Below are 60,948 nucleotides of genomic sequence, written 5' to 3' on the forward strand. Positions count from 1 at the left end.
ACTTCTCTCTCACCGAGATGTAAATGAGCCCCGAGGCTACCGGCCCTGCACCCACCCCATCACCATCAGACAACAGGTTTCATTGAGTCACTTTTTCTGCCAGAATTTCTGGCAGGAAATTCTGATTTTTACAGCAGGGGCACCCCCGGGCTCAGCATCCCACGGCGGGAAACCAGAGAGCTGAGATCTCAGTAAGAGCAGCGCAGTGCAGAGTAATTAATTCCAACAGAGGCCAAAGTCCAAATTCAGACCCCAGACTCATTTTGTCAGAGGGGATGGATCTCATCCTGGGGATGTGGCTCATCCCAGCAGAAAAAGTCATCCTTGACTATTTAGGGAGCTTCAGTTGAGTAAAATAAATATTTATTTAGTGACTTTTGTTTTCCTGTGCACGGGAGTTTTGTGCACTGGAGCTCAGTGGTTTAATTTTTTTTCTTATTTGTTTTTCAAAATTTGGTGTTAAGCCAGAGTTCCTCTTAAAGTCCAGGCCGAGGAGGAGGCTGTAACACAAGCACAAAATACATAGCTGCAAAAGAAGAGGAGTTACAGGATGGGGAGGCATTTTTTCAGCTTGTTTCAGTGAAACTCTGGTTTTGCCAGTGCAGAAAACTGAGAGCAGCTCTTGGTGCTGGGGAAAAGGAGCTGGGGAAATTTTTTTTGGAGCTCTGTGGATTTTCAAAGCTTAAGCACTTGATTTTGTAGGCAGTGGGGCTATTCTGCAGCCAGATGAAATAGTCACGCCTGCAGACTCAAAAGCTGATGGAAAAGTGATGGATAGATCCTGGTTTGGGGGAGAATTGGGTCTGTCCCAAATCCAGCCTGAGAAAAGCTGATTGAATGTACAGAGCAGAGGCTCTGACTCTGCCAGACTCCGCTTCTGGCTAAAAAAATAATAATAAATGGCAAAAATGGCAGAAAAGTAAGGAATAGGAGACATGTGATCAACTCACAAATATTTCTTATCTCAAGAAAAAACAGAGGTGTGCTAAAGTCAGCTGAGATTGGAGTCACAGGTCTACAGGTCACCACGGATTCCCGGAAAGATGGAATTACCACATCGTGTCCAACAGATGGCTCAGGATGGACATGAACCTTTACAGCATGACAATAAAAGAGAAAACAAACATTACAATTCATTCTCAACCTCCTGTTTTAAGATCTGGCCCTGCCCTGAAATCAGATCTCCTCTTTGGCAAGACCTCAGCATCCATCAATGATAGCCACACAAATCAAAAGTGAATTATTAAATTCCCTGGGCTCATTTCCAGCCTCACTTCCACAGACAGCCTTCCAGTGATGATAAGGAACACGAGGGCTCAAGGACAGGGTCGTGATGAAACAGCTCCTCCCAGGTAGCTCCTGGTTATTTGGAGATGAACGAAATCACCATGGTGCAAGGTGAGAACCAGCATGAGCAGCCCTGAGTGATTCAGCCTTCAGCAAATAAAATATGGGCAGGCAAGGTCCTGCACCTGAGGCTGAGGCTGCTGTGCAAAAATATTCCATAGGCTGCAGGCATCATTTATAGCCTTTTTATCCTTTCTCACTTTAGAAAACTCTACCAGTTTCATAAAAATTAGGGTGAATTCCTCAGTGTTAAAGTGTTTAAACTATTCAAGATGTGGCTGCCCCAACCCTGGAAGTGTTCAAACCATGTTGGACAGGGCTTGGAGCAACCTGATCTAGTGGAAGGTGTCTCTGTCTATGGCAGGGGGGTTGGAATGAGATGATCTTTAAGGTCCTTTGCAATCCAAACCATCCTGTGATTTATGAAGAGTCAAAATTAGGAGGGAGAACCAGAAAAGACATGGTGGCCAGTGCAGCAATGAACACAGTGACCCCTTGTCCTCCAGCAGCTCTAAAAAATGCTGTCACTTTACTAGAAATATGGAAAAATTTTTGAACAAGGCAAAACCAGAGTCAGGTTTTGCTTTCATGCTCCTGCTTTCACATCAAGACTTCTGTATTGAAAGGTAGTTTCAAATTCACAGCAGTAAGAGCTCCAGGTCAGGATAGAATATTTTGGGATGGAAGGGACCTTTAAATGTCACCTAGTCCAAACTAGATGGCCCAAATGGCCGTGCAAAAGGGATGGATGCTTACAAGCCCAGACAGACACCTGAGTCTGCTACTCAAAATCCTCCCTGATACTCAAAACCCTCCTGCAATGACATCTCTTGGCTTCATGACTCATCCTCAGGGTGGGAAGAAGCTTCACCCAGAAAGCCTGATGGGGGAAAATTAAGAAGTTGTGCTTTTTCTAAACACCCCAAACCATTGCCTTCCTTGAAAACCCATTTCCCCTGAGCTATGACTACTATGTATTTCATCAGAGGACATAGCCCTCATCCAGAAAGGCTGCAGAGACAGGGAAAGGGGATTCCAGGGTTCACTGTCCTGAGGGCTCACACTGATCCTGCCCCACTCCAATTTGTGGCTCAGCTGGGGCTCAGTGTCTCTCCTGGGAGAGCTGCACACCATGACTTTGACTGACAATGGCAAACCTGTAAAACCCCTTGGTTTCTCACAACCCACAGCAAGGTTAAAATTACACCAGAATTTCCAGACTCTTGTAAAGACTGAGAGTTTCCCACATCCACCCCAAATGCAGAGCCATACGAGCTGAGGACAAAGGGTTTGTTTTCCTCACCGTGCTTGGCCTGATGTTGGTCTTCTGCCTCATCTCAGCCCCACAAAAGGAGTCTCAGCATTGTCTCTTGCTGTGGTCAGGAAAGAGGAACCAAGGCAGCACCATGCACTGGAGATGCTCTCAGACTCATCAGGAGGAACCCAGGAGACTCCCCCTCTTCCAGGAGCCACTGGTGCCACATCCTGCCCCGTGTCTCCTCTCCTCTCTCCACATAGCCCAGCTCCTGGCCAAGTGATGGGGGATCACCACAGCCATGAGTGGGTTAAGGGCATTGAACATGTCCATGGAGAAAAGCTATGCTGGGGATTACAACCCACCAGATTACAGATGCAACATGTGGTCCAGGCCTCTCTCAGCTACCAGTTTTTGGGTTCAGTTCAGCCACACTTGTGCCTTCCTCCCCCAGGGATCTACTGAGTGCTGTTTGAGTAGGACCAGGGTTGGGTGAACATTTGGCAGCCCATGGCATGGCAGATGTTCACCCTACTCTCTTTACTTCCTTCACTGCATCAGCAATGAATTTTTCTCCAGCCATCATCATCTCTCACTTTCCACCACCTTTTCAGTCTCCTGTTTGGTGGTGAACACCACAGACCACCTTCCCCACCACGAGACTCCTTCCTCCAGGCTCTCCTTGCCCTTGCTGGTGACACTAAAAGGAAACATTTCCTACTGCTTTTTCCTTCCTTACCTTAAGTGCAATCATGTGATCCCTTCTCTTCTCCACCTGAAAGCACTCTGCCCCTGAAAACAGAGCTGTGAGGCTCTTCCCATCTCTCCATGGAGAGGGTCACCTCCAGACTTCAGCATCAACCCAGGGGGGCTGCAGTGGTTGTGAGCATTTAGGAACAAACACAAAAAACCCAGAGCAAGAACTTGGGTAGGAATAGCAAAGCAAACAGGAAAATTCTAAATATTCGGGATTTTTATGAAAGAGTTGTCCAGACTCTCCTCTAAAGTAAAACCAGTCTATCTTTTTCAGGCCAGAGGTGTAAAAACATTCCTCAAAATGATCTCTCTTGCTGTTTTTCAGCTGTGATCACTGGGAAGACCAACCTGCAGACACAACCTGCCTTTTGTGCCCTGCAAACGTGTTCATGAGCCAGATTTATCTTGAGGAGAAGTGGTTACTTCTCAAGAGAAATACAGAACAGAAAGATACAGACAAGGGAATCACTTGTTTCGAATCACCGTGCTGCTTCCACATACCTCAGTCCTCCCCTGAAGCCCATCAGAAGAAGAACCAGAAACCAAAGAATGTTGGAAATGGATATTATTATTGAAACCCACAGTTTACTTGCTCCAAAATTAAAAATCAGGTTGTCATTTTGGGGCTTTGAGCAACCTGGTTTAGTGGAAGGTGTCCCTACCCATGGCACGGAGGTTGGAATGAGATGATCTCTGAGGTCCCTTCCAAACCAAACCATTCTGGGATTCTGCGATTTGTGGTTCTCTGTAAAACACTCAGCACAAGTAAAAAAACTTTACATAACCCATGTGAATCATACTCTCAGTGAAAGCTGGAGTGACTCTTCTGAACACCATTATGGGGAAAAAAGAAGGAAAAGGAATGTTTCTCCAGGTTGGAGTATTATTTTTTAATTGTCACATTGCAAAGATCTATTTGTGGAATGGCCTGAAATGCCCTTTTGCTTCTTCTCGTTTTCGTGACCATTTTAGGACTGAGTTGAAATTCTTCCATGTCACTCTAACGAAGAGCAGCAAAGGCCCAGATTACCTGGTGTCTGGGCGAGCTGTGGCTCCCACAAGAAGCTCCAGCTGGTTTTTAAGGCTTCAGGCACCTCAATGCATCAGAGTGTTTGTGTTATTGCAAACAAATCACGTGCAATAAAAATATATGCTCAGAGCAGGACACAGCCCCTAAGCACATGCAAACTCGGAGGGGGGAAGGGAGGGGACTTGAGCCTGGAATTGGTTTCACAGACCTGGTCTCATAATAAACACAAAGTTCTGAACAAGTATCACCGTGTTTCTTCTTGTCCCTGTGTTATTTTTGCAGCTGTGGCTTGGGTGGAGCCTGTTTTCATTACCTTGTATCTGGACTTGCAGGAGGAAGAGGTCATCTGTCAAAAATGGCTTCAGAAGAGTAAGTGGCTGTCACGCTTGAGTTTGGGATCTCCTTTCCTCTGCGTGAGGCCTTTTTACAGTGAAATCCAGCTCGAGGAAAACCTGCAACTTCAGCCTCCTCACCCTCAGCACTTCCCACTGCCTCCTCTTCCTTCTTTTCAGCCAGCCCCGATGGACCTGAGATGTCCAGAGCTGATGAGGTACCTTTGGAGCATCCCTTGTGTTGCCTACATAGGTCTGACTTCATGAGACCTTGGTCTGAAACATGAACCATGTTCCAGCAGACATATAGAGTGACCACCCAAAGCAAGCATGAATTGAAGGTGCCCAGTAAGACCAGTTAGAACACTGAGCAGTCACATCATGGTGCAGGTCTCTCGAGATCCACCAAAGTCAACTCTAGGTGGGTTGTCCTGCCAGATTTCCAGCACAAAGCATCATCCTTGATGATAAGAATATCCAAAGGGAGTACGAACCCCTTTGGAGAGGGAGGTATGAGCCCCCATGCAGCTCTCCTGCCTTCCCAAGGGCAGGGAGGAGATGTCCTGCCAGCAGTGACCATGCGAAGGAGGCTGCTTCCCATGTTACGACATCCTGGCAGGAAGAGCCCAGAGATGCTCGCCGTGGACAGGCTGCTGTGCTGAAATGGGGCATTGAGCAATCAAACCAGTTGGAAACCCTGGTGTCTAGAAATAAAAAGTGACTGTTTGTTTTCTAACGCCTTTATAGGGGCCCGCACCAGGCGGCGGCAGGTTGGAGGAAGCAGCTGTAGCTGGTTGGTGTCGTATTCCTGAGCAGTTCAACTGTGAGCTGGGACCTGTGATTGAGCTGTGGTTGTCTCTCTGTGCAGAGCACTTGGCCTTTGGGCTGGAGGGAAATGCCTGCAGAGTTTTTCCTCTTTCTCCAGGTTGAATTGGATGAAATACTCACCTTCCTTCTCCCCAGTCCAGCAAACCTGTTCTCCAATCAGATTTGTCACAAAGTAACTCCTCACACTGTGTTTCAGGTGTGTACAAGGAAGGGGTGCACACTAGTTGTCCTCATGGACACCAACTTCTTATCCTGAAGCCACATGCAGCAGTGCTTTTGGCATTTGGAGAGGGGCATGTCTTGGGAAACTACAGACACATGTTCTGAACAAGACTGATAATGCTGCAGGATATAATCAGGCTCATTTTCTCCCAAGGAAAATGCTTCCCAGTGGCACAACTGACTTCTACTCATGAAAAATCTCAGGAGTAAGGAAGGTTGACTTTGAACCCAAATAATGTCCCCAAGCCAGTGAGCAAAACATCAGGGGTGGTTACAGCATTTATAATGTCCTTTGCAGCACCCAAAAATCAAAGTGTTCACCATGGAGTAGATGCCTTTATGTTGGAAGACTTCAGAGAAGGGTCTTTCTACATTATTTGCCCTGATTCAACCCTTCTGTACTGGCTGATAGGAAGACTGGATAAACATATTGCTCCTTCCCAGACATGCATGTGAGGAGAACAGTGTATCTCCTGCAAGTTAAGGTCAGTCTTCCTTCATGCAAACCAAGCTCTGCCCTCCTTCCCATATGAAACCTGCTGCTCCTGAAAACAGGAGTCTATTAGCCTGGGCATCTCCCAGAAAGTACCTTCCCATGCCTGCAGGGATTGCAGCCCTCTCTAGAGGAGCAGCAGGTCCTGGTACCTGGATTGGCCTCCCTGGAAAGCAAGGAAATATCTCCACATCAGTCCGGAGTGTAATGGTACTACTGCTCCAACTCAAACGCGTGCTCAAGGTGTAGGAAACCACCAAAATAGAGCTTTAGGGACAACAGCCTCTGAGCTGCTCATTCATGCTGCCACAGTGCTGCTACAGCACTGAGGACCATTCAGTAGAGGGGATGCAGCCTGTGCCACAGATGCTGTATGCAGTGGGTACATCATTCCCAGTGTGTGAGGATGGCTTCCACAGCCGCAGATTTGGGCAACTGTTGGGACTTGCCAGCAGACAAGCCATTGACAAAGAAGAGCCGGCAGCAGGCACTGAGGTTTCACTTCAGTGAGGCAATAGAGAAGAACCCAAATGAACAGAAACCAACGAAAGTATTTGAGTCACCGGTCGCCCAAAACCACTAAGCCAGGGCACAGCTGCACCAGCAGCTCACCGGAGCTGCCCCAGGGCCAGGCACAGTGCAGGGATGGGTGCCTGGGATGCGGGTGCTGCCTCTGGGCTGGGACACTTACAGACCCCAGCAGCTTCCCAGGGGGGGTGATGAGGATGGCAGTGCCCTGCCTGCCAGGCCAAGAGGCTTGCAGGAAAAGTGAGAGAAGTGCAGAAATTTCTCCTGCAATTTTACAAAGGTCGCCTTGAATCTGGGCCAGACCATCCCTGTGTGGAAGGAACGCTGTTACCTCAAAACCAGCTCCAGTCTGCTGGAGTTTCAGCCTCAGAGGCTTCCCTCAGGATGAATTTCAGGATGGGGAAATCCAGCTCAGGCCAGGCATTAAGCCCAAGCCCAATACTGCTGCAAGTCCTACCTGAGCACTGAGCAAAAGAGACCCCTGCCCACAGTCATGCACCCACTGCATTATCTCTCTTGCACCCCTCCTCTGCCACACAATGCTGTCCACTGTTTCCTTCCCAGTCCCTCCACAGCCAGCAGGTATCTCCTCTTGGACACAGCTTGGAAGCTGTTTGTGATGGGAGCTGAGGTGCTGGTTTAAGGTCCCAAACCAAGCTCTGGGCTCTGAAACACGATGACAACACTAAAAATAACCAGTGCAACAAAAGGTACCCCCGCTCCCCACGGCTCTTCCGTGGTCTTGGGGTGGAAATTGAAAGAGCCCTGAACACGAAGCAGGTGGCTCCAGGCGAGCACAGGATGGTGGTTTCTGAGGAAGGACTTGGCCCAGCACATCTGGGGAAACCGTGAGTGGTGTTTTTTGTGTCCCAGTCTCCAGCCCATCACGTGTTTCACAAGTGGGCACCTGTTGTTCCAACACAGACCACAGTGGGTGCCTTGCTCCCACCTCCCCCTGCCAGGCACCTCACCCACAGGGGGGTGAGTCTTCCTCATGCTCCACCAAGGGCTGGATCAGGATTAAACCCCATGGGGGACACTGTGATGGTCCTCAGGAGGAGCAGAGAAAGGCTCATGCATGCTGATAGTGCACCCACAGGGTGCCATCCCCACCTCTGTAACCAAGCATCCCATAGGAGCTTACAGGAGTTGGGGGCTCCATTTCACTGGGATCCTGGTGCATCCTCAAAAATCTTGGTCTTCAGCCATCTCCACTCGCAAGCACAAAATCCAGGTTCTGTAATGCCTGCAAGGAACATGCACAGGGACACAGGTAGGATGACAAGCATCCCACCAACGTGGTTGCAGCACAGATGCAGGAACTCCCTTAATCCTAATGTTTGATCACAAAGTTCAAGCTGATTCTCCCATCCCAGGGCACTTTTTGGGTGCTGTAAATTGTGTATTGTCCACTGTGCACCTACCGCTCTTTGGACAGAGGCTGTAACTGCAGGGGGCTCAGCTTCAAGACCCACAAGAGCTGAACACTTGATTTTTTTAGGGAGGCTTCACTGTAAAGGCTGAGTTGCCCCCCCTCAAAACGGCTGCAGATGTAGCCTCTTGGCAGCCATGAGTTGTGGTCAACTCACCTCAGGTCAGGGTCCTCACACCTTGACTGTGTCCTGTGGACACACTCATGCTTGGGAAGGGCTCTGTCATTCACAGAGAAAGGCAGAGCAGCAGAGCAGCACTTTTCTGCTACCCAAGTAGAGAGGCCAGTTTTGCATCGACCTCCTCAGCACCTTCTAAGGGGACTCAGTCTCCAGCTGCCTGGAGCTCCAGACATCCCCCTCAAAAGTGCCTGCATCCCTGGTGTCTTGAGTACCAGGATCATCCCCGTGAAGACCAGTTCTTCCTTACCTGTGCCCCTTGGCAGGGCTGCCCCAGACCACATAGCAGACTCTGCTGTGAGGAAGGAGCTGGAGTTCACCTTTGTCCATTGCTGCAGCAAGGGGACAGTTCAAACATGGTCCTCACCCTTCCAGAACCTCTTGAGGTGTTGTCCCAAACACAGGCTTGAAGTGCAGGCAGGTGAGGGTGCAGATGCTCAGTTGCCCCTGCTGCAACATTGACCTCATCTGACCAAGGTAGATGCTCCCTTCTCACCCTTGGTGGTTCCCAAACACCACCCACCCCCACTAGACCAGGCCCCATGAGAAACCTGGATAGAGAAGTGCCCTGGTTTCCACTGAGACTATTTTTTTCTTAGTAGGGATGAGCAACTGTATTGTGCATCAGTTATTTCTCTTAGCTTTTATTCCTTTTTATAAGTATCTTTTTTTTTTTTTTTAATTAGAATCACAGAACAATTTGGGTTGGAAGGGACTTTAAAGCTCATCTCATTCCACCCCTTGCCATGGTCAGGGACAACTTCCACTAGACCAGGTTGCTCCAAACTGGCCTTGGACACTTCCAGGGATCCAGGGGCAGCCCCAGCTTCTCTGGGCAACCTGTGCCAGGGTCTCCCCCCTCCCCTCAAAGGGAAGAATTTCTTTAATTAAAGAATTCCTTCCTAAAATTATTAAACTGTTCTTATCTCAAGGCACTATGTTTACCTTTTCTTTCCAGTTTTCCTCCTCTCTGAAGGGGTAACAGGGAAATGGTTGCAATGTACTTGGCTGCCCACAAGATGACAAGGGGGAAATGCTCCCAACTCCCATGGGAGAGGGAAAAGAGGAAGCCTTTGAGCAGAACCATAAATAGCTGCCCCTATCCCATCCCATGACCTCGAAGCATCACAGCCCAGGGCACAGAGCTAAGAACATCCAGGTCAGTGCTGTGGCAGATGAGCAGTGACATACATTCATCCTCCCTGGGATGAAGGATCTGCAAGTGATATCCTTTCCTTCCCTCCATTGCATTACAGCATTCTGATTCATGTCTTTCCTGACAGAAGATGAATCTAGGAAGTAATGGAGTAGGATGGAGCTGATAGAGGCTTAGCACAGACCCCACCACAGGTAAGACCAAATTACAAGCAAGTCAGAGACACCAGACTCTCCCCACCGGCTTTGAGACACCATCCATTGCACCCAAAAACCACTTTGCAAGAGAAATACAAAATTATAGCACTTTAATTGCAGGAAAATAATAAAAAAAAAATTACAAAACAATTAATGAACCTCAGGCATAAAATAAATAGGCAGCTTGGTGGCACGTCCACATGTGCAGGCCTGGTTTGTAAGGCACCAGCCCCACGGCCCAGCAGGTCCCCAGTGCTGGGGGCACACACAGAGCAGGTTAACAAGGATTTACACATGGATGACGCTGCCTGGTCACGCTTGGGAGAGCCCAACACGTGTGTTTGGGAGGGTGAAGCCAAACTATTCACACTACGCTGCGATCTTTAAAATTAAAGATTTATATATATTTATATAAACTCTGTCTCTGGTTAGGAAAAAATTAAGATTCCTATCGTTCTTATATTCAACATTTACATACTGAATCTCCGCAATAGTTTCCAAATTTCAATACGCTTTGTTATGAAAGATAAACCTCATAGCAAAAATAAATCTCATAGCAAAAATAAAGAGGAATTTCAGAAGTTCTCCTTGGAAGGCACACCCTGTCTTCCATCAGCAGGACTCTGGAGGGGGAAAGCTGATTCCTAGAAATAATTTCCTAAATTTGAGCATTTTAAGGCTTTTCCAAGATTCACCTCCTACAAAATTACTATTCTCAGCAAGGTCTGAATTGCAGATTGTGGGGGCAGGTCGTTATAGCTGTTGATTTTTGGTTCTGCTTGACTGGCCATTAACAAAGGCAACACAAACAAAGCCAGCCCTGACCTTCCTGCACAGCTTGGACACTCCCTCCTCCCCCAGCCATGAGCTATAAACAGTCCTGGGACTACAAAAAATCATTTTTATCATAAATTGTTTGCAGAATAGACACTGAGCCCCCAACCTACTTGCTCATGGCAATTTTTACTACTGGATTTATACTGACTCTGGACTGGAAACAGCAAAGAACAAAACCCAACTTTTCTTAAAAGGGATTTTAGGCACTCATGGGACTAGTTTGGGTCTAGATCAACCCAAACCACCACACTCTGAGTGCAGAGGAGGAGGCTCAGACAGCAATCTGTTGGTTTTCTCGGAAGAGCGGTCGCTGGTGTGTCGTGCAGATGTCCTGGAAGATCCTGTACACCTGGTCATGCTGGGGCTCATCAGCCATGGGGAGCATGGGGTTGCTGCTGCAGGTCTTCCCAGCCTCCTCCACCACCTGCTTGACATACAACTGCTCCACCTGTGCAAGAAGGAAAGCCATGCAATAAGCCAAGGAATAAAGGAGCAGTCACAGGAGCTCCTCTTAGCAGAGATAGAGGTGCAAGGACAGGCTTAGGGGTGTCCCAGCACATAGAGTGATCCTCTGGTGCAGACACCCAAGGCAGGAGGTGACCAGGTCAGAAAGTTGTGCAGGGAGGCACAGGACCAGTCTCTGACCATGTAAAGTCCCCTCCAGGACCTCACAGACTTGGTGGGTCTCTCCTTGCTCAAGGAGGGATGCAACACCCTCCTTGTGCCCTCTGTGTCATGTCCCCACTGCTGCAGGCTGGTTTGCCTAAGAGACTCCAGTAACCCCCCACCCCAAGGCTTTTTGACCCCAAAATTGCTGCAGATCCTCCAGGGAGAAATTTCTGGGCAGAGCCATGAGGACTGACCCCCTCATCCCACCCCCTCCCTCACCCTCCTGAAGGTTCCCCAACCCCACTGCTGCCAACCACAGTTGTTCACCACATCTGATGGCTCATCAGCCTAAATCAGGGATTTACTTCCCCATTTCCCACAGGAAAGGGAAGAGGTCCTAGTACCAAGAAGCTGGAGCAGGAGGAAGAGATGATTTTCTACAGCTGTTTAGAAAAGCTTTTACCATTCAGGAGCTTTGTTTGCAAACAAGATCCACCCAGATCAAGGAATCTGACGAGAAACAGCCCAAGCACCTCTCAGGAGGCTGTGGATAAGCCAACACTCCCATCACATCTGTCACCCCACCAATTCAGGCACCCAAATTCCCTGCGGCTCCAGGGTTTGAAGTTAGAGACCTATTCATGGAGCTCTGCTGCCAAAATTGCCACCTTTTCTGGACCATATTACCCTTTTTCCCCCCGACCCTCCATACCTGGACAAGGATGAGCTTACACCTTGGTGGCACAGTGTCTGGGAACTCCTCTCCAAAGCACAGCATGACTCTGCTGTCTGGGAAGCGGCCCTGGTTGTTGTAGTACTGCTGCAGCTCTGCAAGGAGAGGGCAACACTTGGAAGCTGCCAGCCTTGGTTACACAGCTCTGGGAACAACCACCCTTTGCTGTGAAAGGAAGCTGTGGGCTCAAGAGAAGCCACTTTCGTTGTGCAAAGACTCCAACAGGGATGAATTTGCCAAGTGACCCAAAACACCAGGTTATTCCTTCCTAGATCTGGTAGCATCACCTACTCATTCAGAGCACTCAGGGAACCCATCAGTGATGACTTCAAAGTGCCCCAAGGAAAAAGAGCTCTACCCTTTCAACCCTACCATATGGCCCAAGGGGATCCTTCACTGGGTGCAGGCTCCAGAAATTCCTTATGCATTGTCCCAAGGCTTTGGGATCCCAGAACTGCTTCACCTTCTCCAGGGAGAAGTTCCTGGGCAGAGCCATGGGGATTACCCCCCTCACCCCATCTCCTCCTTCCCCCTTCTCAAGGTTTCCCAACTCCACTCCTGCCCACCATAGCTGTTCACCACATCTGTTGGCTGATCAGCTCAAATCAACTAGTTCAGGGATTTATTTCCCAGAGGAAAGGGCAGAGGTCCTAATGTAAAGAAGCAAGAACAGAAGGCTCCTACAAACCTCTGAAGAACAAGTTGGTGTCAAATATCTTCACCACCTCATCCCGCTCCAGTTTGTTGGGCCTGTCCTTGTAGACCACGGTGTTCCCGCTCCAGAAGACCCTGCCCTGGCACAGCCTCTTGATGAAGATGCCCTGCTTGTTGCTGTGCAGCAGGACACCCCTCTCCAGGTGTCCAAAGAGCTTCCTGGTGATCTGCTTCTGGCGGTCGTTCGGGATGGCGTCAGCCGAGGGGAACCGGACGTGCTCCAGGGCATCGGGGGCATAGAGCTTCTCCCCATGGCCAGAGGGCTGGCCCAGAGCGATCCTGCAGCCCTCAGAGCACGAGGTGCTGACGTGGCCCACCAGCTTCCCGCTGTAGTAGAAGCTGATCACCATCTGGGAGTAACCTGGAAGGTGATGGGCACAGACATCTCATCAGGATCTCATCAACCCTGCCTGCTCCTCACTGCAATGCCCAAACTCTGTGAGGGCAGCAAAATTTCCTGGGAGCAAGTCTCACTCGATGAAGAGACATCTCTCCCAGGGCATTTAGACTGGTACAGTGCTGGTCAGAAGTGAGAGCTCCCGATATCACAGAATCATTGGGGTTGGAAGGGACTCTGGAGATCCTCCAGTCCAGCCTCCCTGCCAAGGCAAGGTCACCCAGAGCAGGTGACACAGGAACACATCCAGGTGGGTTTGGAATGTCTCCAGAGAAGGAGACTCCACACCCTCCCTGGGCAGCTGTTCCAGTGCTCTGCCACCCTCAATGGAAAGAAGTTCTTCCTCATCTTGAGGTAGAACTTCTTGTGGTTTAGCTTATGGCCATAAAATATATGGAACTCCCTTTCCTTGCTGTGGGCAGATCCCCCCATGCCAAAGGCATGGCTGATCTCAGCATCCCAACATCCCAGCACAGCACCCACACCAGGGCCACAGAACACCAGGTAGGATGTGTCTCTGCTCAGTGTGAAAACCCTGTGGATAATCAGGAGGGTGCAGCACCTCCTAAACCCAGAGCAAAACCTCCCTCTCAAGGTAAGGAGCAGAGTCAGAGCCACCTTCTGCCACCACACACAGAGGCTGAACCCCAAAGAGGTATCCAATGTCCAGGTGAGGTGCCTTACCTGAATGATACTGCTCATAGCCAGAGTATCCATTCATCAGGGGCAACGCTGTGGGCAGAGAAAGCCAAGCTGAGCCTACGTGCCCATTTCCCAAACCCCAATCCCCCCTATTTCCCCCCCCCACCCCCCTGGTTTTCTGTCCCAGGCTTCCCAGCTCCGACACAGAAGATGCCAGCAAAAACTCCCAGTTTAAATATTCTTAATAAGAAAGACAAAATGCAGCTGCTGTCTGTTACATATCACTGCACAAGGAGATTTTTCCCACCCCAGACAAATCTCAGTCCCAAACACCACACACACTGTCAGCCACTTACCAGGGTTGGGCTGCTGCACCCACCAGTCAGGTATTGGGGGGTTTCTGCAGGTCTCCTGGGGGGGTGAGGGGCTCCTCTTGATGATCCCCAGGTATTCATCCACACAGGGGGGCTATGGAGGACCAAATACCGAGATCAGAGCAGGTTTGATGCCTTGGGCAGAGTTGCCCTCCAGCAAGGTGCTTGCAGCACTCAGAGAGGGTCCAAATGGCAATGCCAGCAGGATGCCAATGAATTTTTTGGGTTGGAAAGACCAAGTTTGCATTGCCCAGGTTGTACACTCGAATAACACCCTCAAGAGCTACTGAGCAGAAGCAGCTGGATGTGACATGGCTGAGAAGGGGAACAGAGCTGTGACACAGACTCCATCCCCTAGTGAAGGTCTCACCCACCCAGATGCCCATCAGAAGCAGAAGCATCATCATAGCCACATCCTGATGCTGGCTCACAGGGATGAGCTGCAGAATCCAGCACTGCTGATCCCCAGAGCTTTGCAGACTGAATTTTTGGGAGACAATGCTTTATCAGACAACTTGGCCCATCAGTGCCCCTCCAGCCCAGGTGACCTGCAGCCACAGTGAGGACTTACCTCTTTGATGAGGTCATCGATTGCAGAGGAGCCACAGTCCATCTCCGTGACATCATTCAGGTTGCTCCCATTGCCAACACCTGCTTTGCCTGGAAGGAGAGGCAGGGATGCAGTGAGGACACACACACCTCATCTCAAACATGAGCTTTAAAAACCTTTCACCCCATGAAAGTTATACAACCAAGAACCACACTACTGCACAGCCACATAACAGCACCTTGGAGAGGCTCACAACCCCCTCCACAGCTGCTTTTTAGGACCAAAAATTAAATTTATAACCCACTGTTGCACTGCACAGCAAGCAGCAGCAAGGCAAATGAAAATTCTGGCTGGTAGCAGAGACAGAGCTAGAGCAGAGGAGAGGTTTGGGGGTTTTTTTGAGCACCCCAGAGACTGGGGCTGCTGCTGCTTCTCCTTTTTTCCACCAGCCACCCCAGTGCAGTCATGCTGCTGGTGGGAACCTTCAGTGCCATTTGCATAGAGGCAGCACAGCCCCCTGTGTGAACAGGCTGGAGGAGAGAGAGATGCTAAAGGCAGATTTCCTGACAGCAAAATAATTATGTTTTTGCAAATTTTAAACTTAAATAAAAAAGGAAAAAGCACATACACACACCCCTAACCACAAATAGAGATATACTTAGTGTGACCTGCGCCACACCAGACACCACAGCAGCTCTGCAGAATTGCTGCTCCTCCACCAAGAGAGGGATTAATTGCAGCTCCCCACCATCTACACAGGGCAGGCACTGGGAGGACAAGGGGTTTGGGCTCACAAACCTCCCCCAAGCAGGGAAGGATATGGGATTTGCCCCTACAACATCCTTAGGGGATGGAAGCTTACACAATGCTGTAGTTGTCCCCTAAGTAGTTGTTTAGGGGGTTAGAAAAGCAAGCCTGTCCTTCCTCCTCCCCTCCTGGCACCATAGTGACATGGGGACATCTGCAAAGCAGGACAAGTAAAGAGACACGGCACCAGAGCAGGGTCTGGCCAGGAAGCTCTGCTCAGACAAAGGTCAGCAGCACGAGTCCCTGGTTACAGATGGACCCACAACAGGGCTCAGTCCTTCACTGGGGCACTCACATTTCTGCTCCTCCTCTGGCACGATCCTGTAGACCTTGTAGGGCTCAGAGATGTCCAGCTGGGACCTGTCTGTCACCTCCTCAAAGTCAGGGCTCTTGTTCAAAGCGCAGCGCAGCCGCGTCTTCCACGTGGCCGGCTCAGCTTTGTCACCTTCTTTGAACTTGCCTTTGAAGACAGCCCAGGCCTAAAGCACAGAACAACAACGGAAAAAAAGAGAAAGTAATCCTCCACTTGAGCTCTACAAACCCTCTCGACCCCAGAGAGGAAGGAGCTGGGGCTTCAGAAAACATTTTGCATCTTGCTCTGCCCCTTGCCCCCTCCCAACCATCCCATGGGTATTTGCTGTTTCACTCCTAGACTGCAGACAGATGCACAGCCCCCACACCTGGGGGTGGGTATTTGGGTGTAGGGCAGCACCACCTGCCCCAGGGATGCAGAAAACTCTTTTAAAACTCAGGTTTTAAAAAAGCAGAGGTCAAGATCATAATATGTGGCTTCATCCCTGCACCAAATCGAAATACGGGGAATCTGAGGAATCACTGCTGAAAGTGTTGTTCCTAATACACCAGTAACACCTCAAATAAAAATCAAAATAAACTTCATTTTCCAGTTCCTGACTAATAAAGGAAAGCTGGTTTCCCTTTAAGATCAGAGCATAATTTGTGCTTTTGGTAGGAGAATAGATTTTACCCTTGAAGGGAGATTGCAAAACAGGTATTTTTTAAGTATACATAGTTTTTTTATAGCTCTTTCTGTATCTTCAGGTGATTAATTCAATGCCATCCTCATAACTTAGTGCTCCCAAAACAGCTGCTAACCAGCTGTCACTGCCTTGAAAGTAAACTCCCTCACCAGTACAGATATTTGGGAGTGGGGACAGAGGGAAGGGAATTCCTGGGTAAGACCTGACCTTTCTTTTTTAGTATGGAATTTTCCCATTTTAACTCTAAACTGGAAATCCCCTCTGCTTCAGTGAAATCCTTCCTTCCCTCCTGCAAAGTCTTTTTAGGTTTTTGGTTTTTTTATATAAATCCAGCCTTTTATCAAGAAAAGCTGACAAGTTTAGAGTAGGTCAAAATGAACACACTGAGCTCCTTCTCATGTAAGACCTGGATTCAAATATGATGAAAGCAAACCTAGTGAACCTCTATGAACTGGTTTTTGGTCTCAAAAAGCAGCTCTGGATGGGGCTGTGAGCCTCTCCAAGGTGCTGTTATATGGCTGTGTCGAAGTTCTTGGTACCAAAACTGGTACCAACATTTGACAGAAAGGAATAAATACCCCCAAAAGAGCCTGGGAGACCAATTGCAGGGTGAAGCACCTCCTGCAAGGGTTAGAGATGCAAAACAGACTCATCATGGACACGTCCCACCAGTGGGACTCACCAAGGGGACAAAACAGCACCACAGAGATCACAATTCACCAAGAAAAGGCATCAAATATCTACCCCTACCTTGAAAATAGAAGCATCCACCTCCTGGTTGTAGTCTTGCTTCCCAGCATGCTTCCAGGGGATGCGGAACATGGATTTCTCCTCGTTCTCCCAGATGAGCCCAGGGTACATCTCGCTGTCGATCTGCTCGATCAGCCACTGCCGGAGCCGCCGGCCGCCGTTCCGGTCACACATCCTGGATGGGGAGAGAGGTCCAAGCCCTGTTAGCTCTCCCAGGACCATCCCACCACAGCTGGGGCACAGGGATCAGGCTGGTTTGTCCCCTGCACAGCTGGTAGTGGCACTGCCTGCAGGGTCAAGAAGCTTCTGGCATCTCAGAGTCCCACGTGCCAATGTCTGCCCACGGCAAGGGGTTGGAATGAAATGATCTTTAAGGTCTCTTCCAACCCAAACCATTCTGGGATTTCACTATTCTATAATTCTGTGACTAAAATACCCACTGCTGCTTCTTTCACAATGACAAAAATCAAGACAATTTCCTCTGAATTGCTACAAATTCTTTCTCCAGCTCTATCGAAGCTCTGCTCACACAACCAGCTGACTTGGTGCTCTGCTTACTCCTATTTTGCTGGGGCATAAGTCACATAGGAAGCAGATGGATGGGGATTAAAGCACCTGAGCAAGTGACAGCAGATAGGACATTCCAGGGCAGACACCCATTAGTGATGGGTCTTAGAGCTGCCCCTGGCCTTGGCATAAGGATCTGCCCCAGAGGAGAAGCAGCCCCTCTCACCAGGCACTACCTATTTGGGGAGCAGGAGCCGATTCCAAGCAGCATCCCAAGTCACCACAGGCATGGGGAACACACAACCAACCTCTGGAACAGAGGGACAATGCCAGGATGGACCAGGGTGAGGCCAAGACACCCTTGCTGGGGACTTCAGGCCATTTTTAGCCAAAATCACTGGGTGACTTCATGAAGAACCCACGAGAAAGCTTCTCCCACCCAGCTGGAAGCAAAGTTCCAGGCTCAACCCTGCCTGCACCCCCAGTTACCGCCATGCTATAACCTGCAGGAGCTAGTGGCCTGGCAGAAGTGACCAGCAGCCCCAGGATCAGCTCTCCAAGCATTTTGGGCTCACAGCCCTCCTGCAAATTTTACAGGACCGCCTCTCCCTAATATGTTATTTACTCCTCCATTGGAAGATTTAGGGAGAAAATAAGGCTGTTCCCAGCACAGCCTGAGACACAGCAGCTCCTATGGGCTCCCACCAGCTCTGTGCCACCAACTTCTGTCCCTTCTCCACGGCTGCCCAGCAGGACACAGTGATGCCCTTGGCCATCCACAGCACAAACTCTGCTTTTAGAGATCGTGAGAACCAACAGCAACAGCCAAAACACCATCGAGGGCACAACTCTGGATCCCAGCTGGATGTTCCAAAGGACAGACCACAGATCATCCCTGGAGGGATGGGGGTACACAGAGCCTCTCTGGGGGCTCCTGCACCAAACCTGTCACACCAAGAACCGCAAAAATCCTGCTGAAATGGGACTCTAAGTTACCTCATTTTCTAGAAAGCTTCTTCTCGTCACTGCCAGAGACCGGAGCTCCATCTCCGCTCCCCGAGAGGCTCAACAAGCCCCCCAGGCTGCCACCACCCACGCGAGCCAACACACACAGGACAAGGGCAAGGAGACCTCCCCACCTCCCTACTCGAGTGGACCGGCCGCCAGAGGCAGCCCCGAACCATCCCCCTGCAGTCCAGCACCGCAGCTCCAACCCGCCCATCCCGGGCTGTGCCCCGGGGCAACTGGGGCAGCGCTTCCCGCGACCCGCAGCGGACCACAAGGACCGGGTGGCATTCGCCCCTCATCACCACGGTCCCGAAAACCCCCTGCCCTTTCCCGCAGCCCAGAGGCGTGCGGGCAGTCGGGTTAGGGGTCGGTGTGGCTCCCTGCCCTCCCGCCGCTCGGCGCCGATACCTGCCCGGCGCCGCTCCAGTCCCGCCCGCCCGCCCGTCCCGCTCCCGGTGCCGCTCCCGGTGCCGCACCCGCGCCGCGCACCGCCCCCGCCTTATATAGGGGCCGACGGGGAGGGGCCGGCATCGAACCCGCCCTCGCGAGGTTCCGCCAATGGGAGGCCGCCTCCCCGACACGGCCCCGACCAATGGGGAGCCGCCCGGGAGGGCGCGCGCGACCCGCGCCGCTTTCTCTAAAGCGCGCGGCCTTCCCCGAAATCAGCTGACCCCGGGGGGCGGGGCCTCGCGGGAGGGGGCGTGGTCTCGCGGGAGGGGCGGGGTGTATCCGGCAGGGGGCGGGGCGGGGGCGGGGTGACCCGCCCATGTCCCGGGTCAGCCTCGGTCCGGTTCGTCTCCGGTGCTGACCCGCACCGGGCTGAGCTCAGCCTCGCCAAGGTCTGTCCCTCCCCAGCCCCAGACCAGCCTTCCCTGTCTCAGATTAGTCCACCTCCAGTTCCAAACCAGTTTCCCCAGTCCCAGACTGGTCCATGCCCAGTCCCAGATCAGTCCGTCCCCAGCCTCAGATCAATATCCCCAGTCACAGATCAATCAATCCGCAGCCCCAGATCAACCTTCCCCATTTTCAGACCGGTCTCCCCAGTCCCAGATCAATCCAGTCCCATCCAGTCTCCCCAGTCCCAGACCAGCCTCCCCAGTCCCACACCAGTTTCCCTAGTCCCAGACTGGTCCCTCCCCAGTCGCAGACCAATCTCTTCTATCCCAAATCGGTCCATCCCCACTTCCAGCTCAGTCATGCCTCATTACCAGATTGTTCCATTCCCAGTCCCAGATCATTCCATCCCCAGTCCCACACCACTCTCCTCAGTTTCAGGTTGGTCCCTCACCTGTTTCCAACCAATCTCCCCAGTTTCCAGCTGGTCTCCCCAGTCATAGATCAGCCCATTCCCAGTCCCAAATTGGTCCCTCCCCAGCCCCAGACCAATCTTCCCCATCCCAGATTGGTCCATCCCCCGCCCCCAGTCAGTCTTCTGATTCCAGTTCAATCCATTCTCTGGCAGCTTCCAGTTCCATCCTGGATCAATCCACAGTCCTGGCTCAGTCCCCCTCTCCCTGTCCTGGCCATTCTCACTGTTCCCCAGCCAGACTCAGTGCCCTGACCGTGCCCAGCTCCCCCAGCCCAGCCTGACCATGCCCAGCCAGGGCCTCTGGCCATAGCAGAGCATAAAGGACCATCTTCAGCCTGACTTCAGAGGGGTTTTTTTTCGGGATTACCAGATTACACTCAGATTTCTTGGAAGAAAACCATAATTACTCCCATGTGGGTAATACAGAGAAATGGGAAATGTATGGAGCTGCACAGATGGTTTAATAAAAGTAAAGATCCGAGGTGCACAACCTTTCCTGTCATTTCTAATAAAGAACGGCTGTAACAGTCCTTGTTTTTAAACACCCAACTGATCCTCATCAGATTCCTCCCCATGAGATTTGGGGACAGCCAAAAACATCTTTTACAACCAGATGCGATCAGGAGGATTAATTCTCTTTTTTGACCAAAAAAAAAGTTAAGCTTGTTTGCAGAGGGTTTGTATCACTGTCCCTCACAACACCAATCCTGCCTCCTCATGCCAGATGGAGACACCCCTGCAAAAAACTGTTTATTTTGTAAAAGTTCTGGCAAATTCAGGATATTTTAAAGAGTGTTCATATAATCAAGCCTCTCCATCCCATCTGAAGACCAAAGACCTGGAGACTGATTGCAATGGAGTGGGGTAACCCTGTCACTTCCAGCTTCATTTTGGTTCTTCCACTTCATAGGTAGCCTGGAAAGGCAAAATCTAAATTCCCTGGAGTGAGGATAAAATAACAACTCCCTTAAAATGGGTTTTCAGGCATTAGTTTAGGCTGGGAGTGAGATGCCCCATAGCCCTGCCCGTGGCTGGCAAAAGAACATGTGGATGCCTAGGGGGAGCAGCAGAGCCGGGAATTTCTCGCGAGCTATTTCCCTGTGCGTGAACAACACCCTGGGAAGCTCATTCACGCTTCAGTGGAGTGATTTTCCTTGCACCAAAGGCACCAGGCTTCTGGGAAAGCTGATGTGGCACAGGAAAGCTGAGCAGCCAAGTGTGCAGTGCTCTTTGCAATGCAGAAAGGAGTGGAAATCAGCCCGGTTTTACCTGCCCCGGGGCTTGCATTCCAGCTCCCAGAAAGCCTAAAGCCACCACAGGTCCCAGTGATGTGGGCCAGAGTGGAAAAATATGTGTATTTGCTCGAGTCACTCCACAGATTGGTTAGGATGCTGTTTGGGCACAGTTGTTGCTGTGATGCCAGGCATAGGGGATGCTGCAGTTTACAGGGAGCAACCCTTGTGATTCCCCAAATCTAGGGGATTTTTTCCAAGTTTTGCTTTGGTGCCACAGTTTTTTGGGGAATGTTTGAATCCTGGGATGGGCAGTTGTGGGACAGGAAGGACATGGCCATTCAGGCTGGAGCAGGGACAGCACAGACAGCACTCTGTGGAGGTTATCACACCTACTGCAGACCTAATCTCTGTTATCACCCATCTCCAATGACTTCCTATTAACACCAGAAACCCACTTTCTTCTCTTTTTTCTTCCTGTGTGCAAGTTCCATTTTTCTGCTTCCTGAAATGATAACAGAGGCTCTAAATCCAGTATTGATCCAGTTTGATCAACCTCCCTTCAGTCCACTCCATCAACAGCATTTATGGGCCTTGATCTCATTAATTGCTTTCCCACACAGAGGAAGCTGCAGGCACAAGCCATGGCATTACTTCCATGTGGAATAACAGCCACAGGGACCCTTTTCTCCACTGAAAAAGGTGTGAAAAGCCTCCATATTTTTTTCCCCAGAATTTTATACATAATGGCTAAACACTGAGTCTCTAAAACTTTGAATTTTGCTGGTGGTTCTCATCAAGAAAATGGGAAACAGGACACAGCAGCAGAGCAGTCATGTCAGTCCATCTCTCTGTTCCCACTAGGAATACCACAAATCAAGTCCAGCCATCCTCATGGTTTTAATCATTCTTCTCTTTATTAGGATTTGGGTGAGTCACCTCTGATGCTGTTACACTTCGAGTACCCAGAAGTTTTCATTAAGAGAATTCCTAGAAATATTTTTAATGCCGTTTTTCTCAGAAGGAATTTCAGAACAGATATTTTTAGAAGCCAAACAAGGTATTTATAGTAAAATGCCAAAGTGGCATGGAAGGGTTGAAGGTTTCCATGTGGAAGGGCTGAATCAATGGGATGAGACCCCTTTCTTGTAGGATGGATAGCGGGAGTCCTGCCAATGAAAGTCCTGGAAATGAGTCTGGGATGAAAAGTGGGACATGGTCATGATCTTTTGATTTAAAAAATGCTGTAGGAAAGGGACAGCATTAAACTGGTCCATGGGTTGACTGAGTCCAACCAAGCAGTTGGCTTCTTTTGCAAACAGGGACATTCAGATCAGGCTCAGGGAAAACCCAAAACCTCTTTGGCTCTGGGGATGGAAGCAGTGGGACAGGCAGCCTCCAGCACTGCTGGATTTCCCCACTCCCTGGGGCTGGCTTAAGAAAAATGCCAGACAGATGTTTGCCAAGGACAGGCTGGACCAGGAAAGTCCAAGAACATCGAGGGGCATCTGCAGCCCCCAGAGCCCCCAGCCTCTCTCGCCATCCCTCTGGGTGCCAGACAGGGCTAAGCAGCATCTCCACACCCGGGATTCATCCCTCCCTCCTCAGGGCAAGCTGCATTGGCCCCGGTGTCACTGCAAAGCAGAGAACAAGGTGGCCTCTCTCCATCTCATCCCACTGTGGCTTTCCAATGTCTGCATCATCATTCCTATGCCCTGCCAGAGAAGCATCCAGGGATCGAGATGTCAGAGAGAGGGACAGGGGCTGGCTGCTGCTCTGAGGATGGAAAGTGGCCATGATCCATTGGGAATGGAGGAACAGGACAGAGCAAGACACTGTCACCAATTAACTGGCTTGCCCAGGGGTGCACACTAAACTGGCAGCCAAGAGGGGGGTCTGCAAGTCCTGTCCCTCCAGCTCCAGCCCTGGAGCCCACAGCTGGTGCTGGCAGCTTTCTGCCCCAGACATGAACCCCCAGAGGTGCTTGGCAAAGGGAAGTGAGTTTTCTGAGCCCCAAGGCCAATGCCTGCCCAAGAGCAGCCAGCTGCTTATCTGTTCATCCATCTGCTGCTGCCAGTGCCACCAGTGTGGCAGGGAGGTGGGTAGGTGGGAGCTGCAGAGCGGAACCAGGAGCTCCCCAGCTGCTGCTCCTTCTGCCCCTGCTTCTGCTGGCCCAGCAAGCGCTGCAGCTCCTCCTGGTCCTGGAATGGGTTCCTGCCATAGTCACGGCGGATCCAGGCACGATACTGTGAGGAAAAAGCCAAAACAGGTTGTCAGGGTCACCGGGGTCTGAGACATCCCTAGGTAGGGAGCAGGACTGCAACAGCTCCAGTGGAAAGCAGCGAGAGTCAAGCAATGCCCACTGCATCCCAGCCTCCCACAGCAAGGGCGAGGGGATCCCCAGCCACATCCAGCATGCAGGAAAATCCCAGTTTCACAGGAGCTCACACGCATCATACCACAGATGCGCTCCCCACACACCCAGCCTGGCATGGACAGGCCTGGAGACCTGGCAGCATCCTTAGCTTCCCACACCGGGACAGCAGCTTTATTTGCTTCTCATTGCCAAGAAGCCGCTGCTGTTCCTTGTGTGTCTGAATTCCTGTAAGGAAAGTTTCCCAACTCTTTCTCCCACAGGGACAAGCTGGACTTGCTGCCACAACCAGCACGGCCAAGTTGGCTCTTGCAAGGTGAGGCAAGTTTGTTGTCAGAGCATGTTCCTCAGCAGTGGGAGCCTGTGGGGCACCTCTCCTCCCCCCTCCTCGCTGCAGCCAGACTGTTCCGGCAGCAGGAGCATCCTGGTGGCCAGGGGCCAGCTGGCAGCGGGCTGAGGTCTGGAGGTGGTTGAGAAGCAGGAGATGTTCCATAGAAATGCTTCCCACTAGTGCTGAATGAGAAACAGCCAGACAGCCCCAGATGGCAGCACCCAAGAGAGTGGGCAGGAATGGGCAGCTCTGCCAGGACCTGCCATGCTGGCTGTCCAGTGCTCACAGGGCACAGGCAGGGCTTTGTCTTCTCCCTGAGTAGCTGGGAACCAGCTGCTCCAGCAAGGACTTACTGGGATGAGTGGTAAAAGCAGGCCCAGCAACACCAAACACCTTAAGAAAAGGATGGAAGAACCTGCAGGTGCAAAGGGGGCAGAGAGGGACTGAGCATCGGAGCATCAGAGCCCTGCAATGGAGCAGCACAGGGAAAGGCATGGGGTGCAGCCAGGGGAACGAGAGGGACAGGAAAGCAGCCTCCATGAGCTGCTCAGCCTTGGTACCCCCAGAGCAAGGTGGCCTTGCTGTGGCTCCGGCTCCTCGGAGCCACTGAGCTCACAGCAAAGATTTGGGATGCAGGACAGCAGGATTGGTCGCTCAGTCCCATCCTGCCAGAGCTGGATGAATCACTACTGAAGAAAGTCTCAGACTGACCCTGGTGGCATCCCCCTCTCCTGCAGTGAGGGAAAGTCAGCTCAGGCAGAGGGGATTTCCACTGGGAATGTCTGGATTTCCCGAATCCATTCCCTCAGACAGTGGGACTCACCACAGATGTTACTCACTTGCCACCTGCAAGCAGAAAGACCTCGAGAGCCAGACCTGTATTCCATGCTGGAAAAGAACCACTGGGAAATGAGTCCTGAAGGATCTGGGACAGGATTTGGGGCAAGCAACCATGCCAGATACTCATGGGGGAAACATCCTTCCCATGCAAACCATCCAGAGGGATGAAGCTCCACAGGAAGTCCAGCCTGGCCACAGAGGCTTGGCACCCACCAAGGCTCAGCACTCAACACCCAGCCTGGGAGCTGACTCCCACCATTCAGTGAGGAGGGAAGGAGTGAGCAGGAGGCCAGGAAAGCACCCTGCTGCTGCTGCTGCTCCCAGGGACTTCCTTTTAAAGCCAGAGCAAGAAGTGGTTACAGCCCATTTCCTCCAGCACTGACCGCTAATCCACTGCCCTCCTCCTCCTCTCTCCCAGTGCCAGGAGCACCCAGCCCATCTGGGATGGCACCAAAGGGGGAAAGGCAGCCTGGCCACGGTGTGCCAGCACCATGGGGGGGGCAGGTCCACCACCAGGATGCCCATCTTTGCCCTCCCTTACATCCACACTGTCTTCTCTGAGCTCACTGACTTCCTTTTCTAGCCTTACCCCTCAGCCTGCTGCTGCACTTGGTCCCTTCCTTCCTTCTTTATCCATCTAGCCCAGATAAGCACCATTTGCCAGATTAAAACCACAGCCGCACGCTCAAGGCGTCCTTCCTGCAGCAAGGAGCCCGATGGACAGTCCCAGGGAGCATCTTCTCCATTCCAGCCTCCCAAGGTCCCATCTGAGTTCCCTGCAATGAAGGAAACTGAGGCACCAATGGATGCTTGCCCACAGCCCCAGGAGGTGCCCAGGAGGATGGACCTGCTCCTCACAGGTTTTAACCAACAAGGGATGAGGCTTTTCCCCTTGAACAGCTTGGCCAGCCCTTATCCAGGTCTGTTCCTATATACTGTGCTTCCAAACTGCTGTTTGCTGGAATGACAGCTGGGCTAAATGGGGAAATTAAACCCCTGAGGCTCAGGTCATGATACCCTTGGTCCTGCATCCTAACGATACACATGGAAAACCATTCTAAAGCCACCAACGGGAACAATGTGCCAAGGTAAGTGAGGCAGCTGCTGCTTGGCATGAAGCACAGCACGGAACCCACATGGCATGGATCCCGGGGACACGGTGCCTACAGCACCCACCACCCCGCGGGACCCCCGGCCATCCTCCTCGGCTGACCTGCCTGCCAATCCCTTCCTCTGGCAAAGGGGGGAGCTGGGAGCAGCGCTCTGCCGGTCAGGCTGGAGCATCCATCCGGCTCTTCCCCTCCTCCAAATGCAGCTGTGGGTGAGTAATGCCGGAGCCCTCCCCGCTCCCAGCCTTTGCCCCCGGGGCCGTGCTGGCAGCAGTCCGCTCGAGAGGGTCATTCCCTCCCCGTTGCTGCCAGCGCGGGGAACACACGGGACTTCAAGGAAAAGGCAGCTTTTCTTAGATCCCACGCTCAGGAAAACACATCCAAACACCTCCACCCTTGGCACTGCCTTGGGTATTTCAGGGAAATGCTTGCAAAGCCACTGTCAAAATTTTGAAGTGACGGCAAGGCAGCTTCTAAGGGCAAGGGAGGAAAGCCTGGTGCCTGTTGAACCTAGTCTGGATTCTGGGGAGAAAGAGGAATAATTCAGATGGAGAGAGGGCAGAACAAACCTCACATCACAGTCTGTGTTAGGACGTGGCCAGAACGTGGGAAAGGCTGGAGAGAGCTGGCCTGGCCAGGGGAAGCCCCGCAGGGAATCTCCAGCACCACGGGTGTTTTGTAATCCCTTGGAGCATTTTCCATCCTCGTCTGCGGGCATTTTTGCAAGCTGGTGATAACGGGGCAGAGCCACATCCCTCATGTGACAGCGCCCGCCCACTACAGCCAGCACCCAGGGAAGGGAACTTGGTGCTGGGGAAGGGGCTGAACTTCGAGCCAATATCACATGCTGGCCCTGTCTCTGTCCTGGGAGGAGAGAAATCCCCTTGAAGGGCTCGACATGGCTGGAGGGACCACCAGGTCCCCTCTGCCATGTACCATGGGGCCATTGCACAATGCTTATGGCTGGAGTGCATGGATAGGGAGGCTTTGCCTCCAGGGATGGGACCACGTTTAGGGGTGACCTGGGCTGTGAGATGTCTTGTACACATCGAGTTGAGGGTTACTTTTTCCTTGCAGAGGTCCATCTGTGTCCCATGTGCAGTTTCGGACCCCTGTCCTTGTCTGCAGACCCCAGTGCTGGGTGAAGGAGCAAGGTCCAATGTCGGAGGCTGGAGGAGAACCTAGTGGGAGCTGGGTTTTTAAAGGCCTTTCCCTTTGCTTTTGAGGGCTTTCCAGTCCCAAAGTGCAGCTCTGATCTCTGCTCTTTCAGTTAAACGTGCCACTGTCACTCCCAGCTTCCGGCAGCCAGCTTGGCTCAGCTACATCATCCCTCCCTTGCACAGGATGGGAATCCACCCAGCCAGAGCTTTTGCTCTCCTAAAACCTACTGCTCCACGTCATTCTGGGGAGGAAAGAGGAGATTTCTCCACCCACACTTGCTCCTGCCTGTCCCTGCCCCTAAAAGCAAAGGACTTGCTGTCGGAGGAAGTCCTGCCAGATCCAAGCACGCCCAGACATCCCGACACTGTTTGCACGAACCTTCCTCCCTCTCCTCTCTCCCTTTCCGCCTCCAGCTCCTGCTGCACTGCATTCCTGGGAATCAGCCCAGCTCCTTCCTGAGGCTCCCAGGGGACAAGCTGCTCTCCCATCCCTCCCACTGTGTCCTAACTGAACTCTCGAGAAAATAACTGTGGTTTTAAGGTTTGAAAGAGTCTTAAGTGCACTCACATAATATTTAAACACTTCATTTTTTTTTTTTTAATTTTCTCTTTTGCATGCAAACCCCCAAATCCCCAGGTAATAAATAACATCCCCAAAAGCCAGCTGGGACAAACAGCTGGTCATGCAGAGAGCTGCATGCAAAAGAGCCCTGCCTGGCTGCAAACTTCTCGTGCAAACCATGTATCTAAGGGGACATCGGGGCAGGACGTACCTCCTGTAGCAGGGTCCTCTCATATTCCTGCAGCTGCTGCTGGAAGCCACAGTTGGGGCTGACGTAGGGTCTCACAGCCTTGGTGGCAGCCAGGCAGCTCTCCCAGCCCAGCTCTGTCACTGTCATCAGATAAGCCACCAGGATGGTGGTGCTGCGGGAGACCCCAGCCAGGCTGGCAGGGCAGGAGGGAGCAGCGTTATTCCCACCGCTTGAATTGGTGTGGGACACCCACAGGATGCAGCTTCTCTTGGGCACCCTGCCCTGATGGGGTGCTAGCAGGGTTCCCTGGGCATGGATTGGGAAGGGGTAAGGAACTCTCTCCCTCTCTCACCACTGTTGGTGGCTCCAAGCAAGTGGCACCACCTTGTCCCACCTCTTTTTGGATGCTCAGACTGTCAGCGCATGGACCACCCGCCCCCATAGGTCCAGGGAGACCTTCCCTTGTCACCCTCCCGCTCTTCCTTCTTCTCAGCTCTCACCAATGGACGAGGCAGCCTCCCCCACCAAGCCGGCATTCGTGGATGAACTTGATGCTCTCCTTAAAATGCTGCAGCCTGCAAGGAAAGAGGCAGGAGGTGAGGAGGGGAGGGCTGTCCACCCCTGTCAGGCACCAGGACATCCTGGAAACTGCCGTTGTGTTACTCCCAAGGACTTCCCACTGCCCTGGGGCTACCAGTGTGGGGTGGGAGAAATCCTTCCTCTGCCAGGTGAAGGCAAAGGGGATGATCTTCATCTACTGGGAAGGAAATGACCTGAGAGATTTCCCAGGGGGTTTCCTGCTTCATGAGGAATCTAGGCAGGATGGTGATACCATCAAACAAACCAGTTCAGGGAGGACCCCAGGGGGACATCCTCCAGGGAAAGGTGTCATCCTGTGAGTAAGGGACTCTCCCACATCAGCACTCATCCTGAGCCATCAGCTCACCCCTAATTCCCAAATGATGCCAAAAACTCTGTCTTCCCTCAAAGGGAAAGATGGAAAGATGCCAGCAGGAAAGAAGGCAGGGAGAAGTGTGGCTCTGGAGGCATTTTGCCTGGAGGTCCCCTTTCCACCCACGCAAGGGCATGGGGAAGTGCCCATGCCAGGGAGGTAGGGTTGCCAGCAACAACACAGGCATGTCCATGGATTGGTGCCTGCATTCCCAAAAACATAACCGGCTACTGCTGGCAAGGCAGAGGGAGCACATTTACCCAAACCAGCAAAACAAGGCTTGGAGCCAGGGCTTTCTGATGGAGACCTGGAAAACAGGATAACTAAATCCACATGTACTGATGGGATAGAGGTGGGTGTTTGTGGGAGCATCATGCAGGCGTCTGTGAGACACATCCCCCCTGCTCATCACTGGATGGGATGCAGGAACTGTTGAGCTTCCAAGATCCCACGCTGAGCCAGGCATTCTTCTCCTTGGCGCGTTTCCAACAAATGCTGCCCATCCCTGCTCACCCTCACAGCCACACTGGGCTCTGGGGCAGTTTTGAGGCAGAAAATGTGAATCTGTGTCATTTGTGCTGCTGGTGGCCTCTCTGAGCACACAGTCCTGGGTTTCCCAGGAGGAGAAGAGGGACCCTTTGGCAGCAGCACCTCTGCTCCAGCACCGGACTTCCTCTGCCTCCGCGTGACAGGGTGGGCGTGTGCCTGCACAGCCTTCCTGATTTCTCCGAAGCCAGGGCATGAGCTACTGCAGAGTTATTCCCACTGTGCCCCTCCCCAAGGGAGCTGGTTTCCCCGTGAGGACAAGGTAGAACCTTCCAAAATCCCCTCCATCCCTGCTAGCCCATGGAAGGGGATGCTCTTTGCCCTGCCCTGGAAGCGCTGAGCTCAGCTCCTTCTAAGAAACCAGCCAAGGATGAGTTTATTCAGGAACCACAGTGGGTTCTGCTGCCCAGGAAAAGGAGAGATGGGGGAGTCTCTGACACTGTGTTCATACTGAAAATATTGAGCCTCTCAATCCTGGAAGGAGATGTCTGTCTACTGCTTCTCATGATCCTCATCCTCTCCCACTGCAGCAGCACCTTTTGGGGGGGGGGCTTTCCCTGCTTAAAGTTTGTCCCAGGGCATTCCATCTTGTCCTACTTATCTTCACAAGCAGACAGCATCCCCCAGGGCCTGCAGGAGCTGCCCACACAGCTCCAGACTCTCCAGATCCCAGTCCTCCTCTTCAGAACCTTGGTAGGACCAGCAGAGAGGACCCTTCCTCGCAAACACATGATTCTGGCGCCTCCAGCCCACTCCATGCATGAAGCATCCTCTCCCAACCCATCCCACAGGGAGGGCAGTTAGAATTTCAGCCAGCCCATCCATCCTCACACACTCCACGAGGTGTTTTCCCCCAGGCAGCCAGCCACAGGAAAACTCCCCCTGTGCTTTTCCAGCCTTAAAGCACAGGATCGGGTTCCTGAGCTCCTGAGTCACAAGCATCTCCTCTGCAGGACACAAGTTCACCGGGATTGTGAAATCCAAGGCATAAACTGACATGCAGAAAATAGTTCCTTGAACAAGTCTTCCTTCCGGCAGCCAGCCTTATCTTCTTTTTTTTTTCCCTTTTTTTTTTCCCTTTTGTAGACATGCCAGAAATGCCAAGAAATGAGCAAAGACTAAAAAAAAAATAACAACCAAAAACCCAGTTCTTGCTGAGGCAGGGTTTTCTTGTAAAGCTTCTCTTTCCGCTCAGCAGGAGCATGAGCAAGCAGAATCCCACCCCCGGGCACGGTTGCTCCCAAGGATGCTGGAAAAAACCAGCACCTTCACAAACAGGGCTCACTCTGGTCACTCTGCATCAAGTTTTGATGCTTTTTAGGATCTGATGCAACAGAAAAATCCCTTGGAGCTGCCCATTTGCTGGTTGAAATGGATGATTTATGGGTGTCTGTCGCCCAAAGCAGCAGCAGGATGGTGCCTCCCCCCAGTACCAGCATCCCACGAAATCCTGGAGCTCCCTTCCAGCACCTCTCATTGGCTTCATCTCAAAAAAATCATTGCAAGAGTTATAATTATCTGTGCTTTATATAGTGAAAAAACTGTTATTTTTAATAAACACTCCCTTTAACTGTCCAGAGAAAATGTCTGAAAGACACAAATCATTGTCTTTCTAACATTGCAATTTTCAACCCTGCACAATAGAATAATTCTGAAATTTGATGGAAAACTAAATTTACTGACTGCAAACACACGCAGAAACAGATTTTAAGCCCTAAAATACTATTTTCCCCCTGGGAATACACCCCAGCTTATGTGAAGCTCAGGAATGATACAGAATGTCACGGCACGAATGGACCAAACCTTCCTCCTGCAGCATCTGAACTTTTATTGACCAACAACTACCAGCACACGATGTGGGAGGTAAAAGGATGGGAAACAACTTACAGGTTTTGACTGGATGAATCTGAGGCCGAGATACACAGATAGGTCATGTCCTGCAATACAAAGATGGTCACAGTAGTAAAATACCTCCAAGAAACATAAAATCCCCCATTCTTTTCTCTTCTCTCTCCCCAGTTGACCCTTAGGGGAGGGGAAAGCTGAAAACCACTTTTGGGTACCATCACCCTGCTCCACTCTGATGGGTGGGTGCATCCATCCCATCCCAGGCTATTTCATCCCATTTCATCCCAGAGGACAGGCTGTTGGTGAGCCACTACAATGCTCAGGAGCCCCCCAAAACAGAGCCAGCCCTTTCCCAGGGCCCTGAGCCCCACCAGGAAGATGTGTGTGAACACGCACTGACGAAGCCGCTCTCATCAATGAGTTATTTCCTCCCTGTCCTTTTAATACACCATAAATCATCTGCCTCATGCTGGCCTAGGTCAGATCACTTTCCTCTCCTTAAAACATCGCTTCCTCGATCCTCCCTGTTCTAAGCTAAAATTAGATCCTTTTCATTTGAGGGGTGGGGAGGTTTTTTTTTGTCCTTTCTTATCTGAATGGGTAGAAATCCTGCAGCCAGAGCATCAGAGATTGCCCCATTTGCAGCAGGTTGCTGCTGAAAGGTGCTCCCTGGTTGATGCAGCCCAACCCCATGGACCACCCACCAGGCCAGGAATCAGGAGGCTGGAAAAAGTGGATTATTTAAGGAGGGGTAGAACGGGGATGATTCTGCGCTGGAAAGACCCATGTTGCAAAGATGATGCAGGCTTTCCCATGCACCACCTCTCCGTCCCATCCATGGCTCCATGCCATTCCCGGTGCCAGCCCGGCCTCCCGGCAGCGAGAAGAGCCACCCCAATGGCAAAGCCACTTGTGCCAAGCAGCAGAGCAACCAAACCAACCCCAACCCTCCCCCAAATCCCTGACCCACACACCAATCCCTGATTAACTGCCGGGCTCCCGGCGGCTTCCCCTTCCCCACAGGGCTGGGTGTCCCCATCCCACCTCGGGGTGCCGGGCCACGCATGGGAACGGTGCTGGGGTTTGCGGTTCCCGGCCCGGGGCCGTGATTGACACGTTGCTCAACCCACCATGCCTTTCCGGTTCCCCTTTCCGCACCCCCGCGGCTCTGCTCCGTGTTGTAAGCTCGTTGTAAGCTCCCCGTGTGGTTTGCTCCCCGTCTGGCCGTGCCCCGGGCTCGGCAGCCCCAGCTGCTGCCCCTTCCCCAGACACCAGCCGTTTCTCTCCCCCCTCCACGTTACCCAATGCCTCAGCAGGGAAAAGGCTCCAGTTGGGGTTTGGCTGGGGCTCCCTTCCCGCAGTGGCCCCAAAAGGATGAGGGGTCTTGCCAATCCCCTTGGCTTTCTTCAGCATCCCAGGATTTGGGAGATGGCAGCAGGTCCGACACCGGGGTGAAGAGCCCCCAGCACAAGAAAAGCATGGACCTGTTGGATTGAGTCCAGAGGAGGCCACAGAGATGCTTCAAGTGCTGGAGCACCTCTGCTCTGGAGACAGGGCTGGGAGAGTTGGGGCTCTTCAGCCCAGAGAAGAGGAGACTCCAGAGCAACCTTAGAGCCCCTTCCAGTGCCTAAAGGGGCTCCAAGAGAACTGGAGAGGGACTTTGGCTTCCCACTGCCAGAGGGCAGGGTTAGGTGGGATATTAGGGACAAATTGTTCCCTGTGAGGGTGGTGAGGCCCTGGCACAGGTTGCCCAGAGAAGCTGTGGCTGCCCCATCCCTGGAAGTTTCCAAGGCCAGGTTGGATGGGGCTTGGAGCAACCTGAGATAGTGGAAAGTGTCCCTGCCCATGGCAGGGGGTGGAATGAGATGCACTTTAAGGTGCCTTCCAACCCAAACCATTCCATGGTTCTGTGATATGATGACCTATAGGATTTTCCCCCTCCCCCCATGGCTGTGCCCACCCTGTTATCCAGCTCTGCCCCTGCACCAGGCATCCAGCACCCCGTGGCCATGCTCCTCACACACCCCCGTGGGCCAAACCCCAAGGGGCTGCTCCCAGTTCATGGGACTCTCCAGGCAGGAATTGTGCACGAGAGACGTGCCCGGCACCGCTGGCATCGACCCACGGGCAGCTCCCTCCTGCCTCAGTTTCCCCGCTGACAACCCGGGGGGCCGCAGCGCTCTGGAGTCAGCGGGAAAAGATGTCCTAGATCCTGGGGGATGTCCCGAGCTCCGCTGCGTGTCCCCCCAGCCCGCCGGGGCTCCATCCGCGGGGCACCGCCGCCCTCTCGTGGGGACCCCCCGGCAGCACCGGGCACACGGCCGGGACGGCCCCGCAGCGCCACGGGTCCCACCCGCGCCCCAAAAAACACCGAGTGGTGCCTGTGACCCCAAAACACCCCGCTCCCCCCCTCCCCAGTGCCAGCGCTGAGCCCCTTTGGGTGCCACTCATCACTGCACAGTGCAAACTGGTGCAAATCCAGCATTGCTTCTCCCTGCTCTGTCCCACACCAGGAGAAGCCCGTGGGTGTCCCATCTGCACCTTCCCAGCCCCTGCTCCTCCAGGGTGGACCCCCAGCACTCCCGCCTGGGCACTCACCTCCAGCAGGGGCTTGGCGCCGTTGTAGACAGAGAGGATGTGGGTCACCCCATTCTTCAGTAGGTTTTCGTGGTCCTCAGAGTCTGGAAGCAGGAGCCACATGGGAATCACCTGCCCTCCTGGGAGATCTGCTGGACCACACACCCACCAACAACCCACACCCATCACTCCCAGCCCCCTGACCCTCACTCCAGCCCTTCCTGCTGCCTCTGACCCCACACAGTGCAGGGAAGGAGACTGGGCACCTTCTTCCAAGCAAAATCCCCCTTGGAAGTGCTGGATACTCAGGAGGCTCCTTAAAGTCACCCCCAAAACCAGAAATTGTACTGATAACTTGTCAAAGGCTGTGGTGTCCTCACTGTTGAGCAGGTTTCCAGCCATGCCAAGGGCTGCACAGTGTTCCAGCATGGCTAGTGACAGCAGCTCCCTACGGACATCCCTTTCCTGGGCTAGAGTTGCATTGGATTAGTTGCAATTGGGATGGAGATTTTGAGGGGCTTTGGGTCTCTGGAATATGCTGAGGAGCAGACACAGGGAGCCCCCGAGGAGAGGGAATCCTCTAGCCCTGCCAGCTAACTCAGGGACCCCACAGCACTGCAGAGGTGGGGCAGGGAAGGGCACTTACCATGGATATTCCCGAGGTAGAGGCCTGTGACAACCTGGGAGGTGACAAAAAGGAGAGAGAGTTCAGACAGTACAAGGTGCATCCAATGTGGTGGGAGCACATGTGGTTCCAGCAGGACCAGGAAACCTGGCACCAAACTCCTCAGGCCATGACAAACCAAGCAGCTAAACTACAAAGCACCTTAATTAACAATGAGGAAAGGCTGAGCCCACTCAAACCACCAGCCTAAACCCCTCCAGGAGTGCAGAGCTCAGGAAAACTCAGCACAGAAACAGAAGGGACTCGGATGTGGTCCTACAGAGTTTCAAAGGTTGCATCTGCCAGCTGGAGATAGATGGGCACAGGCTATTTATAACACTTTTCTGGCCAGGATGTTGCAGTAAGAGATATCAAGGCTGCAAATTTGGTCTCCAACTCACTGCTGTGGGGTTATGAAGGAGAAAAAGGGGCAGCTCAGGGTATTTATGGGGTGTAAGAACCCACTAGAGTGCTTTTCAGTGAGACAAAGAAGAGAAAGCTGATTATCAGCTGGACTTGTTGGTGGTCATCTGGCAGAAAAGCCCTGGTTTGAGAAGTTTTAGGAAGGGTTTTCAGCAGCACTGGGTCACATCCAGCCCAGCTCTACCATTCAGCTGAATCCCAGCCTGTTCCTGGGTGCAAACACCTGGATCCAGCACAACTTGTACAGCACCAGCTGCTACCACTAGAAAGGGGACGCCAAGCCCTTCATATTATCAAGTCCAAAGTGGGATCCTACAAAACTGTCTGCACAAATAGCTCCTGGCAGCAAGAGCCCAGGATCCCCAAGATGGTTTGGTAGCACCAGGGGGGTTTTAAAACCCACTTTGCTGGTCAGGCTGTGTCTAGAGGGGGTGAAACCCAGGTCTAAACCACACCAGAGCCATGCAGAGTTTGCCCTGATTTGATCTTTCTGTTGTTGTCCCAGAGTCTAATTTTAAACTGGAGAATGCACATACCAGGAAGTTATTTCAGGATACCAACAGAAATTGATCCTCTCTGCCAGCCCTGGAGGAACAGGCAGCAGTGAAACCCCACTTCCCAAATCGCTGCTGGGCACAGACACATCCTGGGGGTGGTAAGGGGGGAATTTCCCTGCAGGGACCCCCCTGTCAGCCCTAAGAATGAGAATGCCATGGCTTTACCTCCCAAGGGATGAGCATTTAACACCAGCTGTCACTCTCCTGACACCTGCAGACACTTTGCTCCTCACCTCCGACATAAACCTTGGATATAAATCACTATTTGTTTTCTCAATTTCTTTCTTAAGTACTTGGAGTTTCAAAGTGGAGTGAGAAAGGGAAGATGCAAATAGTTGTATTTATGGAATCGTGGTGGCCTGGGAGGAGTATCCACGGACTGCAGGAGAAGAGGACATGCTGACCAGCATTCCATCCTACCTTGCTCATTCCACTCCCCATGGGCTTTCTCTCCCCAGGATCAGGATTCAGGCAGTTTCTTGGTCTCCAAGGCTACCTGCAAATAAACACCCCAAAATCCCAGACAGGATGGTGAGATATGACCCTCTCCTACAGTGTGTCCCTCTGCCAAGGGTAGGAGGAAAGGGACCATGTGCCAGGAGTGGAACATGCAGGGCCCTGACAATCTCAGCTCACCTTCAGGCTGCTCCCGCAGGTCCTGCTGCTGCACCAGGGAAGGGAACAGAGGAGAGTGGCTGGTGCCAGGCAGGGGAGGGTGAAATAAGGATCTGGGGCCATGGTGAGGCTCAGGTTTCCCTCCCAGACTCCCTGGAGCTTCCACAGCCTTTTGGGAAGGACAGTCCTGGGAGGAACGACTCCTTGGTCCCAGCAATGCTGCCCAATATTTTTTCTGGGATGCTTCAGGCTGGCACAAGTCCTGCATTCAGTGGGATTTCTCTTCCAGTCATGCCAATTCCTCCCGGTCACAGGGATGAGCAGAATTCAGAATAAGGCCTGAAAAACCAGAGCATGGCTTGAGCAACATGCAGCTGATGGAACACTGAGGATGAGCCCATCTTCCCTTCCCTTTGGGAACAGGGACAAAAAGAGCTGCAAAGCAACGCTGCAACTCCAGCATATGCTTCAAAACATCTATTTTCCAAGCAGTAACACCTGGCAGCTCATTGTCCCCCTCCCACATCTGTGCCACCAGCCTGCCAGAGGCAGGAGCTGTGTGGAGAGCAGGGAAGAGCAAATCACAGGCACAGCAAACACTCCTGCAGCCATCACCAGCCTGGGATTCTGTCACCTCGGACCACCCTTCTCAGCACCCCAGAGACAAATTTATCACCTAAGGGATTTCTCAGGTGCAGGAAGGGGAGCTCATTGCTTAACTCCAACCAGTTTATCTCACCTTAAAAACCTTCCCCAGATTTCTGAGTGGAAGGACAAGGCTGGCCAAGAAGTGGCTGAGACCCCACACAGCTCCTAAACACGTTCACAGACTTAAAACCACATCAGGTTTCCTGATGGAGGCTTCCTGTCATCGGGAAAAGAGCAAAGTGAAGGCAAAGCTTGCTTTAGTCTTCAGAGGGGAGTTTTTAAGCCAAGAACCTGCACAGTCCAGGGGACACCAGCTTAGCTGAAGGGAGAAATTTGGCAGCAGCTTTCTTAGCCCTGAAAACATCAAGCCAGGAACCAGACTTTGCTCAGACCACAGTGTTTAATAAAACCTCTGAAGTGCTCCCACCCCAACAAACACATCCAGAGACCAGTAATAGGCAACTCTCAAGTTAACCAGACATTTATTAGCATTTCTGTAGGTGGAGAGGGTGTTCCAGTACACAAGCAACGAGGTCACGCACAGGTGATGGAATCGTTTCATATTCAAGCAGAGCAGGTTCCACTGAGTTGCTTTATTTCTTCCATTCGTTCTTGTCAAAATCCCACTGGGCTGAGATGCCCTCCACGGGGTTAACCCTCATGTCCAACATCCTCTTGGTCTGCGCCGACAGCCACTCCTCGGAGAAGGTGTGCGGGATGGGGCCGTACACTGCAGGGTGGGATTGGATGGAATTATATTGTGATGCCAAATCAGCAAGTTGGGAACTGAGGGACAAATGTCACTAACAAAAAGCTTTTTTTCCCCTGAAGTCATCCCACTGGAGCAGGTTGCCCAGAGAAGCTGTGGCTGCCCCATCCCTGGAAGTGTCCAAGGTCAGGCTGGATGGGGTTTTGGAGCAACCTGATCTAGTGGAAGGTGTCCCTGCCCATGGCAGGGGGTGGAACTGGATGACCTTTATGGTCCCTCCCAACCCAAACCATTCCATGATTCTCTGATCTGTTCAAACCTACACTCCCTACATCCAGTTTCTGATGCATCCAGCTCAGACCACATTCCCACACAGATTCTCTAGCGGTTTCCTTCATCAGTAAAGGCTTGTACAAGATAACAGCTTCCTGCTTTCCGTTTCTTGGGAGCCTCAAGGCAGGGAGCAGCTCATTTAACTGCTGCTCTGCCTCACGGCAGCTGGAGGCTCCCTCGAGGTCAGATCCTGAGCTGGGAAAGCAGCCAAACATGGCAGAAACCCAAATGCTCACTACCAAGGCAGCAATAAGCTTTTCCAACAGCGGAGAGGGGAAGCTCTGGGATCAGGAGTATCACCACTCATTCCCCTCCATTTCCTCTCCTCCCAAAGCTCCACTACCTTTCCATGACTTAGCTTTCTGAATATTTATGCAACAAACCCACTGACTCCATAAACTTACAACTCCAGGACAGTTTTCAGGGACTTACAAACAGCTCCTGCTGGGAGGTCACAGTTATGGCTCTTCCACACACCATCCTGACCCCACAAAGAAGCTTATGGGAATTCTCTGATGTCCCATCAGGGATCATAAACTGATCCAGCTCTCCACTAAAGGGTTACTTACTGAAGTGCTTCTGCCAGATGAGGATGACGCCAGTGAGGCCGAGGAAGAAAAACACTGCACCCAGGACGGTCTTCCACTCGTTTGTTCCTTTGTTCATCTCTGCGTAGGTCTCGTTGAATTTCATACGATACACTGCCAAAAAAAGCCAAAAAATCATCTCTTGTAACTTTTCCTGTGATTTGCAGGTGACAGGGAACTCTCCAGAGGAAGATGACCGAGGCCTGAGGCTGCCCAAAAGGGGGTGGATGTTAAATTAGGCTCGGAATCAGCTGCCCTCTCCCACAGCAAGACCAATGTGTTTCACCCTCCCCACCTGTTCCCACCCCCACATCAATGTGAAGTCTTCATTTTATAGACTATCATATAGTTGTGCAAAAGTTGCAGAATAGACCTGAAAGGAGGAGAAATTGAGCTCTCCTTCCTCCTCTCCAATTCCCAGTCATCCCAGAACTTCCTAGCACAAATAATTCCAACAGGAATGTTTCTATCTCAAAAAGCTTCCCCGCTCTGCCACTAAGGATTTTAAAACCCAAAGCAATGTAAGATTTGGAGAGTGCTTAGGAACATCTGAGCAGTTCCTCAAAGGGTTTTAAACCTTTGACACCTGTTCACAGACCAGGTTCCCACTTCATACCACGGCAGCAGGTAGAAAAAATGAGGCAGTTTTATTTGCAAGTCAAAACACCCACTCAGGGCTTTAATTAGCTGGAATTTGGTTAATGTAAAAGTCAGTGGTCATTAACATTCAAATACACATCTGAGCTGAGAGGCTCATTTCCCTCAGCTAGACTAACAATGGCATATTGTAATGAAGAGATTTTGTCTGGCTTGTTGAAAGCAGATGGGAATCAAGAAACAAATACAATTACTATTTGTTTTCTGGAAGAGGAAGGAACTGCTGGATGTGACCTCAGGTCTAGAACAGACACCACAGCAGGTGCATTTCACGTTCTAAAACAGCACCAAGCACCTTGGGAACACAAACCATGGCCACCAACATGATCAGAGGGATGAAGCACCTCTTCTTCAAGGAAAGGCTCAAAGAATTGGGATTGTTCGGCTTGGAAGCAAAGGGTTAGGGGTGATCTAATTGTGGCTTTCCAGCGCGTGAAGGGACTACAAGAAACATGGATGGGCACTTTGGACAAAGGCCTGGAGGGACAGGACAAGGGGGAATGGCTGCCAATGTCAGAGAGCAGGGTTAGATGTGATATTGGGAGAAATTCTTCCCTGTGAGGGTGGTGAGGCCCTGGCACAGGTTGCCCAGAGAAGCTGTGGCTGCCCCATCCCGGGGAGTGTCCAAGGCCAGGTTGGACAGGGCTTGGAACAACCAGGTCTACTGGAAGGTGTCCCTGTCCATGGCGGGGGTGGGACAAGATGAACTTTAAGGTCCCTTCCAGCCCAAACCATTCCATGATTCCGTGACAGTGAACATGCAGCAGAGGAGATTGTGTCATTGCCACTGTCAGGTCACTCAGAGCCCCCCAAACCTACGTTCCACTTTCTCATCGATGGACAGGGCGGTCCACGAGGCCTTTTCCTTCTCCTTCAGTGCCTTCTGCTGCGCTGAGAGGTCCCTCACGAAGGCCACCTCAGGCAGGGGCACGTCCCGACGGTCCACATAGGCTGGGAGGGTGAAATCCTCTGCTTTCGCAACGCCAGCTGTGGGGGGAGAGAGAAGAGACACCAGTCAAACTCCTGCACAACACCTCTTACAGGTTACAGCACAAAAACCCAACAGCTCAGACAAAAAGGTGAGGCCAGTTAAGGGATCCAGATGAAGCACTTAAGACAGGAGCTATTCTAAGAGCATAAGAACAGAATCACAGACTGCTTTGGGTTGGAAGGGACCTTAAAGCCCATCCAATTCGAAATGCCAGCCATGGGCAGAGACACCTTCCACTAGCCCAGGCTGCTCCAAGCCCTGTCCAACCTGGCCTTGGACACTCCCAGGGATGGGGCAGCCACAGCTTCTCTGGGCCTCACCACCCTCACAGGGAAGGATTCCTTCCCAATATCCCATCTAATACCAGGAGGAATTTCTTCCTAGAAAGGGCTGTCAGGCCTTGGAAGGGGCTGCCCAGGGAGGTGGTGGAATCCTCATCCCTGGAGGTGTCCAAGGAAGGCCTGGACATGGCACTCAGTGCTCTGGGCTAGGTGACAAGGTGGGGATCGGTCACAGGTTGGACTCGATGATCCCAGAGCCCTTTTCTACTCCCAATGATTCCTTGATTCTGTGATTCCTGCTGCCTCCCCAGCAGCACTTCTGCACTGCCAGCCATGGCACTGCTCACTCCCATCTCCTGTTCCAGCCTCCCCAATCCCCCTCCTCCCCAATCTTGCCTTTTCCCAGACCCCCAGAGCAGCTGTTTGTGCCCCTGCTCTGCAGGATTGGGTTTGTTGCCGTCACCATCCCCAGGGCAGTGTCACCCACCGTGTCCATGAGCTCTCAGGCACAGGGAGGTGCAGATGGATCTCCTCCCAACAAGGCTGAAGGCTCTGGAAGCCAACATCCTGCAGCAAGAAGAGCACCAGGTCAGGCACAGACAGGGCAACACACCAAGGGGAAATAACAACATTTTCCAATAGTTTATATACAAATATAGCTGGCCTAGGGGCTTCCTGCCCCTTCTCCAAAGAGCAGCACAGCACTCTATGGTTTTCAGGGACATTCCCCCACTATAAGATGAGCCTTTCCCTCCTTGTTGCTTCCCTGAGCTTCCTGCACTCAAATCCGAACTTATCCCCTTGTTTCCAGGGATATTCCCCCACGTAATTTACTTGGATGAGTCTTTCTCTCCCTGCACTCGAACCCAAGGACACTCCCTTGTCCAAACCACCCTTCTAAGACATTTCAATTCCCAAACAAACCGTTCCTGGGCAGATTCCAGGAGCCACAAGCAAGCCGAGGGCAAGCACATCCCACACTCGTTGCGGCAATCCCTGATCAGGGAGCGATCTCGGCACATCCCCGGGCAGGGCGGGCACACAGATAACGGATCCCACACCCACACGGTGCTCGGGTTCCCCCCGCGGCCCCAGCCCAGCCCAAACTCCCCCAAGCCTCCAGGAGGCCTCGCCGTCCGCCCTGACCTTGCCCCCCTCCAGTGTCACCTCAGACCCGCCCGACATGTCGCGACACCGGCGATATGACCCCGCACCGACACACTGAGACCCCTTGGGGGGGGTGGCCGCAGTGCTCTCCCCTCACACCGCCCCCCCACCGCCCCCCAATCAGCGCTGCCCCGTCCGCCCTCCCGCTGGCCCGGGGGTGGATGGGGATGGCGGAGGGGTGCCCTGCACCTTCCCAACCCCCGCCCGGCCCTTTCCCGGCCCGTCCCGGCCCCACGACCTGGCGACCGTCCTCTACCGCGGGTGGGACCGGAAGGAGCCGCGGCCGGAAGCGCGGGGTACGCCGGGAAGTCAGGCAGAGAGGGAGCTGGGACGGAGCGGCCGCGCGCGGGGGCTGACGGGATGAGGGCGGACCGCCCGTGGGGGTTTTGCACGGAATCCCAGAATCTCAGCATCGCTGAGGGTGGAAAAGAGCTCTGGGATTATGGAGTCCAGCCTGTGACCAATCCCCGCCTTGTCACCCAGCCCAGAGCACTCAGTGCCACGTCCAGGCCTTCCTTGGACACCTCCAGGGATGGGGACTCCACCACATCCCTGGGCAGCCCCTCCCAATGCCTGACCACCCTCTCCAGGAAGAAATTCCTCCTGATGTCCACCCTGAACCCCCCCTGGCACAACTTGAGGCCGTTTCCTCTTTCCTGTCCCTAGTTCTCCGGGAGCAGAGCCCGACCCCCACCTGGCTCCACTCTCCTGTCAGAGAGCGAGAAGGTCTCCCCTGGGACTCCTTTACTCCAGGCTGACCCCCCCAGCTCCCTCAGCCGCTCCTGGTGCTCCAGACCCTTCCCCAGCTCCATTCCCTTCTCTGGACATGTTCCAGCCCATCAGTGTCTGTCCTGGATGGGCTCAGAACTAGACACACCAGCGCCAGCACAGTGGGACAGTCCCTGCCCTGGCCTTGTGCCCACACTGGGGCTGGAACAGCCTGGGTGCCACCGGCCTGAGCCCACCTGGGCACACCTGGGCACACCTGGGCACACCTGGGCTCGTGCCCAGCCGCTCTAACCAGCACCCACGGCTCCTTTTCCCCTCGTTTTCCAACCCGCTGCCCAGCCCGAGCTGTGCCGTGCCCCCGCGGTGTGTCCGTGCTGACCCTCACAGGGACAGGCGCGGCCCTCGGAGCCGCGTCCCGCAGCCCCCACCCCGCGGCTCCAGCCCCGTTCCGTGCCCCGGAACAGCCACAATCCGCCCCAAAATCGCTGTCGTAAGAGCCGGCGGTGCTTGGCGGCGCTTTGCCGACACTCGGCGGCGCTTGGAGGCGGGCAGGGAGCGGCGTGGCCGGGCCGGGGCAGGTCCCGGGGCGGGTCCCGGTGCCGGGACAGGGTCGGGGCAGGATGAAGTTGACCACCCAGGCGTACTGCAAGATGGTCCTGCACGGCGCCAAGTACCCGCACTGCGCCGTGAACGGGCTGCTGGTGGCCGAGCGCCCGCCGGCCCCGCGCCCGCCGCAGCCCGCGCTGTTCGTGGATTGCATCCCGCTTTTCCACGGGACGCTGGCGCTCGCCCCCATGCTGGAAGTGGCCCTGACCCTGGTGAGGTGGTCCCGCAACGGTGGGGCAGGTTTGGGGAGGGGTCCTGGGATGGAGGGATGGGGGCGATGGGGAGGCAATGGCCGAACTCCGGGTGTTTGCGCTTGGAATGCCTGGAGCTCCAGCATCGGAGGGATGTGGAGCTGCTGGAGCGAGTCCAGAGGAGGCCACGGAGATGCTCCGAGGGCTGGAGCCCCTCTGCTCTGTTTCCAGGCTGGGTGGACTGGGGGTGTTCAGCTGGAGAAGAGGAGACTCCAGGGAGACCTTAGAGCTCCTTCCAGTGCCTAAAGGGGCTCCAGGAGAGATGGAGAGGGACTTTGGACAAGGGCCTGGAGGGACAGGACAAGGAGGAATGGCTTCCCACTGGAAGAGGCAGGGTTAGATGGGATATTGGGAAGGAATTCTTCCCTGAGGGTGGTGAGGCCCTGGCACAGGTTGCCCAGAGAAGCTGTGGCTGCCCCTAGATCCCTGGAAGTGTCCAAGGCCAGGTTGGATGGGGCTTGGAGCAAGCTGGGATTGTGGAATGTGTCCCTGCCCATGGCAGGGGGTGGAACTCAATCATCTTTAAGATCTCTTCCAACCCAAACCACTCCATGATTCCATGATTATGAGCAGGAGAAAATCCATCCCTTTTTAATATCTGTGAAACTTAACTAATTTCTGATTCCTCCAGACTCATTGGCTTTAATGTTCCCCTCACTTTGTATCTCTTTTTCATCCAAAAAAAGATTTATTTGTAAATAAATTCAGGTATTTGTAACTAAATTCCAGTTATTTGTAACTAAATTCCAGTTTTCTCCAGCTGAGATGATACCATGGGAATGTTGACATCTTTTGAAGCTTGGAAATACAGCCAGAGCAGCTGAGCCTGAGCCCTGACCATTCAGTTTTTCCGTGAAACACACAAAATATCTCATTTAAAATATATTTACAGCAGTGAAACAGTGTGGGAGGGGCACAGCACTGTGTGCTGCTGGTGTCATTGCTTTCTGAGTATGATTTTCCTCATGTGACTGCTTGGGAAAATGGAATAATCCTGTTTATAATTACCTTAAAACGTGGGCAGGTCTTGATTTTTTACCTTTTAGAGTGGCAGTAACTTGTTTTTCCTCCGTGAATGAGTAAGTGGAAGTTGCTAGCAAAGTGTAGAATAACATATATAATAAAGTATGTGTAGACTTTTCATTAAATTGGGATTAAATGCCTTTCTACAAGATTTGTGGCAGTGAATTTTTCTAAGCTTTTGGCCTTCAGTGTATTTTTCTAGTGTAGATCTTGCTGCAGGATCAGATTATTAGGAAACAAATCCTGTTTCTTGTGACATCTGAAAGGTCTTGCCATATCCACAGCAACAAAACTATTCTGGAACCAAAGAAATGGCATCATTTTACTTACTTACTCTCAGTTTTTGGTACAGAAGGGTAAAGATTGGGAATCCCTGGCATTTCCCACATCAATTAGGATTTGCTGTGTGGTTCACAGCCACGTTTGTTGCCTCCTGTGATCATTGGCAGCTTCAGAACAGAGGTTTGACAAGAGCCCAGGGTCCTTTGCTCCTCTTCTGGGTTTAAACAAAAGCAAAGATGTCAATAAACAGTGTCAGAGCAGTTATGAAAATTGGATTTTATCGTGGTAAGGTTTGAAAGGAGGCACTTGATATCTTCTGTACAACCTAATGTGTGGTTACTGAGTAAATCAGTGAGATCAGTGTGGTTAAACTCACTGTTTGTAGCAAAACACCTCTGTTTCTAAAGTATTTGACAAGATTTAATGGGATCTCTTTCTCTTCCAGTTCAATTATTGCTGATTCTTGGTCAAGCCTGTGGCCTGCTCATACGTGGGAGGGTTTTCCAGAACCAGCCCCACGAGTTTCACCTCCTTGTCTCTGACCTGAGTCATCCCAGAATGTTAAATGGGAGCAGTAATGCCCAGATTTAATCTGAAAAGAGAGGATTCACTTCCAAATGGGTTTGCCCATGTGGTGACTCCTGAAACGTACAAGGAATCAACAAAACCCATACAAATAAACAAACATGGAGCTGTGTCAGGGCAGGGTTAGGTCGAATATCAGGGAAAGGTTCTTCCCCCAGAGGGTGGTGGGGCACTGACCAGGCTCCCCAGGGCAGTGGGCACGGCCCCGAGGCTGACAGAGCTCAAGGAACGTTTGGACAACACTCTCAGGAACATGGTAGGATTTTGAGGTGTCCTGTGCAAGGCCAGGAGTTGGATTTCATCCTCCCAACTCAGTATATTCCGTGATTCCAGCAGGGCTGGAGGTTTGTAGCTCCGGAGACGTGCGTTTAATTTGCACTTCGGCACTTTGAGATCCCTTTCGAGAGCAGAGTCATTAAGAAAAAGTGAATTAAGTTTTGCGTGGGGTTTCTCTCTGTCTTTGAATTTCTCAGCTAATTGATGTGGTTTTGCAACCACATCTCAAAAAAAAAAAAAACAAAAACAAACCAGAAACCAAGGAGCACTTCCCTCTCTCCCTCCGCCTGAAACAGCGCTCAGGTGTCAGCAGGTCCTCCTCCTTCTCCTCCTCCTGCTTCTCCTCCTCCTCTTCCTCTTTCTCCTCCTCTTCCTCTTCCCAGGGCTCTTCCAAACCCCCAGGCACCTGTAGCAAAGCAGAACACAGGCCCCTTTGGATTTTTCCAGGGTGACAAGTTCCATATGGAAGCGGGATCCCGTTTGTCCCCAGTCACTTGCCCTTGGCTGAGCTGGAGGTGACTAAAAATATCAGGAGCTAATTGATGCTGAGGAAACCTGTGGTGACAGTGCTTAGAGAGAGTTTGGAAATTGCAGCTGGAAACAGCTTTCATTCCTAAAAAGATATTTTTTCCTTTTTTTTTTTTTTTTTTTTTTAATACAGAAGTAATTTTTAATTGCTGGTTAGAGAACTGAGAACTTAAAATCATTCTCTCATTTCTTTACTTTTTAAGACAGCTTTGGAACAGAACAAAAATGGATTTTAAACCAAGTTTTTTAATTTTTAAATTGATGGACTTTTTTTTTTATTATTATTATTATTATTAATTTTAGTGTCTGGCTTCAGGCTCTAATGCCAAGCTTTCAAGCCACTAACAATTAAAACCAGAGTCCTAAGTCCTCGAAATGGGTTTGTAATTGAAACAGCAGTTGGCCCTCAGCTCTAGCAGAGCTACACAGCCTCTTTTTTTTATCACTTAAATCCATGTCATCCTTTGGATTATTCACATGGCTGGTTTGTTTGTTTGTTTGTGCAGTCTAATACTATAATTATTGCTGAAAATGAGATTGATTTGACTTCCAGGATGCGACAGGTCAGCAGCAGATGTATTTTTGGACTCCATTTTAATAGAGCTGTGGAGGGTTTTTTGAGGCCGTGCTCTCCAGGGACTGCAAAAGAAAATTCGAGCTGTTCTCTCCACTTTTGTCTTTCAGGGCTCTGTATTCTGCTGACTTGATATCCTCAATTCTGAGGAGAAACATCATATATATAGAGAGATATTTTCAAAGCATGACAGACTCAGCGGGAGGAATTCAGGTCCAGTTTAAAACAGGAAGAAGAGCAGTGTTGAAACTCACTTGAAAAGAAACAACCAACAACAAAACTGCTTCAACTTTTGTACTTCTGTAAATCAAAAGTCATATAAATTGTGTGCAAAAAAATACATATGTTTAGGCATTTACATACAGATGTTAAATTAGGAAGAACTCTCAAAGGAAAACATTCTTATCTCAAAAGCTTTCTTGTGACAGAGTGGGTTGACAAAATGGGAAATGGGACAAATTTCTGCCTCACGTTTACCTTTGACCTCAGGCATTATTTTCTAATGAAGGCCAAAAATACTTGCATTTTAACCTAGAAATGTTACATTAGAAGTAAAATACACAAGCTCTTTCTGAAATGACAGGGAAATCACACTTCCATGCTGTGAACATGCTCTGAAGTCTCTGTGTCAGGTGAACACCGACAGACAATCGCCCCAACCATCAGTGGGTGAGACCCAAAATCTTTTCCCAGGCAGTGTTTAATAGCCCTGTCACTCGAATTTAGGCCAGGCTTTGACTGAGATCACTTCTTGCTCTTTTGCTCCATTTGGTTAATGTTTTCCATCATTCTCCAAATGCTCAATTGGGTTCCTCTGTTCCAGTTAAATCAGCCAAACTGTGCGTGAGCACACACATAAAGAGGCATAAATATGTAGATATTTGAAGATGTAGCAATGCTTCATTGCTGTTTTATTTGCAGGACAGGCACACGAGATTTCCTTAATTCTGGGGAGGGTTTTTTTCTGTTTTTTCCCTGGGTTTAATTGTTCCCATTGCTTTTCCAGATTGACTCCTGGTGCAAGGAGAACAGCTACGTGATAGCTGGATATTACCAGGCGAACGAACGCGTGAAAGATGCCAGGTGTGTTGGTGCAATATTTCCTTCTGTTTGCTCTTTTAGGTTGTACTTTGGACTCTGCCAGCAGAAATCATCCACATAAATCAGGCGTGTTGATTAACTTTGACAACTGTCATCTGGTTCCACATTGTCTCCCTGGTGCTGGGGGATGTGGCCTTTGTTCAGGTGCAGAAACTCCAGGCTTTCCAGAATCCCTCCTCTTCGGTGGATACTATAAAAGGCCAGGCTTTGAACGACTGCCAACCAGTTTAATTGCAGTTGTCAGGGAAATAGCCAAAATTTGTAGCGTGTTTGCTTGTGCAGTACAGATCTTATAAACTCTGAGTATCTTATGGAAAGTCAGAAGTGACCTAATTCTTTCTAAACTACTTAATTATCTCTGAGTTTTATTGAAGCCATTTTTTATGTGGAAAGGGATGCTCTTGAAGTGGAAGATGATGTCAGTGGTGCAGTGATATCTCTTATTTATCACTTATTTTCCCCAGGTTTAGTAATTTGTTTCCCTGCTGGCTGACTCAGATTACCCAATAAGCAGTAAAGGGCCTTCCTTTGAAGCCACAATTTAGTTTCAGATCCGTGTATCACGTGTTTTCCCCTCTATCTATTAGACAAATCCAGTATTGGGACTACTGAGAGTACATCATACTTACATTTAAAATAAATAAGAACAGCTTGTTTAAAGTATCATGCCATATTCCCTGGAAGTGTTCGAGGTCAGGTTGGACGGGGCTTGGAGCAACCTGATCTAGTGGAAGGTGTCACTGCCCATGGCAGGGGGTGGAACTGAATGATCTTTAAGATCTTTTCCAACCCAAACCATCCCATGATTCTCTAATTCCAGTTATTTGTTAATGTATATTCAGACTCAAGTGTGTTTTTTAAGTAACTCTTGTGACTTCTAAGGTATCTGACAGGGATAAAGGCATTATTAGTCCTTTCTTTACAAGGGAAATAACTGCTGGAGACATTTTTAAGAGGAAGATACAGTTTGTTCTGTTTGAGGTTTGAACAAATATCACAGGCTTGATTTTTTTTTTAAACTCTGGTTTAATTTCTGAATGTAACTGGCACCACGTAGAGATTGTCACTGGTACCACTGGCACCACATAGAGATTGTAATCTTTGAAACATGCTGAAGGTTTTAAAAGATCTTTTTAAAAGATTATCTGATTTTGGTAGAACAACTGGACAGTGAGTGAGTTCAAGTGCAGACTGGGGAAAAAACTCAGTGTTCTTTTTTAAATGGCTGACAGGGCTGAGCTGGGTGCAGTGTTTGGTCTGGTGGAAGAAGCTAGGAGGCCACAAAACATTGATTCCATGTCATCAGTGGACAATTTGCCATTCCAAACCTGTTGCCTGAGCACAGCTGAGATCTGGACCATGTACTGCAGAGGGGAGCTGGGCATTTCTTGGCCTCCTTCTATCAGCTGCAGCATCAGCTCTCTATCTTGTTCCTGTTTGTTAGCACGCTGTGACCTTCTCACATCTCTTTGAACCCGTTTCCTGCTGTTTTCAGCTGGGCTGTCATGGCTCACATAACTCAGTTCCTTTTCCCTTCTGTTGCAGCCCAAACCAGGTTGCAGAGAAAGTGGCCTCCAGGATTGCCGAGGGCTTCACGGACACGGCGCTCATCATGGTAAATCACTTCATTCCCCCTCACCCTCTCTTTATTGTATCCTGACCATGGTGTTGGACCAGCCATGGAAATGCTGGGGTTTGAGTCCTTTAATAAGTAATTAATTTTCTCTTCCCCTCCAAATGCTCTGGGGAAGAGATGCAGTGACCTGTAGCCAGTGAAGTTCAAAGTCTGCAGAGAGACTGCGGTGAGCTCTCTGCCACCTCAGAGGAACTGGAGGCCTGCTCTGCGTGTTCAGGCAGCACATTCATGGCTTCCAACACCCCTTCTGCAACATAAATTCTTGTCTTTAATGTCACACTCGGGGCTTTGCCTCCTTGCTGCAGTGGCAAAGGATGTTGGCAGCTTAAATTTGGCTATGCGAAGGCAGAACAGTGGATGAGTGTAAGGTGCCCTGTTTTTACAAACTGACTTTGGGTTTTATTTCATCTCTTGGGATGCTGAGGAGGAGACTGAGGGGGTGTTTTTGTGTCACACACCAGGTTGACAACACCAAGTTCACGATGGAGTGTGTGGAGCCTGCCATCCACGTGTACGAGCTGCACGAGAACAAGTGGAGGTGCAAGGACCCACACATGTGAGTAAACTTGGAGTTCAGTGGCATTTGGGTAGTGAGGGGAAACAGGTTGTCTGGGTGATGGCAAAATTTTGTGGATGAGTGACACTGTGGATGTAGCTGACAGTGATTTTAAAGGTGTTTCTTGCTGCAGTGAGAGAGAAGAGCTGGTTCCTGTAGCCAGGCCGTGACCATTCTGCAGTGCGTGGCTTAATTTCCAGAGTGGAGGAGGTGGTGGAGATTTCCTTTGTGATTCCTATTTATCCCTGGCTGTTTTACATCCTAGTGATTTTTGTGAAGATTGGACTGAAGCCCAGAGAATCGCTGCCTCTCTCCTGGACAGCAAGTCCTACGAGACGCTGGTGGATTTTGACAATCACCTGGATGACATCCGGAACGACTGGACAAACCCGGAGATCAACAAAGCTGTCCTGCACCTGTGTTAGAGGGGCTCCTACTGACTAATCCACGGGCATTCCCACTATGTACTGAAGAGAGAAAAATGCTATTTTTGAATGTAAATAGAATAATATTCAGTACCTTGTGTGGAAAGCTGACTGATTAAAGGGGAGGGGCACGTCACATGGCACAGTGATGTGTCTGTAAGCCACTGAATCTTTTTTGTGAGATTCCTTGGAAGAGATGCCAGCTGTCAGTTCCAGCTGTCCTCGTGGACACCATCCCACTTGTAGTGAATGTTGCTGTTCCTTCGAAACCAGGACTGCTTCTGCTTGGCCCCACTGTCCATGTGACAAAGTTTTGACTAAGCTTTTCTAATCTTTAGAGAGGTTACTTTTTAATGATTTATGGAAATACCTTTAAAAAAAAAAAATCGATGCTGTCCTCAGATGAGAGATTTTTAAGGGCAAAGACATAAAATGTAAGGTGAACGGTTTCTTCTGGCCTGGTTTGAAATTGTAATTCTGTTGGCACAGTAAAATGCAAACTGCTGAGGATGTTCCATGCTCATGTGTCACCTGTTTTGCAGTGCTTTAGCATGACACAGCTACAGAGAGTATTTTAAAGGAGTATTCCCAAATAATACGGTGATTCCTGCTCTCCGTGGGCTTGACAACCAGTTATTGCTTGAACATGTTAAACACAAAGTAAATGATTTATAAAAAGCACTGGAAGCATACTAATGAGTTTGAATCTACATTTTCAGTCTACAAGAGTGAAATACCTTATGAATTTTTTGCATTTTGGGGGGATTTATCAGCAGATCTCATTTTCCACTGATTCACACGGTGCCTATTTCAATAGGTCCAAAATATATCCCTCTGATATGAAGGCAAGCAAATGGAATCTAAGGAGCCTGGATACAGTGTAGTTCAGCTTCTGCCTTGTCTTTCTCATTAATATTTATTTCCAAGAAGAAGTTTACTGGACAATGAGGCTTTGTATCAGACTAGAACAGCTCTTTGTAAGCCTTGTTGCCTCACTCCTCATGGTTGTTTGCCCAACTGTGGTTAAGCATAGCCTCAATCCTCTGGATTTCCTTCTATTCCTACCCAAAAATGTGTTTACAAGAAAGATCCAAATGTCACCAAATGATCCACTTCTCTCCAAGCTCCTGCTTTTTCCTTAGTGTTATCACAGGATGGTTTGAGTTGGAAGGGACCTTAAAAATCATGGGCAGGGGCACCTTTCACTAGACCGTGTTGCTCCAAGCCCCATCCAACCTGATCTTATTTTAAAACACTGAGAATGGGATTGCCAAAGCCTCTTTGATCTGCCTCTGCTTCAGGTTCAATAAGCATAAGTTTTACCCTTGGTCCTGGGGTAAGGCTAAAATGCTGTTTGCAGCAGGGAATAGAACAGGATGCCTCCAGTCAGGTCCTGCTGTGGAGTTCCCTCCAGGTCAGATTCCACTGAGGCAAGAGGTGAGACTGGAGGTTCAGGGAGGAGAGGAAGGTTTGGTTTATCTCCCTGCTTTGCACTAGACAGGTGTGATTACAAAAGAGATTGGCATGTAGTCAATAACCTTTCCTACGCGTGAGTCAGGCTTGCAGGAGAGGAAACTGTTTTCACTTGTTGAATAAAAACATCTATTTAGCTCACAAACAACGCAATCAACATGTTCCAGTGGCTGTTTCACTACACATCTATAGGAAAAGATATCCTGGGAGCAGGCTCTGCAAACCGCCCAGGCTGCAGGAAGAGGGCTGCTGTTGTACTTTGTACAAACACCTCATGAAATCCAAGAGGCAGATGTTATCTTAGCAAGATTCCTTGTGTGGGGTTGTCAGTAAGGAGCTGGTGTGTCTGCAGAGCCACTGGAAATGTATTTCATGTTCTTTGTAACAGGATATCATAATGAAGCTTTGATCATACATATGCTAATTCAGGCTAATCTTCCCCTCCTCCCCTCTCATCCCCCTAAGACAAGGCAAACTGTGTCTCCTCATTCCCTGTGACTAACCATTGGGACACACTGCTGGAAGGGGAACAGCTTTTATTGCTTTGCCTTCCCCTTTTTTTATCTTCTGTTTGCTCTCAAATGAGGATCTCCGAATGTTTTGCCACCAGCAGAGCCCGGGCTGACTTTGAGCAGAGGACAAGGGCTGCCCTGCAGGTGTGATCTCACCTGGCCTATTTGCATTGAAGGCTGGACAAAAGGCAGCAATTCTATAAATCCAGGCAGCCACCGTGGCTCTTGTGAAAGAATGAGGAAGCTGCAGGTGTCAGGGAAGGCAGTGTTCCCCTTTGCTGCTGATTCACCAGGAGCAAATGCTGGTTCCCTGGCCGGCTGATCAGCTGGATTCATCGCAGGAATTTAAGGTAACTCCTTTTTAAAACTTTAGGGGGAAGAAATCTTGGGAAAGGCATCTCTGTTGCTGGAGGCCTTGTGATAGCTAGAAAGACAGTACTGGAAATGGGTGTCCTACTCTGTTTTGGTTTGTTAGCAATTGATGACATGCAGGATTATTTTTTTCCCCCTTATTCACAAAAATTTGGAAACTTGGCATTTACCTGCCCAGATGTTTAACTCCCATCTCTTTACCTCATCCATACAGTGAGACCTGAAGACTTTGGTCTGACCTTTCCAAGACCTGAAGGTCTTGAAAATCAGAGAATTAGAACGGTTTGGGTTGGAAGGGACCTTAAATCTCATCTCATTCCACTCCCTGCCATGGGCAGGGACACCTTCCACTATCCCAGTTTGCTCCAAGCCCCGTCCAACCTGTCCTTGAACACTCTCGGATGGGGCAGCCACAGCCTCTCTGGGCAACCTGTGCCAGGGCCTCACCACCCTCACAGGGAACAATTTGTCCCTAATATCCCACCTAACCCTGCCCTCTGGCAGTGGGAAGCCATTCCCCCTTGTCCTGTCCCTCCAGGTCCTTGTCCAAAGTCCCTCTCCAGCTCTCTTGGAGCCTCTTTAGGCATTGGAAGGGGTTTAAGGTCTCCCTGCATCCTTCTCTTCTCCAGGCTGAACACCCCCAGCTGTCTCAGCCTGTGGGATTCTTTTTTCCCCACTCTCAACCTCGGTATTTCAAAACAGTGGCAAACAGCCCCCCAAGCAGATGGGTGACAAGAGCCATGGGGTGTTGGATCAGTTGGTTTTGGGGTGCTCACAAGTGAGGTATTTGTTCCTGGTGCCATTTGCCCTCTGAGTTCATCACTCTGTGTGTTTATGAGAATTCTGGGAGGTTTTTTTCTCCATCCAGCAAGTAAAGCAGCCTGCCACTGGCATTTCCCCCCTTCCCATCTGTCGGCAGAGCTGCTCATGGGATATTCCCTCCCTGTGCCAGCGTGAAAGCAAGCGAAGACCTCCCACATAACCTACCTCAGCTCATTAGAGCTGACCTGGGTGCAGGGAGAAGCTGGGAGGAGCCAGAACCCCTTCGTCTGGCACAGCTGGTGCCGGGAGCAGACAGATGTGCAGAGCCCACCCCCAAGAATTCCTTAGGCAAGCGGCAGAGCTGCGAGGAGAGGTGACAGTGACGGATGCAGGAAGCAATCCCGGGTCTCTCTGCTCCCTGGCTCGAGGCCTAATCGCTGCACTCCGCGACCGGGAAAGTGTCTGGAGATGCCGAGTGGAGGGCGCTGCTCGGAGAGCGCAGGATGCTAATGGAGGAGGCTCTTAGTGGGGTGGGCTTGTGGTTGAGTGCAGCTTGGAAAATGGCCTCGAGGGGAAATGTGCTCAATTTGCGAGCTGTGCTTCTCGTTTGGGCTTAATTCAGCTCCTGGAGCGGAGCTGGGAGCGAGCTGGTCCATATTGGGCTGGTCCAGGCTGGGCAGGCAGCTTCCCTCACATCCTGCTCGGGCTCTGCTTCTCCCATCTGGAGTTAAACACCTCAACACCTCACATTCCTGCACCACAAACCCCTCTTTACTCTCCCCACCGCCCCGAACCAGCCCTCCCGCCGCCGGCAGCGATTTCTCTGTGCCCAAGTATCCTCTGAGGACTTTATCGATTTATCTTTTTTTTCCACTGTCGCTTTTAGACCACATTTTTCACCCAGCCTTCTCATCCGAAAGTACACCCCAGCTGCATCCCTTCCTCTGGTTTCCAGCCATCGCCCTGCGAAAGGTGGCGGAGGCGGATTCGGAGAGGATGGAGGCAGAGGGCTGGCAGGGGTCCCGTGGGGACAGCGTGGCCAGCTTGGCACTCCGCGGTCTGCCGGAGCTGTGATGAGGGAATCAGGGAATTCTGCTCTTAAAATTACCTGGTAGGTGGGCTGGGGGCAGTGGGTGACTCCGTGAGTGGTTCCAGGCAGCGCCACTCCGGCTGCAGTGTGGCAGCACTTTGGCTGGATGCGGGCAGGAGCCGTGCCAGGCATGTCCCGCTCTGCGCAGCACCAGCCCACCAAGGCCCAGGAAAATGGCACAGCCCTTCCTAGAAATGCGCCCTGGAGCTTAAAAGATGGACCTAATTGAAAAAAAATGTATTGAGGTTGTAGCAGGGGATAAAAGGGAAAGCTGGGCTGAGATTAACCTGGAGCTCGGCGAGCCGGGGAGCGCGGCAGCCGTGGCCAGGTCCTTAAGCCAATTCCCGGCCGTGGCCTCCCTGCTGAATCCATGCTGGCAGGGAGGTGGTTTGTCCTGGATGCAGGAGAGCCCGGCGCTCTGGTTTTGTGCATCAGGTACGTGCTGATTTTCCCCTTTGCTTCCAACCCCCCATCGCAGCAGCTCCTGCCTCGCTCGTGCCACATCCCGGTGGATTTTCTTCAGGGGTGTTTTCTGCCTGCTCGGTTCCTGCTCGGTCTGCTGGTCCTGCCAAGAGGCTGTGCTTGGGGAATGCTGGAGCTGCTCCAGTTTCCCCGGAGTCTGCATCCTCAGCTGCTTCCTAGTGACATCCTCCTCCCTTCCCACGCCTTGCATCCCCTCCGGCTACCACTCGCCAGCCCTGGATCTCTGCGGGGCTCCAGGAGGGAGTTCCTTTTCCCCTCCCAGCACTTGCTGCCTTGTTGCCTCTTCCAGCTCCAGCAAGTCCCATGTAGTGCCCTTCAGCTCCTTTCTGGGGCAATACCTGAGCCAGGCTGGGACCTGCCCTTTCCCCTGCTTGGGCCAGAAGGGAAGGGGGCAGAAGGGGGGCCAGGTGGTGTCGTAGCTCCGTTAGCACAGAGCCAGGGTGACGTGTCACCTGCGTTAGCAGACCCTGGGACTCCGTGACCCAGAAAGCTCCTTCGTCCCCCTCCCTCCCTGCTAAAATGAGCCCAGCTGGTGTTTGCAGGAGCAGCTCCTTGAAGGGAGCAGGCAGAGCTGCTCCGGGTTCTCCAGCCAAAGCTTTTCTTGTGGCTGGCGTTTGCAAAACACATCCCCTTCCCTGCGGTTCCCCTGGCGCCTGGGAAGCCATCAGCTCACCCTGCCCTTCACCTGAAGGGAAGTTCAGAGGCTGCCCTCCATCTACCCCCTCATCAGTGCCTCAGCCCCCTCCATCCTCTCCTGCATCAGGGCAGGATGGAGTTGGTGGGTTGGGGAGCCCGGGGAGAGGAGCAGCTCAACTGCCAAAGGGCCATGGCCAGGACTGGAAACCAGTGACTGACCACATCAGAGGACAGCTCAGCTGGTTGCCTGGGCTGAAGGTTCAAGTGTTCCCCCAGAGAGTGAAGGTGGCTCCAATACCCACCCACCAAGGGAGCTGTTTGAGCCCATGCTCTTCCTCTCCCTGCCTGGCTGGCTCTTGGTGGGGTTTGGCCAGTTGCCCTGACATGATGCTCAGCAAGTTACAGCTCAGCCCCGGCCCTGTGACAGCAATCAGGAACTCCTGGGAGGGATATGGATTGGAGGCAAGGCTGTGTGGGGGTCTCACAGTGACCCTAGAAAGGGGTGTTGGGCCCACTGGGCTGCTCCAGTGCTTAGAACTCAGATCTCCCTAGCGCTGATCACCCAGCAGTGATGAGGGCTCCACACCAGAGAGGTTCCAGTCCGTTCCCAGCCACCTGAAGGTGGCCAACCCCCACCTTCTGTTTCCCAGCCCTAGGGAGGACAGTAAGGGTTGTTTGAGCTGTGTTTGTGCCTATCAGGTGACACCACAGCAGCTGGAGCAGTGCTGCACCCGCAGAGCAAACCACAGGTATTTTAGCAGGCTGGTGTTTATGTTTCCCTTCCCTGCTGCAGCAAACCATCACTTTCTGCCAGCTTTTGAGCAACAACTGCTGCCCCAGGCCAGGCTAATTCCAGCCCTCGTGGGTTTGGGGCTGTTAGTTCTCACCCAGCAGCAGCAAACAGGTAGTTTTGGAGAGAGGAATCAAAATAGCTAAATGCGGAGGAGGGATTTCTGCTGCTTAGACTGGATTTGTGCTGCCAGTGAGGGGTCTCTGGGTCAGGTTTACCAGGCTCTGGCTCAGAACTTCGACTTTGTAGCTGAACAGGCAAAAAAACCCCCACATGAACCAGTTGTTTGTTTGTTTTCTTGGGCAAAACCAGAGCTCTGGGTTGCAAACACCCCTGCCCTGACCTCTGCGCCCAGGACTGTGCCTATACCTGGGGCTGCAGCCTTTCCTCCGTTCCACCCTCCCCTCTCCTGAGCTTGGAGCTTTGCAATAACTCAGTTACTTGACGAATCGGAGGAGTCAGGTCGGGGAGGAAATCAGCCCTTTCCATAGTTCTGATTTTCATCAGACATGGCAGGACCAAACCAGCAGAAAGTGGAGAAGAACCACCCGTTTCCCCTCCCTACTCCTCTTAATGCCCATCCCAGCCAGGCTTGGTCTCGTGGTAGGGCTCTGATCTCGCCAGAGACCTCCCAAGCTCCTGGGATGAGTTCTCTCCGATCCCTGGGTGAAGTTCAAAGCTTTCCCTCCCTTCCCTGCCCCTGCTGCCGCGGGGTGTTTAATGTGCGGCCGGCGTTCCCTGCTCGCCGGCGCCCCGCATTTGAACCGCTGCTTTTCAGCTCTGTCTGAAAAGGAGTCGGCGCGGGGCCTCTCCTCTTAATTGCAGAGGAGGTGAACATGGAAAAGCCTCAGGCTGTTGCTAATGCAGGCGAAGGAGGCTGCTCCAGAGGCAGAGCCTTCTCCCAGGCGTCCTCCCAGCGGGGTGGTACCCGATTCGGAGCTCTCATCCTGGGCATGGTGAGAAACCCACTGCCTGGTGCTGTTCCCACTTCTAGGCTGGTTCTTGGAGTGACAGGTCAGATGGGAAGGGGAAAAGATCCTTTATGGAAGCTGGGGAAGGAGAAGATGCTCCCAGAGGCTGATGTCTCTAGACATCAGGACTTCAGGGATAGCGATGGGTCCTGCCAGAGCTGGGTGTGGACTCTCATACCAAATTGGCACTTGCCCTTCCAGGCACTCGGTGGCCCCTCTGGCTGCTTGTTGGGATGCTCAGTGCCCGGGGGCTTTGGCTGCAGGCGAGGGCACTCCTTCCTCTCTCTGTCGGCTCCGGACTGGATTGTGCAGCGGGGTGAGAGTAAAGCAGCATTTCCTCATCACCCAAGGGCTTTGCTGGGCTTGGATGGGGCTGGAGTGGGGGATGGATGGGAGGAGCCGGGACTCCACTAACCTGATTAACCAGGTTAGAAACCAACCTTGCAAAACCCCGAAGCCGGCTCTCGCTACAACCTCTTCCTGCGCTCCCAGGGCACGGCTGGTCCTGAGGGGAATCCCCTCCCAGCCTCCTGCATCCGAGAGCAGCCTGGGGAGGTGGGATGCAACGGTGGGTGTTGTGCCTCTGGCTCCCAGGACCGGGTAAGTTCCATCCCCTCGGAGCACCACAGCGCCTTCGGTCCCATTCCCCCTTCCCGGTCCTCCCTGGCCCCACAGGCAGCCTGAGCATCCCCCTCCTCCTGGGCACTTCATCCCCCATTCCAGTGACACCTGTGATGAGTGTCTGGGGGTTTTTGGAGCGTGAACTCGCCGGGATGTAAATATTCCTTGGCCTGGTGCTGGCACACGGGAGTGAAGTTGAAGCCTCAGCAGCAACCACCAGAAATCCTGCTGGAATGCTGGCAGGGGGAATTTCTCTACCCAAACCACAAGTGGTGTTGGAGCTTGGCCACAGGGATAAGAGCCAACAGTGGTGGGGAGGGGGCTGCTGTGTCCTGTGAAGGTTTGGCCACTGGGATCTGATCTCACAGGATCAGATTCTAGAGGATATCCTACTCCATGCTGGGAGTCTGGGTGTCCCCAGCGTGACTCTCCTCTGGCCTCGAGTGGTGTGAGCAACCAGTACGTGCCCGAAACCACAGGACTTGACTCAAAACAGGTTTCTTGATATTTGGGAAGCCTCCAGGATAGCTGCAAAGTAGGAGGCATGGGGAGCACTCCATTCCCTGCACCCTGTCTCAGCTCATGAAAATGCAGAATTAAAATCAGCAATAGCAAGTTTCCACTTCCCCTTGTTGGCTGCTGCCGACCCCCCTCAGGGCTGCTTGGAAAGGCAAACTAAAGCCAAGCTGGAGGTCAGGCAGAGGGAGCAGAGGGTTTGTTTGGCTCTCTGCAGGGCCCAGAGTTTGGAAGAGCCAAAAATGAGTCACTGACCCTCATCCCAACAAGCTTTTCCCAGCAGCTGTGGGCAGGAGGGATGCAGATTTCCCAGTAAAGGCATTTTTTTCCTAGAATAACTTTCAGCATCTTAAAAAACGTGATGTCTCGCAATGGGAATCATCCACTCAAAAGCTCTTGGGGCATCAGGGATGCCCAAGAGGAGCAGGATGATGTGCATTCCCTCAGTGCTTCCCAGCAACTGCTCTGGCTCAGCCCAAGGGAGGCAGCCCCAGGAGGATTCCTCTATTTCCTGTGCATGGGCTTGGGGTTTTCTCTGCAAGAACCAAAGAAATAACGAGACCTGATTCCACCTGCTCACGACCTTCTCACCTCCAAATATTTGCACCCCAGGAAAGGAGAGGCTGGGATGGCACCCCCCTACCTGGCAACAGGCTCCCTCTCCACCCTCCCAAAAAGTTCTTACTAAACTCATAGGATGAGATTGAGTCACTGAAGTGCCGTGACATCACTCGTGGTTTCTGAGACGGAGCAGCCGCACTTCCTGTTGTGCCTGGGCTCCTATAGATACAGACACGCACGGATAGATGTGAGCTTTTAGCCAGCAATCAAGTTCCCTCTCCTTCCTCCTTCCCAGCATCTCTCCCCTCAACCTTCTCCTCTCTTTTCCAGTTCCAGCAGCAAGGACCGGCGGCGGAGCTGGAGAGCTGGATCCCACTGAGAGGATGAAAACATGGGGCTCAAGTTATCCTGCCTGAAAGGTAAGTCTGGGGGGGGAATGTTGGGGTGTCTCCTGGTCTGTGAAGGCATCTGGGGGATGGTTGTATGTGGAGGAGCTTTAGGTGTGGGTGGGATTGGTGGGGTTTGGGATCTTGGTGGTATTTATGAAGTCCCGCGGGTGACCTGTTGCACTTGCACCACCCTGGAGATGATTTTCCCAGCCCCATCAAAATATAAAAGTCCAGTCCTGTGCTTGTCCTGCATCCTCTGCTCTGGAGAATCCATGGGTTAACAGCATCGCTCGGTAAATAGGTGGGTTTTCTTTTGAGGTGGGAAAGGGCCTTCAAAAGCATGGATGGGCTGCTCAGGGATGCATGGATGGGATACCTGGGGTCAGGCCACAGGCCTGGGGTCCCAGCTCCTGACCTCCAGACCGCCCTGAGCGTCCTTCACTGCTCCACTCTCCCCAGGGATACTCCAACCCATGATTTTTCCCCCCAGCTTTAATTTTCTTAATGGATTTAGGCTGGGAATGGCGTCATGGATGTCTGCACAGGGTGAAAGTGGGAGCTTTTAATGCTCCTGGCCTGGCAGGGCGAAGGCTGGATATTGCATCTCCCATTAGCTCTGCATCCCAGTGGCCCGTATTAATCATCCTTGAGGTTCTTAGGGATGGGAGTTAATGAGCATCCCTCTCTAAGATGCAGGGCAGCCTCTTCCCTGGCTTCTCTCAAGCCTAAATTCTGTGAGATGCTGGTTGAGACGGGCACAGAGTTGGATGCATCACCCAAAAATGAGCACTGCCCCCTCCCCGCATCAGGGATGCTGGAGGAGGGGTGTGTACTCTAGAGAATTTGGGGGTCCCACAAGCCCCCCCTCAGCCCAACACGGGGTGACTGAAGAGGGGAAGCAGGCAGCCAGGGAATCCCCGCCCTGCCTCAAGCCCAGGACAGAGCTCCAAAATATCCCCCTGTGCCTCCAGACCCCTCCGACGAGCTTGGAGTCTACAATAAAAGAAAAGACCCTCCTGCTTTTCCAGCTCCCTTACGTAAGGCAGGGCTTTATCCTTAATTAAAAAGAGATTAAAAATATCAGTGTCTGTCCCCTCCGGGCATTTTCCTGCTTGGGAAGAGCTGAAACCTCCCCGGATGCCGCCTGTGCCGCGCGGGGCTTTTCTGCTGATTAAAAAAGCAGATTAAAGTGATCTGCTCCCTGGAGGGGGGTGGGCAGGCGGCCGGGGGGGATCCACCTCTGTGAAACACCCCAAAATCCGAGTGGGAAGGAGGTGTGAGGTGGGGGGTGCCTGTGGATTCTCAGGTGTCTCGTACGGGGCTGACACAGAGGAGGGCGGGGAGGTGGGGGATGCTGCAGTGCTGCGCCTGATCACCTCCTGCTGCCCTTGCTTTATCCCCCCAAATTCCACAGGCTTGAAGACGTGTGTGAGCAGCGGGAACGGCAGCGACCGGCCCCCGACGGCGTCCTCGGGGGAGAAGCACCTGCACGTGCCCTCCATCATCGTCACGCCGCCAACACCCACGGGGACCATCCTGTCCCGAGAGGGGCGGAGGGCGGGGGGGCCGTATCCGTGCAGCCAGTGCTGAGTGGGGACAGGGGGGACACCATCCCGGCGGGATGTGTCCCCGCTCCGCTGGGATGGAGCTGCAGCCTCCAGGATGCGACTCAGCCGGATCCAGCACCCCGGGAGCTCCGCAGGGACACACGTGGCACCCACACGGGTGGGTTTGGACAACAGTGACTGGTTTTTCTCCCTTTTCCTAACAGCACTGTGGAGGGGGTGGCACTGTGTGGATCCCCCTGCTGAATAAAACCCCTGGGGCTCTGCCCCCCCCAGTTTGGCACCGGTTTGGC

The 60,948-nt window shown here is 51.9% G+C and overlaps 4 protein-coding genes and 1 long non-coding RNA gene across 11 annotated transcripts; 2 read left to right on the forward strand and 3 right to left on the reverse strand.

Annotated features, from left to right (window-relative positions):
* Positions 1 to 9,847: 9,847 nt before the first annotated feature.
* IRF8 (interferon regulatory factor 8) lies at positions 9,848 to 19,152 on the reverse strand. 3 transcript variants are annotated; one of them, XM_032700974.1, is made up of 9 exons: positions 19,089 to 19,152; positions 17,166 to 17,340; positions 15,713 to 15,896; positions 14,632 to 14,720; positions 14,043 to 14,154; positions 13,729 to 13,776; positions 12,622 to 13,008; positions 11,913 to 12,028; positions 9,848 to 11,039 (listed from the first exon to the last, which is right to left on the reverse strand). In XM_032700974.1, exons 2-9 carry the CDS (start codon positions 17,337 to 17,339, stop codon positions 10,863 to 10,865), a joined length of 1,287 nt encoding a protein of 428 aa, XP_032556865.1. In that variant the 5' UTR covers position 17,340; positions 19,089 to 19,152; the 3' UTR covers positions 9,848 to 10,862. The 3 variants fall into 3 exon arrangements, with proteins under 3 accessions (XP_032556865.1, XP_032556866.1, XP_032556864.1); XM_032700975.1 differs by lacking the exon at positions 19,089 to 19,152 and adding an exon at positions 17,781 to 18,151; XM_032700973.1 differs by lacking the exon at positions 19,089 to 19,152 and having other exon boundaries at positions 17,166 to 17,767.
* A 2,961-nt stretch (positions 19,153 to 22,113) lies between these two features.
* LOC116793262 (dual specificity protein phosphatase 22-A-like) lies at positions 22,114 to 36,071 on the reverse strand. 2 transcript variants are annotated; one of them, XM_032700980.1, is made up of 8 exons: positions 35,991 to 36,071; positions 35,775 to 35,850; positions 34,357 to 34,390; positions 33,732 to 33,814; positions 31,173 to 31,222; positions 28,288 to 28,362; positions 27,809 to 27,980; positions 22,114 to 23,467 (listed from the first exon to the last, which is right to left on the reverse strand). In XM_032700980.1, the coding sequence occupies exons 2-8, from the start codon at positions 35,793 to 35,795 to the stop codon at positions 23,270 to 23,272; spliced, it is 633 nt and encodes a 210-aa protein (XP_032556871.1). In that variant the 5' UTR covers positions 35,796 to 35,850; positions 35,991 to 36,071; the 3' UTR covers positions 22,114 to 23,269. The 2 variants fall into 2 exon arrangements, with proteins under 2 accessions (XP_032556871.1, XP_032556870.1); XM_032700979.1 differs by lacking the exons at positions 34,357 to 34,390; positions 35,775 to 35,850; positions 35,991 to 36,071 and having other exon boundaries at positions 33,732 to 33,896.
* A 1,011-nt stretch (positions 36,072 to 37,082) lies between these two features.
* LOC116793261 lies at positions 37,083 to 41,654 on the reverse strand. 2 transcript variants are annotated; one of them, XM_032700978.1, is made up of 5 exons: positions 41,581 to 41,654; positions 40,663 to 40,742; positions 39,723 to 39,890; positions 38,229 to 38,360; positions 37,083 to 37,347 (listed from the first exon to the last, which is right to left on the reverse strand). In XM_032700978.1, exons 2-5 carry the CDS (start codon positions 40,739 to 40,741, stop codon positions 37,211 to 37,213), a joined length of 516 nt encoding a protein of 171 aa, XP_032556869.1. In that variant the 5' UTR covers position 40,742; positions 41,581 to 41,654; the 3' UTR covers positions 37,083 to 37,210. The 2 variants fall into 2 exon arrangements, with proteins under 2 accessions (XP_032556869.1, XP_032556867.1); XM_032700976.1 differs by lacking the exon at positions 41,581 to 41,654 and adding an exon at positions 41,532 to 41,550.
* Positions 41,655 to 42,589: 935 nt separating this feature from the next.
* Positions 42,590 to 50,429, forward strand: EMC8 (ER membrane protein complex subunit 8). Its single transcript, XM_032700981.1, has 5 exons — positions 42,590 to 42,889; positions 47,203 to 47,279; positions 48,843 to 48,912; positions 49,395 to 49,489; positions 49,755 to 50,429. Exons 1-5 carry the CDS (start codon positions 42,692 to 42,694, stop codon positions 49,912 to 49,914), a joined length of 600 nt encoding a protein of 199 aa, XP_032556872.1. The 5' UTR covers positions 42,590 to 42,691; the 3' UTR covers positions 49,915 to 50,429.
* Positions 50,430 to 52,153: 1,724 nt separating this feature from the next.
* Positions 52,154 to 60,614, forward strand: LOC116793518. Of its 3 annotated transcripts, none has more exons than XR_004359512.1 (3): positions 52,154 to 52,249; positions 59,032 to 59,120; positions 60,505 to 60,614. It is a non-coding gene; the product is annotated as an uncharacterized LOC116793518 (long non-coding RNA). The 3 variants fall into 3 exon arrangements; XR_004359515.1 differs by lacking the exon at positions 52,154 to 52,249 and adding an exon at positions 57,521 to 57,603; XR_004359514.1 differs by lacking the exon at positions 52,154 to 52,249 and adding an exon at positions 58,879 to 58,948.
* The last annotated feature ends 334 nt before the right edge of the window (positions 60,615 to 60,948 follow it).

Source organism: Chiroxiphia lanceolata, chromosome 13, assembly GCF_009829145.1.
Source record: "Chiroxiphia lanceolata isolate bChiLan1 chromosome 13, bChiLan1.pri, whole genome shotgun sequence".
Classification (NCBI taxonomy): domain Eukaryota; kingdom Metazoa; phylum Chordata; class Aves; order Passeriformes; family Pipridae; genus Chiroxiphia; species Chiroxiphia lanceolata.

Excerpts from the sequence above, each read along its gene's own strand:
- LOC116793261 (XM_032700978.1), bottom strand. The coding sequence starts at position 40,741 with ATGTTGGCTTCCAGAGCCTTCAGCCTTGTTGGGAGGAGATCCATCTGC. Across the intron at positions 39,891-40,662 it reads CCTGAGAGCTCATGGACACG|CTGGCGTTGCGAAAGCAGAG; the intron begins GTGGGTGACACT and ends CTCCCCCCACAG. Across the intron at positions 38,361-39,722 it reads CATCGATGAGAAAGTGGAAC|TGTATCGTATGAAATTCAAC; the intron begins GTAGGTTTGGGG and ends TTTTTTTGGCAG.
- EMC8 (XM_032700981.1), top strand. The coding sequence starts at position 42,692 with ATGAAGTTGACCACCCAGGCGTACTGCAAGATGGTCCTGCACGGCGCC. Across the intron at positions 42,890-47,202 it reads TGGAAGTGGCCCTGACCCTG|ATTGACTCCTGGTGCAAGGA; the intron begins GTGAGGTGGTCC and ends TTGCTTTTCCAG. Across the intron at positions 48,913-49,394 it reads CGGACACGGCGCTCATCATG|GTTGACAACACCAAGTTCAC; the intron begins GTAAATCACTTC and ends GTCACACACCAG.
- LOC116793262 (XM_032700979.1), bottom strand. The coding sequence starts at position 33,896 with ATGGGTGTGGGTTGTTGGTGGGTGTGTGGTCCAGCAGATCTCCCAGGA. Across the intron at positions 27,981-28,287 it reads GGAGGCTGCCTCGTCCATTG|CCTGGCTGGGGTCTCCCGCA; the intron begins GTGAGAGCTGAG and ends CTGCCCTGCCAG. Across the intron at positions 23,468-27,808 it reads AGAGGACCCTGCTACAGGAG|TATCGTGCCTGGATCCGCCG; the intron begins GTACGTCCTGCC and ends TTTTCCTCACAG.
- IRF8 (XM_032700973.1), bottom strand. The coding sequence starts at position 17,387 with ATGGTCCTGGGAGAGCTAACAGGGCTTGGACCTCTCTCCCCATCCAGG. Across the intron at positions 14,721-15,712 it reads GCCAGAGGAGGAGCAGAAAT|GCAAAGCAGGTGTTGGCAAT; the intron begins GTGAGTGCCCCA and ends CTCTCCTTCCAG. Across the intron at positions 13,777-14,042 it reads GGTGCAGCAGCCCAACCCTG|CGTTGCCCCTGATGAATGGA; the intron begins GTAAGTGGCTGA and ends CTCTGCCCACAG.